Below are 65,256 nucleotides of genomic sequence, written 5' to 3'. Positions count from 1 at the left end.
GTGAGAGAGCGGAGACCACGGGGAGTCTCGATGTAACCGACAACACCGACAGCGACAAGCTAGAGATGAGAAACATGTGAGTGGTTGCTCGAATCGGGAGAGCGGTCGCCCAAGCAGGGCCCAGAAAAATATTTTCCGCCTTGGTGGTCGGGGTCGGTTCACGTACAGGAGGAGTCTCGATAACGGTAGCAGCCTCAACAATCTCCTTCTTGTGCATCTTGGCACCGGGGCGGTCGAGGTCACGGACAACAGTGGTCATACCGGCCTTGTAACCCATGGAGGCGGTCAAGTGGACGGGCTTCTTGGGGTCATCCTTGGGGAAGCTGTCGCGAAGAGAAAAAATTTCAGTTTACTGCCTCCCAAATCGCGATTGCGAAGGAATTTTCTTTTCCATCATCGAGAGACTGACCTCTTAACCTTTCCACGGTGTCTGGCGGCGCGCTTGCGAGGCAAGTAGGCGAGGGAGCCTGTAGCGACCTGTGTCAGTACCCAGTCCACGCAAGAAAAAATTCATATCCCAACGTCGAGCGAGTGGTGAAAAGCAAAGGTTGACGAACCGTGCCGAGGCGCTTCGAACTTCCGGTGACTCCTGAGAATTAAAATCCATCAGCGACCTGAATCATATCGAGCTGAACGTGCCTGTATCACCGGTAAGGGCGACTTACATCTTGACCCTGTTGTCGTTAGTCGTCGAAGTGGTGAGTGAGAGTGTCTATCTCCGTCTGAATTTGGCGGAAGTCGTATTTTGCACGCTTAACGAATTGTGGGCTGATCTAAGCGAACTCTTGGCGTCGGCTTCCGGATCGGGTTAAGCGATGGATGGGCCCGACCGCTTACTGCCTCAGGCAAACATCTGCTTGCAACCAACTCAGTGTTTGCTCCCACCGCCACCCATGAATGGAGAATTCAATGGCACACAAACCACTCTTTTTCTCATCCGAGTTAAATTCTCGTCCATGTGTCTCCAGTCGGTGGGACCTTCCCCCCCTCCCACCGTGGACTCCCCCCTTTCTTTCCTCTTCGGGTTTTCTCCCTCCAAAAGCATGCTCGGTCATGATCTGCCCGGATGTGTCATCTTCCCCCCCCCCCCCCCCAAAAACATTTTGCAACGGCACATGCTTTAGTGGGCCACACGGTCGCATGCTTAGGAAATCTATACCACCTCGCATTCTTTTCCAATCCCAATCTCAATGTGATACTATTACGTAGTTCTCCACGCTTGAATGCATGGTCACGCTTGGCATGTTGTACATCTACTGTCCGAACCTCAAGCCTGTTTCTAACCACCTGCTGTATTGCTATGATGTGGTATAGGTCTTCTGCACTGACCATCCTCCTGCTATACAATAGACTGAACTTGCCTCAATTGGCACCCGCTACAATCAAGAACCCTAGACCGACTACTAGACAGTATGTTTAAACGGAGAATGCGTTACTGAAGGGCTAAGATAGTAGACACTCAATACAGAAACCGAAGACCATAAATAACCGTCCCATGAATTGCCAAGACTACAATACAAACAAGCTCTCGTGATAAAACAGCGGGCGAACAGAGTGGCCAAAGAAGATTGGAGAAAAGATATATAGACGAAACCAAGGAAAGGGGGGAAAGGAAGGGTAACGAGGGTAGAGAGGCATCTCATAGTAGAATTAATCGTTGCGAACGCTGGTTCCTGATTTGGGCGTCATATTACAGCAGTCATTACTCCCTGGAGGGGCATGCATGCAAAGGACATCACATCACCGAGCTCTAAGCTGCAGGAGTAGACTCGGGTTTCGCTTGGGCGGGCTGGGACCCACTGGCCAGGACGCCATTGCTGCTGTTGTTGGCGCTAGCGGAAGGGCTTCCCTTGACAGCAGCAGAGGCTCTCTTCTCATCATCGCCGTCATCATCGTAGTTTTCATCCACGTCCATTTTGCGTGCCGCGGGTTCGTGGGCCGGGGCCTGTTCACTGCGAGCTGGCTCCTCCTTGACAGGAACGGTAGTAGACGGCGGGCCAGGCTGGGGCCCGTTGGAAACCGCAGCCGGTGTTTCGGACATGGGAGGGAGACTAGGGCCACCGGACGGGTGGGGGGGCATATGCTGGATGGACGGCAGCGTTTGAGGGTGGTGAGCCGCCTCAGATGGGTGATAGTTTTCATTGACTCTGCGTTGGTCCTCACGACGAGCCTCCGAGGAGCTACGGCGCTGCATCTCTCCAGGGGAAGGCATGCGGTTGGGAGGAGTGACGCGGCGGGTCATCTGTTCGTCCAGGCGAGCACGGCTCTCCTCGCTGGCGATCTTTTTGGCAGGCCCAGGTTCGGAGTCCCATTCTCTACCACGCTTCATAGCAGAGCCAGGACGATCCTCACGCTCGCGGGCAGCCGCTTCTGCGGCGCTGATGGCAGAGGCAGGCGGAGGCGCGCCACTTGCAATGCCGGTGCCACTAGGTGGCACGGTGGGGCCGTGATGGTACTGTTGGTGTGGGTAGGTCGATCCAGGCGAGGATGGCCGTTCGTCACGAAGGGGCCTGATTTCCGTGGGCGGAGTGAAAGGGCGATGGTAAGGAGGCAAGGTACCGCCAGGAGTAGGAGCACCATTTGCAGCACCAGGAGCGGGAGGTGCCGCGGGAGCTGGGGGCAATGGTCCGCGTGTTGCGGAAGAGAAGGCAGCAGAGGCGCCAGGAGTGCGATCAGAAGCAGGAACATTAGGGTTGGCGAGCTGAGGAAGGGTGTGTCCAGGCCCATAGACGTTGGGGCCGCCGGGCAGAGTGGTCTTGGGAGAGCGAACGGCCGGCTGAGGACGCACGGCATCGGGAAACACTCTGCCTGGCTCCTGTCGCGGGCTCGGTTGCTGAAGGGAGCTAGGAGCACGGAGAGCATCACGGTGATCGAATCCGTTGGCGGCTTGGGCTTGAACCTGAGACTGGACTTCGTTGATGCCACGGTTCCAGTCAGCGATCTGTCTCGGGGGGGCGGGAGCCTGCGGGGGTGGACCACCGGTGGGGGCTGGTGCACCCCATTGAGGCGCCGGAGGGGCTCCAACACCGGGTGCTTGATACGCTTGTGGGTGAACGTCCTGGGGCTGAGGAGCCGGGCCGTTGCTCTGGCCAGAACCTGACAGCTGGCTCTGGAGGAGTTGCAAGCGGGCCTTGATGTGAACGTTGGTCGGATCCAGGTCAGCAGCGCGACCGTAGGCATCAAGTGCATCCGCAATCTGGTTGTTGCATGACTCATACTAGCGGCGAGGTTAGCATTTGACACTGATAACACCCGAAGTACTGTGACCTACCAGAGTTCCCAGATCGTACCACACCTCCGAAATGTATGGGTTTAAGCGGATTGCACGAGAATAAGCATCCAACGCATCACGGTACTGGTTGATCTGATAATACAGGACACCAATGGAGCACCAGAAAGTCGGGTTGCGTCCGTCGCGGTAGACTGCCTGTTGATAAGCTTCATACGCCTTTGGGTACTTGGCTTGAGACATGTAGCAGCGACCCAACAGATACCAACTCTGCGCATCGGTGTTGTCTATTGAATATTATGTCAGCGTCAAATTGCGACTGGACGAAAGGCGCGATGCTTACCTGCGCTGACGGATTTCTCCAAATATTCAATCGCTTTCTCCTGACTAGCATAGTTGTTGCTTTGCTGATGGTAGAGCCATCCCAACTGTTGCAGGACCTTGGCATGATTGGGGTCCCGGTCGAGGACCCGTCTGTAGGCTTGCTGCGCGGCATCGAACTGTGGCTGGATTAGCTGCAAATCATTCGCTGTATGATTGTCAAAACTTACATCTTTCTGCTGTTCATGAACGTGACCAATCTGGAACCAGATATCCTCTTCCGTCAACGGACGGGGAGGGTCTGTCACAATGTATTTGAAGCACTAAGAATCATAATTAGTACGAGATTCATGAAGTCCACGCCATTGGCACGTTATCTGCAAGATACATACCTCCAGACTCTGGTTGAACTTCTGCTGCTGCTTGTATATTATGCCCAACCTGAAGTAAATTTCGTTGGCCTTTTCAAAATCGGGCGCCATGCGCATGACTTGGGAGAAGGCTTCTTCGGCGTGATCCAGGGAGCCATAGCGATCATAAAGAATACCAATTCCATACCACAACTTGGGCTCCTGCTTTTCATCAGTATTTCTAGATGTATGATCAACATCATTCAACCCGTTACTGACCTTAGGATCACGGAGGTGATAGAGCGCTTGTTGGTAGGAAGTGTATGCCTCCTGCAAGTTGTCCATCATCAGATGACAATGACCTTATCGAATTCCGAGTCAGCGATAGATCAGACACTAGACAGGTTATACGTACCCAGACTGCCCCATGTTTCGCCACTGGTGGGATCCAGCTTAAGGATGTTTTGCAGGTACTCGATCGCCTTGGGAAACTGCTCTTTTGTGCGTAATATACAAGAAATCGCATTCATCGCGGGGATCGACCACTGATTGTGTCGCAGCGCTTGTTCGAAAGCATTCATGGCACCATCAAGATCGCCCATCAATTCAGTGAGCGCTCCTTTAGGCAGACAGTTAGCAATAGTCCAGCAGAGACGGCGGCCAACACGGTGGCCCTACAACATCAATGCCATTAAGGATCTACGTACCGATTTGTAGCCAGACTTGTTCATTCAGAGCAGCAATCTTCTGCGCAGTAGTCAAGGGCGGGCCCTTCTGGCTCTGGGATTGCAAGGGAAGGTGACCATTGACCTGCGGATGAGCTGCGAGATGGCCATGGTGAGGGGTCACACCCCCCGTAGGAGATGGCTGTGTGTGGGCCATTATGTTGATACAGGATTAAGCCGAGACGCGACACAACCGAGTGATGCGGATCCTGACTCTTTATGCTCCCATGCACTTTGCGACACGATGATGCAACGAGCGCTTGTGTTACGACGAGGTCGCACAATCCAGATACAGGCGGTCGCGCAAAGTAGACTTGACCACCTTGAATCGAAACGCGACGGGAGCCCGAAACGATTCACGCAAGACGGTTACTGCCCAGGCGAAATCCAACCCACGTCGCGAAGGCGGAAGGAGGCGATGGGACAACGCGGAATGGGCCGCGGCGTTGTCAAGCTCGAAAATATACGGAGATGCAAGCGCTAAAGGACTTGCACGATCAATCAAGCCCAACACTGCAGCTGGGGGTTCTGTATATGATGGATGGTGAACCGCGGGTAAAGAAGTTGACAGGAACGCGGCAAAGCAAAAAGGGTCGAACGGCAGAACTGAACAACAACTGGGGCGATGAAGCCAAATGACACAAGCAAGGGATAGTGAGAGGAAAAGTCGGGAAAGGGAGAGAAGAGAATTGAGGAATTAGTAGGGGGGGGGTGGGAAATGACAAAAGTGAGTTTAATTGGCAGGGGGAGGGCGAGCCAAAACGAAAGGGAAAAGGAGGAGAAGAGGGAAAGGAAGAGAAGAGAGAGAGAGAGAGAGAGAGAGAGAGGAAGAGAGAAGAAGAGGAAGAGGGAAGGTCGAGGGGCTGGTGGTAGAGAGCGAGAAACGCCAAGGCACGCTAGTGGTTGTGCAGCTCTGAAGCAGTCAACGAAACCCAAGGAAAGCACGGAAAAGCTGAGATGGCGGTCGTCCGGCGCCAAGCCGAAGACAGGCAGCTCGACCTCCAGGAACGGCCTAGCGGGTGGGGACAATCTGGAGTCGTGTCCGCGGGTATTTACAGTTAATATTTTCCGGGCGCCGAACTTCAGTTTGGGTCTGGGGGCGTTGCATTCGTCCCAGCAGCAGCAGAAGCAGCAGCAGCAGCAGCAGCAGCCGCCGCCGACGAAGCAGCTACAGCAGCTACAGCAGTACAGCAGCATACATGAGGAAGTTTACTATTTGCTGTTCTTGTTGGTTGAATTTGTATACCGGGACAGCGGTGCTTCGATTCAGTGCACTAAGCACTAAAATGAATGCCTGAGGCTGTTAGGCAAGAAGCACACTCCACGCCACTCCTAATCACACAGCTTATACCATAGAGTATTTTCAATTCACTGTACAATTTTCGTATATACAGACGATAGTAGGAGTATATATCACCCCCTCCATTTGATTCGCTCATGCGCTATTAGCGAACGACTCTAGATGAGGGGTGAACCTTTACAGTAAGAATTGTATCACCATTGCGGGAAAGGGCTTAGTGTCAAATGTTGGCAGGCGGGGGCGAATGTGATAGTGACTTGACCAGCTACGGTACATAGTACTATATACCACTAAAAATCTATAGGGAAAATGGGGAGTTGATGGACTAGGCTCAACTTAACTGCATTTAGTATTGATGAGTGAGACTGTTAGAGACTGACTGTACTCCGTAGCCTGCACACTACAGAAGGAAACGGGGGGTGGACCGCGCATGGGGACGGGCGGAGTCAATGGGAGAAAAAATAAGTGGGTATGGAGTCGAACCGCCCCGAAACAGGGCAGTGTTTGACGAGGATGCAAGCGCCGGAGCCAAAAATGCACCTTCAGGGATGGGGGGGGGTGGTAAGTCTAGCACGAACCCCCGGCTGTGACTCGCCGAAAGACTGCAGGTGGACCATGGTCAGCCAGACCCACCCGACCTCACTTCCCCGTGCCACTTTGTCATTTTTCGAGAGAAGAAAAATGAAAAAAAAATAAAAATAAAAAGGATAAAAGTCGAAAAGGGAAAAAAAAAAAAAGAAAATAAAAAGCCCACCCGAGTAATATTCTCTTTCCCAATGAATCAACCGCATTATTAGCGGAACGACGCCAATAATTTCTGCCCGCGTAAGTGGGGCTGCAACCGACCTACATGACTGGCGTATGGCCATAAATGCATAAGCTCAACAACCTAAGCTCCCGAGCAGCCTAGATAGTCAGGCATGAGGCATGAGGCGTACTCCGCACTCGGACCACCTGCAAAACCCAAATGCTGCACTTGCCAGTCGCGCCTGTCCTGCCGTCCCCAATGACCTCTTCCAAGTTCCAAGGGCCCAAGGTCAAGGTGCCTCAGGGCTCAAACGGACAATACATGCACTTGCGTATAATCTACTTGTACTGTACATATGGCGTAGGATACTCTGCAGTCCAATGTTCAATCACGCTTTCTCCATCCCCCTCTTCCATGGCTCGATCCGAAACCTCAGTACTCCGTACTCCGGGACAACGATGATCGGTCTACTACCCAACCTGAAAAACAGGCCAAGCAGTCAAACCCTCTTGAGATCGGCCCTTTTCGCCCCTGCACCCTTCACCCTTCACTTCTTCACCAGTTCATCCTCCTTCCCCGGCTGTCAGACATGAAGGGCCAACCACTGTCAGTGCGGCAATCTTGGACTGGCTGCACATTGCCGGCTATGCTCAGCCGTCTGACAGATTGGCACAGTCCGTGTGGACTTGCAGCTGTCTGCATGGGAGGGGTAGTAGACGTCAGGTTCAGGAGGCGAATATGGACGCTCTACCAGGGTGCATGCTTTGTGGTACAGACAAACATTGTCATCACTCTGTGCGAAGAGAATGGATTGTCTGGTTTCCTGCTCTTTTCATCCCATCCCCTCCCACCCCCTCCACCCCTTCCGTCATGGACTGCTAAGAGGCTTTTCAGCCGCGGGTCCGGGGACTGCAGCAACGGGCTTACCTAAGCGTCCGTCCAGATCCCAGACGCATGAGTAAATTGCGCTGAGTCAAAGTGTACTGTACAGGACGGAGTACTAATGGATGCCTCCGGCAACAGCCACGGATTCCTAACGGATTCCTTGGAGTGGGCCTTACCCGATGCTGATCCGTCGGCTTTTCTGTTGATGTCGATGATCTTGATACATCACCTGGGTGTGGGCCGATCCTTTTTTCTTCTTCGCGCGCTTCTCCCCCCTTCCTCCCCCTCTTTTTCCCTTCCCTTTCTCTTTTTTTCTCTTTTGGGATCAACTCCCTGCCAATTCCTGCCCTTCTTCCCTTTTTCCCTTTTTCATCATCACAGAACAGCTGGCCCATCTGGCCCTTTTCTTCTTGCCCGATGACCTCACCACGGTGAGAAAAATGCCACCTTGCACTTTCGTATTTCTGGCAGACCAACACGCCGGTTGATCCCCTGGAACTTTCTTTAGCTGCCGTCCCAACTCACCGCAGGGTCTCTCCCCAACACCCCTCAAGGCCCCGACATGCCAGCCTAGACTCGGAGCCAGCCGGTAACCACTACTGGTTTTCTCCCTAAACTCCTACGGGTTGGTCGGGTTTTCCATAGGCCTGGTCGAGAAAACGCCCCCTTCGTGATTCTTACGTTAGGCCCCTTTTGTCGGATCCGAGCATCGACGAGTGTCTTCGAGTAGTTTAGTCCGCACCCAATCGAAATCCTGATAGATCCGCCCCAAAGATTGTGTCCATTGCCAACACGACTGAATCGGTGGTTCTTAAGGGTGGGTTTGAATGGCATTGAATCTCAAACACATCGAATCTTAATCGAATCGACAGATTCAAACCGGCACGGCAGTATGTCAGATGAGGATTCTGCTTGTTCCTGTTGGGTTGACACTGATCCCGTGGTGGAGGGACGGTGCGTGCCCTGGCTTTTCCTACCTCCACTGGTCAGCCCGCACTTAGTTTTCGCGATTTTTTTTTCTTCTTTGGAAGCACCCGACCGTCCGGAAAGCTGCCATTCAGAAGAATCCACCCACACACTCCATTCTTTATACTTCATACTTCCTAGCCTACGTGCCCTAGTGCCCACCCAGAGAAAAAGAACCCACATAGTACTGACTACAGGTTAGATTCCGCCCAGCAATGTATCTCAAACACGAGAACAGGTGTGCACATCGCATCGGGCGATCGAGTCGCTATGTGGGTTACTCAAGAGGAGGGACAAACAGAAAGAAAAAAAAAATAGCATCTGCAGAAGACACGAGTTCGTACGGACCGGCTGGCTGCTCTTCGAGATGGATTCTAATTTGTCTTACCGTGCACAACTCGGGAAAGGATACATACCCAAAACAAATGAGTTGTGCTCTGGTAGAGTATAGATAGGTGCGTTAGTTCTGGCCATGCGACCTGAATATTCTGAGGAGATGCGGTGTGTATACACGGTCGTTAGGCATGGCAATCGACAGGGCTTTATATACCCAATGCCAGTCTCTGTACGGAGTAGGTGGGAAGGCTTCACATACCCCCCCTGGGATTGACAGATTACCTTCCCACACCATCCATCCCCACCGGGCGGTAAGAATCTCCCACGGTAGTTAAGGCACCATCCCTGTTTTTCTCAGATGCAACTATCACCACTCCATACATGGCGCCTACTGGGGAGAACAACCCGGGCAAATGTACGGTACGCTACGGAGGGTACAGGACCTCCATCAGATGTGCATGCGTGCGTGCATGCCTGCTGCAGTGCCTTGCAAGTTGCAACGACTGAGCTCGGGGACACACAAAACAGCTGGCGCCCCAGTCCCAGTCCCAGTCCCAGGCCGGTCCGCGCGGGCGGGCGGGCGGCCAGCCAACCAACCAACAACTCCCGAACACACCCCCTCTCATCAATCAACACAAGAATTGATTCTAGTTCTATTTGGGATTATTGACTTTCTATTCACTTTCCTACAAGGAATTCCTGCTCCTGCAGTGCACAGTATCACAGTCTGGGTGTCTGTACTGTACAAAAACTGCCCCCCCCTTTCTTATTGCCCCTGCGGTGTCTCCCACATGTCTGACTACTATCTCTGACAGGCTGATCTGGTGACTCTGCTGCAATATCTTGCACCAAGGCGGAAGGTGTGTACTAGTTCTGCACGCGTGCGTGCGTTGTGCGCATTGCGCTGCGTTGCGCTGCGTTGCGAAAAGCCTTGTGTAGCACGCACTAACATACTGCTGCTGTATAGAAAGGGGGCAGACCATACTCCAAAATTTCCCTGTATACATCTCAGCTAACCCCCGAGCCAGCTGCTGCTGAGGGACTCATACAATGAAATGAGCCAGTCACCACCAACTACCGGTGCCGTATGTCTCAATCTCGATAGATGGGAGGGGAGCTTTTTCTGGCATCGATTGCAAGGATCTTTTCCACTTGCGATTGAGACAAAACCCCTAAATTAGCAAAAAAAGCTTCCATCTTGATTAGTACCGGTAATGGTATACCCATTCCATAGATAGGGGAGGAATATATGCATTTCCCCATGAGCAAAAAGATTAAAATAAAAAAAAAAAAAAAAAAAAAACCAAATCAACCCGTTACACAACATCATGCAGCCCATCCTGTCTCTAGTTCAGTAACCTTGTTTATCTGACCACCTAGCAATTACCGGTCCCTAGCACCAGAAAAGAAAATAATCCACCCGCAATAAAACCCAGGAATGTACGGAGTATATAAATATGTTTCTTCATCATCTCCCCCGCTACAACAGGATTTAAAGTATCGCATTCCCAACAAATCCAGAAGGTTATACATAGTCCGAAGCGAGAAAGAGTGTTAGCAGCCTACCTCACATTGGTGAACTGAAAGTGTCTTCCAAAGGGAAGAAAAAAAAAACGATGGACGTGTCGCGCGCGCGCGCGTCATTATTATCATCATCCACACCCGCACCCGCCGGGGCCGGCCGAGAAAGGGCGGGGGGTGAGTGAGCAGCCACCCACCCACCCACCCACCTCCTTTCCGTCTGGCATCTACCTTTTCACTGATCCTTCCAGGAGGATGAAGAGATAAAAGAGGTAACCTACAGTATTAGCCGAACCGAGCCTGCTTCAGTGGGATATATACTAGGTGATTGTGCTGGCCAAACTGCTGGGGTGGATTCTTTGCTCTGGTGGTCTACTATGTATAATTATCCGTGGCTTTATCCCTGCGGACTCAATCTGATCTGTTTTTCTAGAGAATCACACCCCTTCTCTTCTTCAATCTGTAGGGCGGATTACAAGATCGGCCGGAGGCCTACACTGCGGCTCGAGCAACAGCAACAGCAACAGCAACACCCGGTGCTGCATGGCCGTGCCATTGCCATTGCCATTGCCGAGGAAGGGACGGAGGGCCGAGCCCACCTCAGAAAGGTTTGTTCTCTACCTTAGTAGTATACCTAGTCAGCCGCGGGCCGGACAATTCAAACCCCAGGCCTATCCTCCACTGCTGTAGACCTCCGAGATTGCAGTGTAGCTGTATTGCCTTCGAGATGGGACTAATTTAGTAGGCACGGTAATTAGCTGAGCCCTGCTGAGGTTCCAGTTGTTGTGCGGGTTCCTTCCAGCGCGGCCGGGGCCACCTCATCCTTCGCCAACGGGTTGCACAATAGCTGCGAGGTCATTGGCTCTTCAGCCGGGTACTGTCCAGTGGGAAGATCATGTGACTCAGCTCCGGCTCCGCGATGCACAATCCTAGCTAAGCACAGGCACTAACTGCAACTTATGCTGCGGCGCTAACGTTACTTATCCCCATTTATGTAAGCCCGAAGTTAAGGCACCGTTAGGCAGCCAGCTAAACTTGCCCGGGGGCGGGGGCTGTGAAACATGGCCCGGCTGGCTGGTTGCAAAGTGCGGCTATCTCTCGTTTGGCGCGGCTGGATGAAGTACTTTGGAGATCTGCTGTCAGGATTGCCAGGCAGGAACGGTGATAAAATCCAGGAAACCAGCAGCACAGGCAGGTTTCCGTTCCGATCTGGCCTAAAGTAAACTGTCTTAGGAGTGTAGATCGGGGGAGCTTGAGTTGGTGGAAACTCAGGTGTAGCTGAGCTTGGTGGAGATCGTGTCTAGATACTTCCTTCTAGATGACCTGCAGACTTGGGTATGGGAGGGGTGTGATCTGTTGATGACCGTGCAACCGGGCTGCCTGTCCTCTCGGATGTGTGGATAGGGACCAGGATTGCTTCAATGCTAGACGCCCCTCTCTGAGCATCTTGATCACGACTCTGGAATAGATAGTATCCCGTCATCGAGAGATATAGATCGTGGTGCAAGTCCACCAGTGCTTCTTCCGTTCTCCGCTCCCGGAGCACGATTCTCCGCCCAGAGCTCGCTATTTTGAGAGGAAAAGCAAGAACTTCTATATTGTGCTACCATCTCAGAGGGGACCCTTGCTGAAATCCTCAAGCTTCTCAGTATTCAGTGACTCACTCAGTAAAGATCCAAGATTGATTGCCTTCCACGAGTGTGAGATCTCGCTATGGTTCATGCTATGTCCCGCCGGCAGAAGTTCCCCATTCAGATAGATCATCGCAAGTCCCTTCCGGAGCCAGACACTGTCTTGTTCGGAGTGGCAATCTGCTATACACGGATTTGGCCCATGGTCTGCAGCGTTCAATCCCCTACAGACAAGAGTAGTGGCACTGTGCTGGGGGAAGGCGAACGCCTAGAAGCAGAGTCATGGGGCTTACCGGTGGTCGATTGGCAGTCCAGCGGGGCGACTGTCACTGAGTCTCAACCAGGGGGAAAGGGGCCCTGGTGGCTCCAGACAAGGTTCCTGATATCCATCGCAAGGAAGAGTAGAGCACAAGAATCAGGGCCTGTAGACGACACCAAGACTGCCGCACGCAGAGGAATGGGGAGTTTATACTCATTCTACCAAGTGCTCCAAGAACGGAAGCATACCCTGTTGCATAAACGGAAAGAACCACTTTCTCCATAATCTTCCCACGAAGGCTAGGAAGAATTGAAACGGTAAATGACTTTGCGCTTGGGATGGAAATCACTCCTTCAGATCCTTGACAAGGTTAGGCGGTTTCTGAGCGTGTCAGGGACTATTCCATCACCTCTGGTTTCAAGAGGCTGTATGTCTGACATGATCTCTCGGTGATCTCTGAAATAGCAAGGGTAGAGTGTGTCTATCAGCTTGAAGACTACAGATATGCATCTTTGTACTAGGGCAGTGGCTGAATGCAAGAATAAGTTGTGATGTCGCCCGGGGCTACGAGATCAAGATCGGGGAAAGCTCATAGGATGCGAGTCTTGGTCTCGATTATATGAAAAAAAACTCCTGGGCAATTGAGCAAAGCCCTAGATGTCCCCTGGAGAAGTCTGGTGAAGTACCTAGAAGTGTCTTGTTCGACAAGAGGAGATAAGAGAGTGGTGTTTTTACTTTTTAGGCGGCATAGAAAGACACATTCCGACGTCAAGGTAAGGGGTGGATCTTGTGACTTTCTTGTTATGTCTGTAGTGGTGGAAGATGTATTGAGGTTTAATCGAGGGCGTGTGCCGTAGATGTGTATGTGCTGGGATTGCTCGAATGGGGAAGAAGGATGTATGTCAAGTACCTACGTAGGCGTGGCTACCTGGTGACTAATGTTGTCATAGAGGTCTCTATTCCAGGAGACCGTGCAAGGAGTCTGAGATCCTCCGGAAGTGAGTATGCCAGTGGTGCCTTTGGTGGTAAGGTAGACTGAATATCTAGATCTCCTGCACTTCCAATCCTGCCCACCGGCTTTACCCCCCGACTCCGGCTCATTAATATCTTACAGCATAGCGGATATCCATACCTGATCTGAGATCAACCCGACAAGGTTGGGATGAGGCTGGGGCCCGTAAAGCGGAGTGCTAGAGCTCTAAGCAAACACGCAGAAGTATATCACAATCTGGGATGGCTGGCTTCCTACCGTGCGAAATGCACCGTAAGCTATAACCTTCTCGCTGGTGACCATCCCAAATCATGACCCTATGCTGGCTTGCTATGCATAGTCATCAGTCATGATCACCGGCACATTCTTCCCAATGACCAACAAACCTGACATAACCACACATCATGACCTGAAGTTCCATATTCCCATCAACATATCCAACTTACCCCACATCCACGCATACAGAGCTACCCCCACAGGCGCAGGTGCAACCACCGACTCGTCCCTCCATACCCAACCCAGTGTCACAGAGTGACTCAGTAGACAGCGACACCTCACCCTAAGCCCCCATAGAATCGTACGATCCTTGTCCCCACCACCGAGCTACGACAGCTCGTTTCGAGGCTCCATCCACACCGACTTCGCACATCATCCCATCCCTCTTGTTGAAAGCTGGAGTGGTGGAACCGGAAAGATCTCTCCCGTGACATTGATGCCCTGCTCGGAGCAGCAACGATGACACTATCTGCAGATAACAAGATCCCGAGACAAGAACAAGAACAAGAAGGGATGGCCCGGTCGAGTCAACGGGCGAGCTGCGTCATCGATGTGTGAGCACCATTGAGCACCTGATTGAACCCGAGTGATATTGGGATCGTTCCTCATCGGATGTCGGCTGCAGGGGGTGGGTGCAGGTTTGTGTGTGAAGGTTTGTCCTTGGTATCGGTACCTGCGAGCCGGTCTCCTTGCAGGGGAGATGATTTTCTCGGGATGAGGATGGGGATGCAAGAGGCTGTACCTGAGTTTGATAGCTGCCAGGGTGATTGAGGTGGTGCTATTGGTTTGGTGTAGATTGACGCGGTCCCGAGGACAGGTTCGCGTGCTGGTTCAGAGGGAAATGCGAAGGAGCTCAGACTCTCAGGTAATTCAAGCCATACTCCGTACTGATCGATGATGGTGCGCGGGTACTCGAGGCGATGGTTTGCGACGACAGTCTCGGAAGTATAGCCATGGAAAGGATGGAGGAATCAACTCTTATGTTTACTACATTCAGCGAAACTACACCCAGACGACGCAAGGGTACCTTAAGATATCAGAAAACCAAAAAAGACCAAGTCAGACTCGTACGCGGTCAATGACGAAGCAAGCTCCATCCTGGGGTTAATCGGGTTATCGATAGTAGTCCGGGGTGGTAAGATTCGGATTATATCAGATCTGTATACGGACGGACGATGCGGGAGTCAGGAAAAGTCATGGTCAAGCACCCAAGGACTGACACCATGACTCAGACCGACAATGAGAGTTCCATAAGCACTAGCGAGCCGCAATCAATTGCGATCCCAACGGGAGATGTCGACGCAGTCAGACACTCAACCACTGGTGGTAAACCCCTGTGCCTTCTCCCGCAGAACAACCCGTAGGGCAACCAAGATGCTCGACGGTTCAAAATCCGACCGTTCTGAGAAAGGGGGGAGGGGGGAGAGAAGGGGAGGACAACCCGTCACCCCCGCAAGCTTCACATGCATGGACTGCTGGGGGGCTTTGGTTGAAATGTCTCTCGATCAGGTTGTAGACTATGGGCGGATCCTACAAGGTATGACAAACACAGTCATAGTTGTGCCGGAGCTTTCCCCTCCCCCTCTCCCCCTCTCCCTTGTGGCTCACGGCCATGGGTTTCACCGGCGAACTGCACAGTACAATCCACTATTAGGTATTGAGCATCATCTTCTTGGGGGTTGCTCGGCAGGCATGGAAGCCACGCAAACCACCAAGCAGAACAGTTGTTGCAGCCTAACGTTCTGGGCATGGCAGCCAAGGCTCGGTTGGATCTCCTGGCGGGATTGAATGGACCAACAGGACTGGTTTGCCCAGCCTGTGATGAGCAGTGAAACTGTGCGACTCCCCTCTTTTCTTCTTGGTTCTTATTTTTCTTTTCTCTTCTCGTCTTTCTCCTCTTCCTCGGAAAATCGCTATCACGAGTGCCCAGGGTCCAAGACACGCACAAGCCCAGACGGCGGTGGACAGGTCATGCCTCCTTTCTTCTGCATCCCTCAGTCCGAGAAAGTTGCGGTTGAAGTCGAAATCGATGCATCTCGGGCGGAGATATCGGAGAGAGTATCGATCGTAATCACTAAAGATTCGAGGTCAATTCATCTGTGTAAGAGGGGTGAGTATGTACTATGTAGTCGGGTTCGGTAGGGAGGAGGGTAGGTAAGGTAAGGCAAGTAAGGCAGATTGCGGTTGAGGAGATTGGAAGACGATCCCCGACAACTGCTAGAACTAAACAATTGCCAATATAAGTAGGACAAAACGCCGCGACAGGAAATAAGAGTTGGTGGAGCGCCACCAGGCGTCGGCGTTACCTAATTTATTGACGGATCGACCAGCTGGACACGGCAATCCGGCTGCGAGAGTTGAACAATCCCAACTCGCCCGCGACGTGACTTTGGCACTTGGTTATCTACTCCGTACTCGACTATCATTGCACCCGCCAATGCTCGGCGGGAGTGTAGGCCAGTCAGTCTGTCTAACTACTACGTATCGGTCAGGGTTTGTTGGTCTGTTCCTTCCCACGGAACAGGCAGGGTCTAGGCAGGCTGGGGCTCACCCCGGAACGTCATGCTGAAGTGAATGATTTCTTTTCCTGGAATTTTCTCCGCATTGACTACTCCGTACCAATCTATGGAAATTGATTATTATTATCTCGCATTAGATTAATCAATGAAATGTCATCTCAAACTGCATCTCTCAGACCACACTGCACTCCCTTTTCCCTCCTTGATCTGGATTACGGCATTTAGCCAGTTGGGGCTGGGTGTGCCGCTGCAGGCGGTCGGAAGGTAAAAAAGACCCCGGGCTCCGGCATTCAATGACTTAGCGAGGGTACCAATCTAGGTAGGGTAGCATTGGCCGATTGGCCCCATCCCAGGGTGAAGCTATGCTGGAAAGAGGTTAAGTAACTTGGCCATCCTCCCGCCAAGGCCAACAATCCATCTCCGAATGCGGATCACGAACAAATGACTCTCGGCCTGACTGGCCACCGCATCCCCCCGCAGAGCCTTGGCGTCTTGGCAGACCAAGTGAAACAGAGCCTGACAAAAGAGAGGGGGGGGGATGAAGGGGGATTGGGGAATTATCTTCTGCCACTGCGGTTGTCAGATGAAGTTGCTACAATTAAACTGTAAGATGATTGCGAATATGAGACAAGAGTACGTACTCACTCATACATACCCGTAGTGATGGATGAAGGAGGTAAATCATCAATCACCATGGCCCCAAGTCTGGACCAGCCCTGAATACTCTCGCTTCCTCCTCCTCCTCCTCCTCCTCCTCCCTCCCCCCCTTTACTTCTACTCTTCCTATTATTCCTGTTATTTATTCCAGTCCTACCTCCTCTCCGCGCTGTGTCCGCTTCCGGCTGAACTGAGTCCCCTCCGTCCGATCGCTGGAACCACCACCACCACCATCAACTTCCTCCCTCTACTCTCTTTCTCTTCTTCCTCTCCCCCTTCCCAAACCTACCCTCCAACCACGCCATGCTGTTGGCCGTAACACGCTTTTGACGTTGCCCATGCCAAGGGCTCGGCAGCTGGGCGTCTTGGCAGCGAAAAAAAGAGTTGCTTTCAACCAGAACTCCCTCCCTTTCCGCTCTTCCTGTTCGTCCTGGGAAATTCGACATGATCATCTTTTCTTGTCTTTTCTTGGGAGGTTCCGCTCTGTAACCTCGTCGTTGTCCATGGCATTCGTATAAGTCGAAGCTCTCTCGTCTCCTCCTCTTTCCGCTGTCCTCCTCCTCCCTCCCTCCCTTCCTCTCTCTCTCCTTGTATTTACTTCCTTTATTCTGCCAGATATACAAAAGACCTCAGCACCTCAGCTTTCCCCTCCCTCCATTCCCTCGAGTACCCCCCCTTGTTCCTCTCCCTCTCCCTCTCCTCTCTCACACACACATCAACACAGACACACACAACACACACACACACACACACACACACACACACACACACACACACACACACACTCAGTGCCTCCCCTCCCCCCTCCCCCTACCCCTCTCCCCTCCCCTCTCCTCTCCTCCTCTCATTCCGCCTCGATCAGAACTGATAAGCCTCTTCGGTCTCTGTGGCTCTTATACCAGCTACCACCTCCCACCTCCTACCTCCCCACCAATACCACCCAAACAAACAAAAGTTCCCTTTCACCCCCTTGCGCTGAAAGCCATGCGGTGAACTCATCCCTGCTGTTTTGTGTATGCCTTTGTACCACTTTGTGTTGCTGCCGCGGCATTTCTGAGGGGGTCTCCCCGTCCTCGATTGCGCCCTTGTTTACTACCTACCAACCTCCTGCTCCTGTTTGATACTTACCTGTTCGCCCTTCCTTCCCCCCCCCTTCCTTCCCTCTTCTCCACCCACCATGAGGCAGCCGGAGATGTCCCATTCTGCTGCCCACCATCAAGGTGACAACCCACTCATCACCGCTTATTTTCCCGACTCTATACCTGCCGCTCCTCCGGCTGCACATATAATCTCGGATTCACCTCCATTATCGCCCACCGAGCGTCATCCCCACGGAGTGGAGAGCTCCCCTCCGTCGGATCGGGACTCCGGTTACGATACCCTTCACCCTCAGCCATCGGACCCCCACACGCAGCAGTATCACCACCCTTCCCGCCGGCGGAGTATCCCCAGCCCGCACCAAGGGTCCGTGGACACTGGATACCCTTCCAGTGCGGAGCCCATTATTGTGCCAGAGACGGTCGTCGCGGCGCCTTATCTGGAGAACGGCTCCCTGGTAACCCGAGCTTCGATGACGAGCGAGGCGGTGCGCAAAGAAGGGCGCGGTCGGGGCAGTTGGACTGACCATTCCTCGTATATGTCGGGCGACAACCACCTAAATGGCGCAGCTCGAGTGCACAAACGAGCGATCGTGGAGGACATCACCCCTGAGGCGGAAGAGCCCGATGCGCTCCTGATGTTGGTACGTCGGCTTCCTTCCCGATGGTTCGTCGTGTAGTGGCGCAAGCCCTGGCTGACCGCTTCCCTTTGCACAGTTCCGACTCTCCATCCCTGTTCCTATCTTCTCCTTCATCGCATCCCTGTATACCGTCTTCGGTCTTCTCTTCGTCCTCCTGATCTCCCCACTTCGCCTCTGTTCCTGCATTCGATACCTGCGAAACACGTCTTTCCGAGCCCAATTATGCGACCTTTTAGTACCGCAGTTACATATCCACGAGCGGTTGGTCTGCCTGCGACGGTCGTCGAAGCGATCGGCATCCACGCAACCGATCTATGATCCGGAGGCGTCGTTTTTGGACGAGCCGATAGAATCCTACACGATCGGCGGACTGATAGCGGTCCTGCTGTTGTCGCCCTTCTTTTCGATCGCGATTCTCCTACCTGCCTGGATCGCAGCATTCTTCTGGATCTTCTCCATGGTGATGGGCAACCCCGACGGCACGGAGCGGAAAGACGATGGTCGAGCCGCGGTCCTCGGGGTCAGCAGATGGTGGCACTTATGGCTGGGGAAAGCGCGGAAGTCGCCTTCCTAGGCCAATCTGTCGATTGCCTGTTCTTTTTCTTCTTTTTTTATCAAGCGTCGTCTCGTCTGGGCTGTTTCTTTGATGCATGCATGATACCAACGTTTGGGATATGTGGAATGATTTTCTTTTCTTTTTGGTGAGTGGGCGCTACCTGGATTATAGGATTAGTTTTCGTTTTCTTCTGAGAATCATACATTTTCCCTTGCCAGTCAAGATTGCTGGCTAAGATGATTCATTTGTGGTGTGCGATGTCTGGGGGTGTTTCGCCGTAAAAGTCGAAAAGGTTAAAGTGGGCGTGGTTGCAAGTTGCGGAAGGGGCGTTTTAGCCAAACTCGGTGGTGGCTTCCTTACCGTCTTCTAGAATGAATTGCTTTTTTGTCTGTCTGAACCTTATAACTACTAGGTAGGTATTTGTATCCCCCGCGCAACCAGCCAATCAATGCCTTGTCAACATACCCGATTGTTATTTGTCTGGGACGATCACAGTGTCATTTCTGATGTTCGATTGAAAGTGATAGCAAGATGTAGATAAGATAGTCGAAATCGATCCTCAAACTATAGTGAAACCAGATCAAAACTCAGGGGTGGATGGATGATCCCCCCGGACGTGGGGCAGCCCGCCCGCCCTAACCCACCCTCACCCTCAGCCTCACCACCACTAGTTACTACTAGTCAGTAAGGTAGTATTACTCTACTACCTTGTTCGTAATGTACAGCACAGTATCCCCCCTGGACCCCCCGTGCCTTAAGTCATTGGAGATAACAGTAGTATGATCAGCCCTTAATCAGAAGGTCCCCATCCTTTATGCTGGAGCCCGTGGCCAAACAGAGCACCGCAGAGCTGAAAACTCGGCTGGTTGCACCCTTGAACTCAGAGACTATGCTCGCTCACCACGAGGATATGGCCCCGTTTAGAGCGGCAGGGCTGCGGACTGTAGTCGCGATAGCTGAGAGGACACTTCCGGAAGGGGTTATGTGGTAATCACTGGTCGGGATTGGATTGGGTTGGCGTGCTTTGTTTCTTTCCGTCGGAATCCGGGGTTATTGGCAGTGCTTACTGGAGGTATGGGGCGGAATATCATCCACGGTGGCGGGGTGTAACGGGTGCTAGCTAGCTAGCTTAGCTTGAGGCAAGTATGTGGATGGCAAAAGGAAATAGGAAGCTCCGAGAATAGCCTTAGAGAAATCACTCGGCGTGAAAAATGAACGATTGAAGTGTGCGTGTGTGCCTGTACCTGAATGTATCGACGGGTTCACTGATAATCAAGTACAAAACTAAAAGGAGGCTTCTATCACAGTACCCGGACGATCCGTCGGATCCGTTCAGTAGAGGAGAGTGATCCCACAGCAACTGGCTCGAGGGTGGAACGACGCATATAATACACAGTCAGTTAGACCTAGGTTCTAAGCCCCAGCGGAACCAGAACCGGAGCGAGGGGATTCTTACTTTACGCCTTCCTGTGTTGCGAGTGTTGCGGTTCTGTCTTCAGTGGTGTAGACACTAACTTACTGCTCGCTGGAGGGTGACAGGCGTTTTCTTATGATATACGAATTGCACATCGAAAATGATCCTTAAGAGGATTTCTTGAGCAGGAAGATCGGTAAAATCAGGATCAATCATGTTGGGCATCTGATATCCAGCCTAAGGATTATAGACAACAGACTAGACACAGAGACAAGATAGTAAGACAAGACTAGATAGCAAGATAACTTAAGACGAGGGTATAAAGATACCGACATTCAGAAAAGATCGACAGGAACCGGAACCAGAAAGAGTAAAGCATTCTATGTCAGTCGTACAGAAAAAAAACTTCATTATGCTGGAAAGTCTCCCCGGAGAAGACTGCAGCAGCAGCAGCAGCAGCAGCAGCAGCACAAATTGATCTCTCGGGGGCAATTCGCAACGGACGTGCTTTTGTTGTAAAAGTGTGAAAAATTCGAACAAACAAACTGTACTTGTTGAGGTTGTAAATGCGTATCAAGATATTGGCGATAATCATTTCATAGAGAAAGCAAAAAAGTCCTGATTCATATCGGACCATCCCCTTACCCCAGTTCCCGGCCTTATAAACCTTGCCCTTTCCCCCCCCCCCCCTCCTCCTCGCTGTCAAATATTGACCAGCCGGGATATCCTTACTTATATTCATCTCCTGTTTCCACGAAATCCGCCACTACCACGGAATCCACCACCGCGGCCACCACGACCACCACCGCCGCGACCACCACCACCGCGACCACCACCGTTGGGTCGACCGCGACCATCCCGACGCTTCTCAATGCGGCCACCACTGCTGGGGCCGTGGGACTTGGGCACACCCAGACCACGACGCCCGGGGCCGGGCCGCGAGCTGGTCGCGGCCGCGACGGCGGCAGTGTCATCCTCATCCAGGTCCATGTCGTCGTTGCCGCCCTTCTTCTTCTGCGACTGCGCCATCCGGAGCTTACCGCGCTGACCGCGGCGGACGGCGTCGGGACCGCTGACGGCCTGGACGTAGGCGTTGATGCCGCTCTCCCCGCCGTTGTTGTCGTCCAAGGCGGTGGAAACATCCCCTTTGTCATCGTCGTCACCCAGAAGGAGACGCCCGTCGGGGCCGAACTTGGCGTTCCGCTTCTTCCGGGATCCAGGGCCCGTGTTGAGGAAGCGCACGCTGGGTTTCGTGGTCGAGATGCTGGCCAGGGCGTCGGGGGCGAGCAGGTCGAGCGGGTTGTCCTCGGGGGAGAGCTCGCGGATGTACTGCTCGCTCTGCTTGGATTTCCGGCTGTTGTTGTTGTTCTGGTTGCCGCGACCGCGACCGCGGGCGTGGGTGCCACCTTCCTCATCGACGTCGATCTCGCTAGCGTCGTCGTCCGAGTCGGAGAAATCGGAGTCGTACACGGCCTTGTCGAAGGCGTTGCTGTAGGTGCGGCCACCCTTGGTGTTGTTATCGGCGGCACCGGCGGCACCGGCGTTCTCCTCATCCTCGTCCTCGTCACCTTGCTCGCCCTCCTTTCTCTTCTTCTTGCGGCGCTCGCGCTGCTTCCGGATGTTGACCACCAACTTGCGATCGGCCTCGCCAACCAGCTCCTCGATGGGGGCGGCGCCGAAGCGGCGGATCAGGCGGTCAAGGATACCCTTGACCTTGCTGCGGAGACGACCCTTGTGCTCCTTACTCCAGACCATCAGGTTGGGGACCAGGCTGCTCAGGCGCGCGCGGAGATCCTCATCGGACAGAACCACGACCGCGACCTTGACAAAGCCCAGGACGGACCGGACGATCTCGCGGTTGTTGCTGGTAAGGAAGAGCTCCACGGTCTGCACAAGATCAGTGCTCATAGCACCCGAGAGCTGAGTGTGGAAGTCGAAAAACAGGCGGGACAGCGCCGTGACAGACGCGGCAACCATGTGAGGGGAGCTACCGGCCAGACCAGCAGAAACCATGGTGAAGAACTCCTCAATGGTGGCGGGGGCGTCGGGGGCGTTGTCGGGCATGTGAGGTACAAGGGAGTTGCGGATGACGGTGCCGGCCGGGTTGCGTTCCGAATCAATCGTTCTCTGTGCAAGGTGGATGAGCAGGTCGAAGGAAGCAGTTCTGGTCTTCTCGTTGCTCTCCTTGCAACCCAGAACGACCTCAGAGAGAACGGCGGGGATGAAGTGCAAGTCGGAAGTGGGCAGGTAGGTGATAAGCTCGTAAACAGCCAGCATGCGGTCGCGGCGGGCAGACGACGGAGTCTTGTCGGCGGTAGACAGGATCAGGGTCTGAAGCTCACCACTCCGCTCTTGGAGCGCGGCTTTGCCAGCCTCCGTGGTAGCAAGACGGGGGATGAGCTTATAGGCCTTCTTGATCAATTGCTGATCACCTGTTTGTCCGTTAAGAATGGCCGCGGCCATGGCAAACAAGCTGGCAAAGCTGGAACGCGGCAGGTAGATGGACATGGCAATCACGAGATCAATCAGAGTGTGGGAGGTAGGGGGCATCTTGTTGCCAGAGCTGGGCTGCTGGGTACCCTGCTTGGCTTCTTCCTGCTCGGAAACCACGGAGGATTCGAGCATAGACGCGACACGCGCGAAGGTTTCATTGAGCTCCTGGGAGATTGTCAGTATATTGATCATAATTGTTCGAGATATGTTCGCTTTACCTTCTCGGGGGTAATGCTCAGATAAGCATTGATACACTGAAGAATGAAACCTCTGTAATGGGGAAGAGTCTGGCTGTAGACGTTAAACAGAACCGCCAACAAGTTGCTGGCGAAGCCGGCCAGATGGGCAATGTTCTTGGCAGCCATTTCCTTGGTGATTCTGCGCTGAAGAATCAAGTCATCGCCCTCCTCTTCGAGGGACAAGATGGCCTGATTAGACTCAACCAAGTTCTGCAGACCGCGACAGATGTCAACACGCAGCTCCGTCTGCTTGTAGAGGACGTTGGAAAGAAGCTCGGCAAAGCTCTGGTCGAACGACTCGATCAAGTCCAGAGGAAGCTCACAGTAACCGGGCAGGATAGCCCAAGTCTGCTGAACCAGGGTCTCGAAGATCTTCATCTCCACATCCTTCTCAGCAGAGCTGTAAGCCATGACCTTCTGGTACAGAGCTTCACTCAGAGGAACAAACTCGGAGCGGAAGTGAGAAAGGTTGGTGTTGGTGACATTGTCACGCAGAACAGGGAGGAACCAGACACGACCGGGCTGTCCGGGCTTCTGGGTGATGATGTTCAGAGGCAGGATCTCCAAGACTGCGGCGGGACCCATGGCCTCAATAGCACTACCCAGGACATTGTCCGCCTCCTTCTTTCCGTGGAACGACTCGTTGGTGCGGAGCTCGCCGATCGTCTTGACGATGTCATCGAGGAAGGGGCTTGAGCGCCACTTGAAGCTGTCGAACATGGCCGCGCAAACATTGAAAACTTCCGCCCAGGCGGCCTGATATTTCACCGAGAGAAGGTCCATAGCAGCCTTAGCCAGCTTCTCGAGTGTCTTCTCGTCGTAGACCGAGGGCTCGATGATAACGCTCTTGGGAATGCAGTTTGCAAGGAACGAGACCAAGCACTCTGATGCAGACACACGAATGTTGCGCGAGGGGGAAGCAAGATAGCCGGAGATCATGTTGAACAAGGCAGGGAGCTTCTCGAAAGTATCCTCGGGGCTGGTCTGAGCGGACACATCGTATCCGCGCGACAAGACGGCGATCCAGGGAGGCAGCAGCTGCGAGTCGTTCTGTGCGGGCTTGAGGTCAGTGATCGCCTCGAGCAGGCGAGGAAGTTTGGAGGATGAGAAGTCGTTGGCCATGCTGGAAAAGATAACCTCGAAGACCTCGAAGGCGCCCATGGTGATATACTCGTTGGTCGACCGGGAGGCGTTCATCAGGAGCTCGCACAGCGGCTCAATCTTCTTGCTCGGCCAGCCGCCTGAAGCGACGGCAATCGTCTTGACGAGTTGCAGGGAGTGGATGACGAGAGGGTCGTGGTTGTCCCGGTTCTGGGGGTCGTTGCGACCACGCTTCGCCTTGGCGGCCGCGGCGATGCTATCGCCCAGAGTGCGCATAGCAGTCTCTGCGCACATGTCGGCAGCCGGGTGGTCCAAAGAGGGGCTGGGGGGAGGGGTCTTAAGGACCTTGATCAGAGCATCCTGGGCACGTCTCCGGACCTTGGGGCGGTGATCGACCGACAAGCTCAGTAAGCCAGCCATGGCCCGGCGGGGGCTGATTTGAGTGTGTGGGAGTTGCCATGCCGCGACATCTTGGGCAACGAGGAGAGACTCGAGACAGCCGATCGACGGACGGAGGAGCGGGGCTTCGACTTCGGGCAGGGAGAGGGCCGGCGCGAGACTGGTCAAGATATGGGAAAACTTGGAGCGAAGGATTGGTGCAGGGACATATGTGGTGGTGATGTCGAGCAGATACACAACGGAAGTAGCGAGGTCCTTGTTGACAATGCCTTGGGTAGCGGAGATCGACTGGCCAAGGAGCGCCAACAGCGCGGCGAAATAAGCTGTGGCAGAGAAATCGGCTTTCTGATCGCGGAGTGTGTCTTCAACTGCAGAGAGCACCACGGCCGTCTAGGAAGAATGGTTGTCATGGTCAATAACGTTTTGTGGCGAGGAAGGATAGAGTATTTCCAGATCTTGAAGCCGAAGAGATGGAGAATTTGACGCTGGACTTACATGTTGCTGGTTCTGCAGCTTGGGAGACTTGATCTTCTCCAGCTTCTCCGCCAAGGTCGCCATGGTGAAACGATCGACCGACAGGCAGTTGAGAAGACGGTCAGAGGATCAGGGTTGGATTGGGAAGAGGGGGAGGGTTGAAAGAAGTCGGTGGATGCGGAGATTTTTTTTGTGGTCCGGCGGCGGGATCTTTTGGAAAGGTGAAAAAAAGGTACGGGCGGTTCTTGGCGCCGTTTATCGATAGAGCGCGATAACAGATTCTCAGCGGAGAAGAAAGAGACTTGATTTGATCGCTATTACTGGGGATTGTGGATTTCTCATCGCTGTCTGCTAGACATTGTGATCTATAGTTATTGTCTGTTCATTTGTCATCAACTAGCGCGAATCCAGTCCTAGCCTACATGAGTATTAGTCCTAGCCACCGCCCCAATTCCTTCTTTACACATTGGAAAATTGAATAGGAAGAGCAAAGAAAACAGGAATAGATAGAAGTTCTAATAAGACATGAGAATCATCATAACATGACCATCATCCACTCTGGCCGACCGGAATCAGAGACGATAGCCTGTGCTCTCGTTCGGTCTTCACCACACACACGCACATATGGTTCACCGTCCAGCCAATTATCCTCAAATCCAGCACATCTCTCGTTGCAATGGAGAGATCAACCAGCTCTAACAGCCCCTGGGAGAGTCCTCCGCCAGCCCTATGCCTTCCACACAGATATCGACATCGCCGCCCGGGTAAGGGATCAGCGGCAAAGCGACCTGTCTCCCCGCAATGGTCCCTTGGAGGGCAGTTAGGGTTTGCAACAGGCCACAAGCCAACCGGCAGCCAAGCTCCCACATCTCGTCCCTCGGAATCCAACCTCATGTTTTGCTCTCATCTCTGGCAAACAACATGGCCGACGCAAGCCACCCTCCAATTCAATGCGATGGAATTGGTGGTGGGGGTCCAGGGCAAGTCTCTAGAATAAGATCTCCCCGCTGTGTTCTGGCTCGAATCCCAGGGTCTGTAACTTGCCGTGTCGCTTCTTGTCGTTGGATTTGCGCTTGGTCTCCTCTTGCTTCTTCAGTTCGAACACTTCCTGGAATGACGCTCGTTGGAGGTTAGGGGGCACATCGTCTTCTTTGTCGAGGTCCTGCGGCGATCAAATCTCGGGTTAGTCACAAGCTCTTAGCAAGACACAAAACATCAAACAGTCTAGCATCTCCTAGCGAGTAGAGAAAGGAGGCGTACAATCTCTCCGAGAAGCAATACGTTCTCGCCACGGACGAGGAAGATCCCGCGCGGGATATCGGCGTACAGATTCCCCGAGTAGAGGCGCTCGATGGTGTCTTGGAGAACGAGGTTGGCTGCATAAGAGGGGCAATCAGATTGTCACGTTCCCAAATCGCAAAGCGAGCAAAAGGCTTTCCGCAAGCGAGTCACCCGTGCTTTGCTCCGGAAATGCGTGTGAAGGCATACCGAACTGATCCCAACTTCTCAAGACGCCAATCAACTTCCTTCCATCACGCAAGACCAAAACAAGCTTCTCTGCCGCAAGTGTCAGCCTTTCGTCCGTCCAGATCCAAACACTCCTTCCCCAGCTCCAGCGGCAAGAGCCCGAATCGCGGGCGGGCATCACGTACTGTCGGTCAAATCCAATAATTGAGCCGCGGTCGTGAACATCTGCGGCGGCAGCTGCGGGGGACCATGCGTCATGGGTCCGAGGGTGTTGTTGTTCTGGGGCGGGAATCCCTGCGGCGCATTGCCCTGGGGGCCGCCGCCGGGGGTTTCGTTGATCGAGAGACGTTCCATTGTTTGTCTGAATCTTCACACCGAGATGATGTGAGGGGAAAGTATTGATGGGTGGGAATTGGAGTGGCAGTTTAATGAGGGCCGTGTCAATTGCGCGGGGTCCGCTCAACGTCGGAGATGCGGGCGCAATTCGGATAATCAAGTTTATGTGTCCAAGCTCAGTAAGAAGCGGCTATGAAGCTCTCATTCTGCGCTAGGGAAGCAATCTCCAGCGTTGGGGCTTTTGAGGTGGGATGAAGAGCATACAGCACTGCATCGGCGAAGTTGTTGGTGCGAACGGAAGGAGGTGTTTGTTCTGTTTGTTCCGGTGCAGTCGTCATTCTAGATGTGGAATCCAGAGTACAGTAAGTACATTGTCTCGAGCTCTATCAAGACATGGTCACTCGGATTTGAAGCTCAAAATGGAGCTCACGCTAGTGTATACTCCGAAGAGCACATTCGTGGACTTCTGAGTGCTGAAGTTACATATGATTGCTTCAGGTACTATGTGTGGCCCGCCGTATCGTTGCAGATTTTCTACGCTTGTATGCGATACACACTACATGTTTAATCCTCACATGATTGAACATCATGTCAAAGCCCCGCTACGAACGACCGGCATAGACTTCTGCTGAGGGAACAAAGCTCGGTCTGCTTCAGCTGACAGCATGGTAACTAACCCGGCTTGACAACAAAACTCGGCGCGACCGAAGACCACAGTACGCTGAAGACAAGACATGAGAGAGAGCAGCTAAGGGAAACATTTACAGAAGCGCTCAAAGCAAGGCAGGACTCATGTAGCCTGGCCAGAAAGGCCGAGTGCGAGGATATGAGAAAATCTCAATGGTCGCCTCATCAACCCACTCTACTCACCTAATCGGGTTCAAACCACACTCACCCCTCGCCGCTGTCCGCGCATCCGCTCCTCTCGGCGCCGACTATACGGCGCGCAGTACGGCTCGTCGGACGAGCCGATATTCGCCCGGACCGATTCGTGCGACTGGTGGTACGCCGGGCTCGACGGCGACGGGGGCAGTTGCATCGCCTTGAACTGGTCCACACTGATGATCCGCAGCCCATAGAGGTACTGCATCAGCTCGAAGTCGGGCCGGCTGCCGGCGAGGGACTGGCCCTGCTGGTAGTGGGCCGAATCCACGTGGTCGAGCAGAGTGTCCCAGGCCCCCAGTTCGGCCGTGTCGTGGAATCTTGCCCCCTCTCCAGTGCAGAGGGGGCAGCGGGCCGTCTTGGGCGGCGCATGAGTTCGGAAATGGCTTAGGACGTGGGTTCGCCAGTCTTGCGCGTTGTCGAATGCGGTGTGGCAGTCGATGATGTGGAATAGGCAGAGGTAGGGAAAGTGGCGATCGTGACTGTCCTCGCGAGCCGGGACGATGAGAGCCCCCGTTCCATCGTCTTCCAAGAGCGCATGGCCTGGAAGATCGGATGCCCACCGCGTGTCAAGGGACATGTCGGTTGAGGATGCTGAGTCGGATGCGGTGTCATTCAACAGGGACGGAACGGCCGACATGGTGTCCCAGTGTGCGTCTCTTTCGTTTGTCTGACTGGAATCTTCTGTGGTGTACCTATCTCCGGCGCACCGAAACTCGAATAAGGAGAAGAGCATGGGTGGCCTAGCCGATAGAAAGCTTTCGGGCGGCCACCGAGGTGCGCTGGAAGCGCTCCCGAACGGAAAGCTGGGGTTACGCTATCCTATTCTGCGAGCAGAGGTTGACAAGCAGTCTTGTTCTCGCCACATAGTTGTCAGCCTCGAGGTTGGGATCAGAAAGCAAAGTGCTTGCAGTTCATCTGGCAGGGGAGGGGGGGAGTGGGTTCGATCATATAGTTGGCCGCCGCACGGTCGCCCAAGGCGGGGTCGCAACCAAAGTGCAGCGCACACATTCAAATCGGGAAGCAAAAGATGTGAGAGGAGGATTGTAATCATCTTTGGGCCTACCTTTGACACCTCAACTAATTCCAAACTGCCTGTTACATCAACCCCAACATTTTTCGCTGTAATAGCCGTGGACGATTGTCGCATGGTTCAACATGGTAGACCTCCTAGTTAGGAGCTTCGGCCTCTGTTCGGCAAGATAAGCGGGGAGGGGAAGGAATAGGTCAGTCAGTCAGTCAATCAGCTAGTCAGTCAACCAGCTAATCAGTCAGTCAAATGATAAGTAGTTCAGGTAGTAAATAGAGTATGCAGTACTTGGTCGACGACAAACAAGTCAACAGGTACAGTACATTGATCGTCAAGGCTTACTGGTAGTCGAGGAAGTACAAGACATTACCTCCTTCATAGGGCCAAGTCACCCGGGCCCTGGATAACCTGATGGCACAAACCTGCATTCTGCTTATTTAGTCTTGGTCATGGGAACAGTGGGCTCCGGTGCAATTTTTTTTTTTGAGGATTCCGGTGAAGAAAGCCAGGATGTCTTTGCCAAGGGGGAGAATGAATTGCATCATCATCAGTTGCTGTTGCAGCAGCATCGTAATGATCTCTAGTCCGCAGATGGCTGGGCTTGAGATGCTAGACAACAGGTTTGTTATTTGTACACCTGATACTCATAAACATACTTCCCTTAAGCGTTTTAGAGTCTAGCTGTGAGTCCACTGTACTATACCCGAACAGGAGGGCGTATATCATTCTATAGACAACAAGAGATATAGGTCTTTTAGTTCACTATATGTGTACTTGTGCTACCCTCACCACCTTCACGGCCTTTACCATCATATAAGCGTTGCAGGTATTACTATATGATTGTTCAGCGGTAGCCAGTGCAATTTGAAAAACAGCAGGAGGTTGATGAGATCAGTCATCGACGGGAACGCGCCGGGTCGGCACCTCCAGGCTCAACTGGCAGTCACTGTAACCCTTATTGAGCGCATCCGATCTAATTAACCAAGATTCCTTGCTGATCAAGTTGTTTGCCTGCCTACGATCTTGCGCAGTGTACTCCGTAATCACCCTGCCTTGGTGACTGAACCATACCTCCCACGAAAGTGACCCAATCTAGATGTTCCTTAGTTTTCGCCTTGCAAACCTCGTCACCGTGTCTTAAGCTTCGAAGAAGTCATGCTGGTCATCCAACGACCTCACATCAGATCTCGCATACTACCGAGGCTTACTATGAGCTTCACCAAAGATTGGCATTCATCCCAGCGGGTCCGATCGACCAGTAATCAGCCCATTGACACAAGCCATAGTCACTACTTTAACTACACATCTGGTTGTTGGCTTATCAATGAGACGCACCAACTCAAAACGCGCCATACCAACTTTAATGTGCCAGCGCTACAGCGTATCGCCGGTCAACTGTTGAAAAGCCGATGTGTTCAGATGAATAAGATACCGGAGGGGCTTTTTAACAAGGTGTTCTCTTTTCAGATGGAGAATGGTAGGGAGATTCTGGCGAGAGTTCCGAACCCGAACACTGGCCATGCTTACAGTGAAGTCGCAACGCTTGACTTTGTACGTGCTGCCAATGCCTAGTTTCCGTGCTGCAGTATACCTGATATGCAAGAATCCCTATTGAAAGCTTCGAACCGTTCTCAAGATACCAGTCCCACGTGTTCTTTCGTGGAGCTCTTCCCTGCAGCAGGTGAACCCAGTCGGTGCTGAATATATTTTAATGGAGAGGGTGAAAGGTCAGCAACTAAGCGATTTTGGGATGATATATCCGAAGCTCAACACTTTAGGCTTATAAAAAGCTTAGTAGAAATTGAACAGAAGTTGGTGAATGCAAAGTTCACCTTGCATAGCAGCCTGTACTACGGAGATACTTTTCCACATGGAAGGAGTATTGCTGTCCTGGGAACAGCAGACCAAAAAGGCCAATTTAAGTTTATTCTTGGTCCAACAACGCAGCGTTCCTTTTGGAAAGACGAGGGACCGAGAATTGGAGACTAACAAGGGTCCTTGTAAGTACATCTTTATTATCTCTATCCAGAGATTAAGTACTGAAATAGTGAGACAGGGGAGACAGCTTAGGAGTACTTCACAGCTATCGCAACCAGTAAGATATCACAGATACAAAACGCATATAACAGATCCGGCGATGTCACTGTCACTTCAGACAAGACACTATAAAAACATAATAATCATATACAGTTTTTTAAGCAATTCCTAACGGTGCTTTCTTATATTCTACTACCAGAAGAAGTTCTTACCCCGGTCCTTTTACACTCGGACCTTCATCACTATAATATTTTCGTCGATCTGTCCAATTCTACTAGAATTTCTAGTATTATTAACTGGCAAACTGTCCACACCGCCCCGTTATTTATACAAGCGAAGTTTCCTTCGATCTTTGACTGCGATGACACATACCCATAGGGAGCTGTCCAACCCCGGCTACCCAAAGACTTCGAAACTCTGTCGCCGGCCGCAAAAAAGTAAGCGGAAGATCAGCTTAACCGGCTTAGACTAAAAAAGTTCTACAAGCTGGCTTACCGGAAGGTCAACCCGGCTCTTGTCGATGCGATGGACAAAATAAGAGATAATAGTGACCCTACCACTTTCATATTCCATATTGTCGGACGCTCCTCCGAAGACGGCCCAATGCCGTTGAAGGAGCTGTTAATCCAGGTGTTTAAGAAATGGGACCGCATCAGGGGACACCGAGCCGCGACGCAACCGTGTCCCATTTCGTTCTCGCGGACCGAGATCGAAGAGAGTCGGCAGCAGGTCGAAGCCTGGGCCGCCGCGTTTGGGGAATTTGATGCCCTGCGGGCGGAATTTCTTGGGGACGATGGCTGGGTCTCGCATGATGACTACGAGGAGGCTATGAGCAGGTGGGAGAAGAACAAGGCGATTCTGGAGAGCTTACGGGAGCAAGTAGAGACCTTGGTCTGATATCTGCTGCCCCCCTGAAGCTCCAAGTTGAGATCCCTCTTGCACTCCAGTTTAACCCAGCTCCACGCGGGAGGAGTCACAGATAGATCGAATGTAAATGCGTCATGGCACCCAAGTCAATTAAACATGCATGCTAAACCTATCGGGTGTTTTAGTTCCGATATGCATACCACTCATGTACTGTACAACCCCCTCTTTCCCCTGTCCATCCATCAAGACTTCCAGGTCGTAGGGGTCAGGATCCCTAGAAGATCAAGTCTCATACTCAGAGCAACATCACCTGTGCCTTACCCAACCTTCAATCTACGACTCTGTCAAAAAAGGCAGTCCCTGGCACCCTGTAAAGGAGCAGTGCCCGCATCGGATCAGCAGACATGCTTTACAGTGCAAAACAGTAGTAAAAACATGTATGTATGCAGTGCATATGAGCGCCGCGCAAGGATTTCCCGAACAAAAGCTCCAAATGTAATGTGGACCGTTCAAATCCTACTATGGGAGATCATCGAGAAGATAAGTAGTTGTCACATGATTATGTATGGAGATAGAAGAAAAAAAGTGGAAGTATATGATGAAACCCATCTGTAGTACAATATAAGTGATCAACTTACTTCGGAAATGACATAAGCAGACCTAGTTATTAGTTAGTCAGTTACTGCGTACTAACTAGTCTATTTTGGCCAACACGCGACGGAGATAAAGGTCGGCTGAGCGGCTTGGCTGTTAGTAGGTAGTGGAACTTATATACCTTACGGTAGGTACAGTACCTACCTACGGTAGAGTAGTTGTTGATTACTTTTGCTCCAAGAGCCAATCCCAGCCCGAGCGCATATCTTTAGGCGCCCTTGCTACTAACTTGGAATCTTAGTTCGGTCATTAGCCCTCCTCCCTGAGGTAGGTCATCATCCAGCCTTCAGGTACAGTACACCTCCTTGGTTGACATGCCAATCGGGGATCACGCGGTCGCTTCCCATGGCCTACTGACACGGGCCAGACCTTTCCAGGCTCTCAAGGTCTCCATTCTCGATGCCAAAACCGGTTTCGCAGGTGTTACGAAGCCTACAGGAATCCAAAGAACTGTACTAAAGGATACTAAAGTGGCTAGTGATATAAACTGTTTCCAATTAAGGTTGATGTATATTGTGAAGTTGTAATTCCTCTCGTCCTGCTCGAGGTGGTCTATAGCGGAGATAGCAAAGAATGAAAGAATAGAAGTCAGGTCTATCAGTATAACCCAGAAGGGAAAGAAGGAAAACAATCGGAAGCAAGAATGGTAAAGTCGGTATTTTTCGTCCTCGTGGACAGAAGAGGCCACGAAGGACAGGAGCCGAGCGGCGAACCCCGCTGCTCGGGTTTGGAGATAGGAGATAGGAGATGTTCCGAGAGGAGAGGGGGAAATGCGATCAGGAGATCAGACACTGAAGTGAGAATCAGAAGGGACAGAAAACGATTCACAAGATATCCCATCCATCTATTGGTAGTGACGCCTCGCAAAAGAGTACAAAGAAGTGTATAAGAGCCATGAATCCAAAGCAATGTAAAGATAATGAAAAAACCACCCAACCAACTGACACCGATGATGCCCATGAACCATTGTAAATGCACAAGTCTATTTGGTCGTAGCACGCATGAAGATATAATGCTTTTTGTCGGAATCCAAGTTTACAAACCCAAATGTATCGGCACAAAGGTCGATTTAAAAGGCACGATCGGCCAGATCACCGCCCGCGACTGAGTTGGCGGTGGACGAGGTGACCGATGAAAACCCACTGCCAGGATTCAACATATCCTGGACTGCCACTTTCGGTACCTGGGGAACAGGTAGCTTGCGCTGTGTGCCATCGGGTTTGGACATGATATCGGTGATGCTCGGACCGTGACTTTGACTAGGGCTGTAGTAACTGGGACCCTCCGGTTGTGGCTCCATGGGTGCCAAGGCGGGGGTGTGGTGAAGCGACAAATGACGGATTGAGGGAAGATGCAAATCGCTCGATCCCAAAGGTCTCAGCCGCGGAGAGTGGGCGGGGGTAGCCAAAGGCGTGTGGTCGGGAGTAGGTGAAAGTGAGTCATGCGAAAAAGTGGGTGAGGATGGAGCGGTCGAGTTGGGCGAATTGGGCCTGGAACGCTTCACACGATGCGAATAGCTATCGTCTTCTTCGTGCGAATGCGACCGGCTCATGTTATGCGTGATCGCGTAAGCCGAGAGAGAAGGCAAACGACCGCTGCCGTGGTGGCGGGAACTGCTGAACAAGTGGTGATTGCGAGGGCCGGCATGGAAGCTGAAGTGGTCGTCGCGCTCGACCTGCGAGGCAGCTGTGGCGAGGAGATTGATGTCCATGCCAGAAGAAGCCCGCTCGGTATTGCGGGCATAAGGCCCCAAGTTGGAGCGCATGTGGTTGGCATAGTTGGAGAAAGAGTGGGGAGGGGAAATGTCGGGAGAGCCGACTTGCGACACGGGCGCAGAGCGAGTCATAGGCTTGCTGGGAGGGGGCATCAGGGCCCCTGCATTGTTGGGCATCGCATTCTCCTGACCAGCTGCAGCCGCGGCAGCCGCAGCGAGATGCTGAGCCTTGTTGCTGCGCCTCGAGTTGGGGTTATTGTGAATTCGCGAGTGGCGAGTGAGTTCATCGGAGCGACTGAATCGCTTGGTGCAGCCAGGGAACTGGCACGCGTGGGGTTTCTCGCCCGTGTGGGTGCGAATATGTCTCGTTTGGTGCTCCAGGCGGTGGAAGGCACGATCACACAGCGGGCACTTGTACGGCCGAGGGAGATCTTGGCGCACTTCTTCGGTCGCAGGACGGCTACCCTTCATCAGAGGAGGGAGGAGACTGACGGATGAAGCCATACTGGAAGTGGACTGAGCGCTGGACGGAGTAGAAGGACCCTTCGAGCTATCCACGGGGGTGGCAGGTGAGGACGGAGTAGACTCAGTCGGATTGCTCTGCGGATTTAGCAGATTGGAGAAATCCACTGAAGAAGCCGGGGGCGGCATGTGAAGCTTTCTTGGGAGAGGGGGGTGAGAGGTAGGACAGAGCCGGAATTTGAAAACCCGTGCGGAAGGGATGAGCAGCCGAGGCGATAGGCCGTGTGTCGCGACCACCAGGGGGGGGGAACAAGGAGCTTATATCGGCGAGTCGATCACCACCCGCTAGTATAAACCACCCAGGCCTAGCGTTGCCAAGAAAATGTTGAGCAGTGGAAGTCGCAAGGAATGATACAGTCCTTGTGACGCGACAGGGCTTAAGTAGGTACGATCTTAATAAGCGTTGGCTAACTCGACTCAAGACACTTCTGGACAATGTGATCGGATTTTCAATAGGCAGGAGTGCGGAATGTGGTGGGTGAAGAGGAGGATGATGATGATGATTGATAGGATAGTGATGATGATAGTGTGGTGGCAGGCCGGAATCGGAAATGAACCCCGGTGCTGAATGGCGAGCCGAGAAAGGCGAATGTTGGAATTGATGAGTCTCCAGGAGGAGGGGAAAGAGGCAGAAATCTGGAGAAAGGGATCTGGGGAGGAGGTGATATAAGAAAGGAGAATTGGAAGAGTGAGAAGGAGGAATGGAGGGGAAGAAGAAAGAAACGGAGCTCGGGGGAGGGGAGGAGGAAGGGAGAGTCGTAGAGGGGTGGGTTTATCGGAATCGGAGGACAAGAAGGGGAAGATTGGGTAAGAGTGAAAAAAAAGGGCAAAGAAAAAAAAAAAAAAAGAAAAAAAAAAAAGAAAAAGAGTGAAAAAATGTACATTGTGTGGGGATAAATATCGGGGGGGCAAAAAAAGCAGGCTCTGGAGACTAGTTGAATGAAAAGGGAAATAAGAACGTGCTTTCCGGCCAAACCTGATCGGCTGCTGTCCTTAAAGAGGATTCAACCGGTCACTCTTACCAGCCTGATGGGACACCTGTTTTACTACGTACCTTCTTTCAATGTTTCTTTTTTACGGAGTACATATCGGACGAATAGAATTTCAATACGATGGTCCTTGATCTGACCTTAATGTTCTCAATGCCATGAATAGACTGTGTTTCTTATTGTTCGTACATGGTTTATAAGCAATCAAATGATATTCAAGTCTTCAATACGTTGCCTATCTCGGGCCTCTTCCGTCGCCTGATTTTCGGACCACGCACGGTGTGTTAGAGAAGAAAAGAAAATCCACTATAACGACCGGGAAGGGAGACGCTCAGAACAGGTGAGGGCAACGAAAAGAGTAAGAAAGGAGGGGAGCCTGGAGAGAAAAGGCAGAAAGAGAGAGAGAAAAAAAAAGAAAAAGAATGTGGGGCTAAACTAGAGTCGATAGAGATTACGGAGTAGAAACTGGAACTGCAGAAGTGGCTGTGTGGCCTGGAGAAGTGCGTGCCCGGTATTGTCGGGTGTTGGACCGTTGGTATGGAGTAAGTTCCGGTAGGTACTGAAGTAAGGTAAAGCAAAGCAAAGCACAGCACAGCCAAGCTCAGCTCAGCTCCTTTCCCGTATGGTAAATGTAAAAGGTGAACTGAACTGAACTGAACTGAACTGAACCGAACCTCTCAGTCTTCCACACCTTCTATTCTACAGTCATAAACCGGCTATCGCGGATGACCTCCGGGGGAAATGAATGAGTGTATTGTATGATAAGATATCATTGTTGTTGGTAAAGGGCCCCCCCCCCTCCTCCTCTTCCACCACGACCACCACCGCCATCATAATTATCCTTCCCCCTCCCTCACGACTCTTGCTCTCCACCACCCGGGGCAAAAGGATCTGGTGGTGATCAAAGGGAGCTCGATTACGTGATTGTGTTCCGCAAGTCGGATAATGCACACACATGGATAGCTAGCTATTCAGCCAACCTTTCTTTCCCATGTGATAGCTACACACTATTGACCTGGAAAAGGTGGGTGCGTCCCCTATCGCCCCCCATGAATAGACTTCTGGGAGGGTAGGATGCTGTATTGGAACTCAACCAGCTCTCTGCGTGATACGGTCAGATGGTGGGGGAATGGGGGGTTGAGTTAACGTAGAATATCCCCAATCAACCCCCCCCCCCCAAACTCGCCGCCCCCGTCCCCCATCAATCCGCTCATCATCCCCAAGAGTCCCTTCCCCAGATGATGCCATCCTGTTGTGATGAGATGAGAGTCGATGATGAAAAGATGAGGTGATTGGCGCTTACGAAGGGGGGATCATCCAGTATTTCTTTTCCTAGGGAGGGTTTGTTATTTATTCGATTACAGTACGTATTTCTTTTTTGGGGGATTTGCTTTGTGTTTTGGGTTTCCTGTTGGCAAACCCTTTCCAGTTTCCCTTAACTAGGAAGTCCGGGGCATAGCCGGGGGAGAGACGAAAACAAAAAAAAAGAAAAGGAAAGAGAAAAAGAAAAAGAATTGTTCGACAGATTTTCAGAACCGCCCAGTCCAGACCAGCTGATCGACCGACATTCAGGCGAGGGTTGGTTGACTGAGAATCTTAAGATAAGTAAATCCATACTTTACTAGCCAAGCTGAGACGGTCTGGGGTCGAGTGAAGGTTTCCCAATGACATCTCTCCGTGACGGAAGCGGTGATCATGCCAAAAGGCCAGGGCTGGGTAGGGCAGAAGCGGTACGCGGAGTCAAAAAGTCATACGATGGGCGAGATCCAATACATCATCATCGTTAACATCATCATCATTCTCGTCGGTGAGGAAGGGGGGAGGGGTTTTTTGATGAGGCTGTTGGATTGTTGGCGACGGCAGCCACAGGGCGAATTGAATTGGAAGGGCGACGAAAAAGAGCCGGGATGACATGCCATGCGGGTAAATGGCGAACGAGCGGCCATCCGTCGGCATTTCCTTATTATTATTATTGTGGGGGAAACTGAAAAATAAAGCCAACATTGCATCAGACATCAACCATGGATGGATTGGCTCATCAGCCTTCCTTTCCTTTCCCCATGAGTCAGAACCGCGGACGAGGCGATACATACAACCCCCACAAACTCAGCTGCCTGCGGATATTACTCATATTGACGAGTGTTGATTCGACTAGACTACGGGGAAGGCTACACGCTCTTTTCGTTTACCCTCTCCTTCTCAGCTCTCCTAGTGCTGAAGGCGCCTAGAACCAGGCAGGTAGGCAGGCAGGCATGAATGATGGCTGCGACGTGGGTGATGCGCAGCGAAGGTATGCGCTAAATCATGTGGTCGGCGCACACAGACAGGGTCGACGAGAACCGCAATTGCAATCGCAATCGCACATCATATCTATGCATTCTATGCGGTGGAGTAGTCAACATACAGTATGATATCCTTAATTAACCGACAGTCAAGCTTCGCAGATGCGATTAACCCGTTTGTGACGCGCACTTACCCCCCATGTCGCCGGAATCGAGGCCTCTCACCACCCCCTGGCCTAGCGCTTACTATTCCCACCGCATCGAAGGGGACCCTGCATCGTTTCATCGGTGCCAGGCGTCTACAGGAGCTTTTCCGCTGGTGATATTGACAGGGGGAGTACTTCAAGACAAAAAGGCTAAGAGTAAATCCAAAGGGGGCCCGAAAGGCGACTAATCGTTGATCCAACGCAAACTAGAATCAAGTCCGGAAATTGAACTCCGCAATAGATTTTCCCCAGGTCCCAGACCACTTCTAATCTCCCTAAAGCTCTGCCACCGCCGTGGACGGAGTGAATTTCCCCGGACGGGCGAACGAAGGATAATTGGGGGAGGAAGGGGGAGGGGGAGCCTGAGGAGGTTCATCCGACAAGGGAAATCCCCGTGCGGGAACCCTGCTTGCTGAGAGGAGGGGACAGAATTGGGCGTATAATGAACCCGCCACCAATCCTGCTTGACTAATGATATTGTCTGATTGTCGCATGATATTACCGTATATTAAGCGACTGAAGAAATAATAATGAGTCTCTAGAGGAGAGGGAGGATCCTAAGCCCAAGCGTCATTCGGGATAAAGTAAGATACGGGTTTTCGGCAACTCCAGCCAGCCATTAGACAATCCACGAACCACTGATGTACGGTGCATTCTCTGCTCAAGGCCCGGGTGGTGGTAACAGCAATCACATGTCACTAGACGATGATAGATCTTATCTTCATGCTTCTCGACGCAATTGCCGGCTGATTGTTTCCGCTCTCGCACCAGCGTATGGTTCTTGGTATGCAAGGGTCAATAGGCCTCTGGGACCAGCATCTGAGAAAGGAATGTAGACACTTACGTACACTCTTGACTACACTCATATCAGTTGTGATCGATGACGAAAGGACAGGTCGAAGGGCCAAAAAGTCAAAAGTCACTATGCTCAGGGCAAGGGCAAATCCATTAGAATTCGTAATTAGGATGAATATCCGGGAAATCGGAACACATCCATGCACCAAGCCGTCTGGGCAGTTCTGTAGATCGCAGATAGCCCCAACCCCGGGGGGTCTGGGGAGGGAAGAGAAGGGAGGGGGGTGCAACCCCAATTTGGTCCACAAGAATGAATATCACAGTCAGTCACATTTGCCGGAGAAAGTGTTTCTGAAAACGCCTGTCCATTGACTTGACCTTTTGACGATTAAACAATACCAGATGCACTGTATGTAATTTATCCTCTTCGAGCAGGCTACTACGATAGCCTAACCCACTTAACTTACCTAGAGCGCCTAGTAAATTCTCTTAACGCCGATGTGAGCTTATCGCTGGGATCGCAAGACCGATGATACGTAGGGCAAGGGCAAGGGTAAGGAGGTGGTCGGTCGAGCCGACGGAGAAAAGCTCCCCGCGGTTGATATCGTGGCCGTGGCGGTTCCCCTGGGTCTGATAGGATAAACTCGGGCTGTCTGGTCTGTGATCTGGAACCCACCCCCACGACCCCGCCTGACCTGAAGGTTTATCCGCCTAGAGAGGAAGGAATGGCGACCCGGAAGAATTATGAGTATCATTTGGGAGAAGGCAATAGACTAGATAATGAGATCTGTGAGATAAGGCAGGCAAAAGTACGGCGGTACAACTAGAATAACGGACACGGGGTCACAGGGCTATCGATTTAAAGAGTCTAGAGCAACACTCAATGCGAACATTGGATCATCTGCTCGACCTTATCTGGCACAAGAATCTTGCTTCTGTCCTGCTCCGCATCCAAACTTGAGGAAGATGGAGGAGGGGAGGAGAGGAAGGGGGAGGAAGGGATGAGGTGAGAATGAGATCAGCTGCAAAATCTCAGCTGAACGCCCGCTCATCCTTCTTCTCATGGCTGAAATGGCTGATGCCGGGCCGACTGCCGGCGCTTTGCCGGCCAGCAGGACGGACGGCACCAAGTAGGGTAAAGCATGCACGCTGGCTCCAGACACCCCCCGGTGAGTCTGCGACAATCAGCGAAAAGCGAAACCCCACCCCCATTGATTGTTCTCCAGGCTCCAGCTTTGGGTTGGTGGAACAAATGGGGGAGCAGAACTGGGGGATGGTACGCAGGTACGGCACCAAGACTACGTAAGTTGCCCCCCCAAACTAGTCGCCGACTTGCTTAAGCTACATATTACCTAGTCAATCACACAATCAATAGTTAGTTGATCCAATACTACCTCATATTGTCAGTTATCGTCGCCATCGTGCTAAGGAGTATTCCCGCATTTTGCCGAACGGCCATCGGCGGAAAGAAAATCTTTTCAAAATGAATAGGCCGATACTGTAGAGTCGAATAATTCCAGAAGAAAAATACTTGAGTAGGAAAGGTTGTGTTATGTTGTTACGTCCAACAACATTACGTGACTAATGCTAATCTCTATATCAACATAATGATCTTCAACCCTATGAAGTAGGCGCTCTGAGATGGCAAACGGCTAATTCCCCACAGAGATCTAACTCCACCTAAATCTAAGCAACCCTACATATTCTTTCAAAGAATGAAATAAAAAGTAAACAAGGAAAAAAGCAAAAAAGAATAAAATATCAGGTGTCGTTGACCCCATGATCTTGTTGCGCCCGGCACCAGCACATCCCCAAAATGACGGAAGATCTTCCCCGCGATGATCGCGGGATATGATCTACACTCGCATTCGGTAGGTCCTCTGTCCGGAAATGGTCATCCCTCTGCGGTGCCCAGTGCCTAGTAGAGTAAAAATTGCTCGAAGGACCCGATGTCGCATGAATTCGATGGAGTCAAAGAGTGGAAGCATTCTAGCGCAGAACAATAGTCAATTAGTTGCAGGTAAACCCTGGCCGTCACCATGGATGGAAAACACAGTACAGTGCCTATGCCGAAGCACGCCTTGTTTCTGTCGCAGAGTGAAAAAGCGACGATTGGCGTGTCGCGACTTGCTAAAATGGGTGTGTGTGCTGTTGTCATGCAATCGCTACGGTAACTATCAGCGGCAACCGCCTTTGCAGGCCGGACAAGGGACGTGGGCAATGTGTTGTATCTCATGAACCGCTCGACGATCATTACCATGCTAGGTCGGGGAGACTGTTCATGCTTCACTCTCAATACCACGGCCATGTTTGGCCATCAACAACTTCATCTTCGACTCTATGCATACATCCACATATTGGAAGAAGCTTGTGAGTTCCAGTTTCGCATCCCAAGCGATCATGGACAAATTCCGCGCAAGGAGACGAAGTATGCATAATAGTATATGGCAAAGGCCATGTCTTCGAGGGAAACGGCGGCAAGACCCTCAATCATGCACTATTCACATCGGCGAGAACGAGGTAATCCTGAGTCATCTGTAGGACATCTATAGGACGACTGCAGCACAGCTGGATGCTCACTACAGGCCAATCGACAAGCATATCGTACATGGCGCCTGCAACCAGGGACTCCTTGACTAGCCGCGCTGTCGCTTTTCGTGTTGCCTGATTCTCTCGGTGTGGGGTTAATTATCATTCTGTATGGTGTCAGACAATTGCGCCAACGCACATGCATGCTCTTATCGTGTTTCATCCGCTAAAGATAATTATTCACCTCCTCACTCGGGGTCTGAAAAGTCAAGCGAGCTGTATTCAATCTAGTGGTGTCGCTTGCTCATTTACACATTCAGCCATGGCCTATTACATCAGGGTATGGGAGCAAATACGACAGGGAGGCACGAAGTAGAGAATGACAATCTGCATTGACCGCGGAAAAAACAAGTGTGCAGAATGTATTGACTACGTCGAGAACAAGACAGACAGTTCGAGACTCCGACTCAAGCTGCATACTCCTCCTTGGTCTGTTTCACATGTGGAACACCGTGCTACCTTCAACGACGGCTGAGACCCAACCACGGCACGCTCTCACCCATTGTATGCCAACTCCGGAGTAGCTCGACACAATATCAACATGAATGATTGATATGAGTCTGCAGCACTTCCTCTTTGACTTTGCAACGAATGAGAAGACTGCCACATAGGCCATCTGAATGAGTTTGTCTGATTCGCCACGACCAACAATTGAAGCGCCTTATCTGGTTCAAAGCAACCTGCTCATCAGACTACTTCCGGATTCATTGATCAAAGATGATGACGTGCCAGAGGCAAAAATTATGTTATCAACATGACCGAAACAGCCTGAATATGTTGATCCGGGGAAGTGCGAATGATACATCCGAGTGCCTGCCCACTGCGTGTGGTGTCCTGCCGCCGAGCCGATGACTCAGCCTTTCAAGAAGGCGAACTGAGGATGAAGGATGGAGGTGCTGGAGGACTATGGAAGTATGGTCGAATCGCAGTTCTCAAGGAGGGCAAGAGGTCACCCGAGATTGTCCTGGTGCGCTCGTTGTGCTCGTCAATTGCCCATTTCTCTTACGCAAGAGAATTTTGTGGAATTACTTCTGGTGCGCTGCTATCTTCTGGACGATCCTGTCTGAAGGCGACCCCAAGCGCTTGGCAGCAATATGCGGGGATGAAACCTGGGGAATTCCCAGAGAACTCCGTATAGAGTTACATATTACGGAAATTTTGACCTATCAGGCCTGCCATCGAAGACACAATTCTGGGCAGTGCAGAGAGGAGTGAGCACCGCTCATGACCATCTACCAGTAATGCGCAACGACGGCTTATCAGTCGAATTCAGCAGCAGACTCATCCGGTGCAACAAGGGGAGGTGTAGGAGAGGTTGCCTGCGGTCAGATTCCACCCTCAGACGCGCACACCGCATGCCTGGTATGTATCTTACAGCAGCTCGGGTATGGCTGTGACCGATTGCGGACGAGCACAAACGCCACGCCCTGGTTGGTGGCTAAAGACACGCACTCCCAGGCGCCTCCGCAAGGCGCGATCCGAAGATCCACATGCTTCTGGAACGGAGCGTTTGGCCCAATCATTGTGGAGAAACGGTATCACGGTGATGTCGTCGATTCACAGGCGTCACAGCCGCTGCCCCCAGGTTATGCGGGGCCGCGCTTCCGGAATCCGGACGCTTTCATATTTAGTACAGAGCACAGTGGCACACAGAGTACGGTACCTACTTGCTGTACTGCCCGGAAGGCAGTCAGGCAGGTACTGTACTGCGTGGCTGTCTCAGAATCTCCGTCAGAGGCCAGGCAATCAGGTTAGAAATGTGCTGAATAGCAGGTTGATCTCATTCATTCATTGGTCAACTCGTCGAGGCTCCTCTTATCAGGCACCAGATATCATCATCTACGCCTATTCACAGACCTCTTCTCAGCCCTTCCAATGAAGAGAGAGCGCGCAGCCTGGGGCGGGCCTTGGGCGATCTGAAAGGCACAGCACCTCCTCACATCATTCATTTTTGCCTTTTGCCTACAATTTCATCGCGGTCACTAATATTCGGTGGAAACAGTATCCCCGAGGTTTTCCCCCTCTGCCCACCCCCGGATACCTCATTCTCTGACTACTTGGTCGCACCATTTGGCTTCTCCTCCCGGACCTGCCTCGGGGAAGTGTGGCGGTCAATAGGGGCAACTTCCCCACAACGTGTAACTACTCCATTGCATTGCCCGGTTGGTAGGTAATTATCAGTTTTGGTCACTTCCGGGGGACTCCTAGAGAAGGCGCAAGGCAAAAGCGGTCATCATCTTGAACGATGACACGTCGCCCGAAAAGGGGGAAGGGGGGGGCGGAAGGTCCGGGTGAAGCTAGGGGGCCATTTTTAGATGTCACTTTATTCTAACAGGTATCTTGCAACTTGCAACTACCTGACTGGATCTAGGTAGGTAGGTACAGTACTACTCGTATGTAGGTCCAAGTCGGTGCCTGATGATTTACCCCGTATCTAAAATTATATAAGTCACTTAACATGTGGTGTGGACCCTTAGCTCTCTTGATACTACTGGTACGTATAGTTCAGGAGGATCGCCTCCGCGAGGGTGGAGGACGTGGTCTTGTGCACTTCCTCATTACAGCCAGACTAAGGGCTAGTACCTCCGTAGTGTGCTGTCTACCTGCCTTAGTGAGGTACTAGTGCACTGGGAGCGAAGCTTGAAGGAGGAGAATCAGAGATAAGGCCTTGTCGTGGTCGTGCCATTTCTTCAGTTCAGCACACACACGTTCAGGCTTCTGTTCTTTTTTTTCTTGATCTGAGGATCATGCTATCCTTTACCGGTATGCAACTTCTGCAGGGCAGTCTACTCGTTCTGAAGATATGTGCACATGCTACGGAGCATCTAGACAGCCATCTCGTCAGTTGAGCTTGCGTGTGCCCCTCTTTCACCTCGCAAAAGCTCCTCTTATCCGCCCCGTTTCGTCCTACTGTTTACCCCTTTCCCCCTTCCCCCCTCCCCCTCCGCTCCTAGTCATAGCTCCCTTGGAGCTATGAGGTTTTTTCAATCTGTCTCTCCGGAGTCCCGGTCTAGTCTAGTCTGCAAAGGTAAGTGATGACCGCTCTAGATTCCCAATTGCTAGGGTTATGTCACGTCACTATGTACATAAGAACACCACCGGTGCGTATCGGGGACATTGAGAATCGGACCATAACAGCATCCCACTTGGCCCCCCGGCCCCCGCTCCCCTCTTCCCCCCTGTTTGAGAATTGGACATAGTATATTGTCTTGTACACTTGTGCATACAGTACACTGTACATTACGGAAAAAAAACTGCAGTATCTAAACAGGAGGAAAGAAGGGAGGGGGTGGTTTAGGGCGGAGAAAGGTGTGGGCGTCGTTGATCCGTGTACGCCGTCGTACTGATATCCTAGTGTACAGTACAACCCTTCAAGCTGAGCTGCAGGTTGGAATCCGATCACCACCACCACCGCAGCAGCACCGCCGCCGCCGCCTCTCCCGGCGCTTGTTCCCTTCCAAACCACCCCCCTGTGAAAGTGATTTTTTGGGGCAGTTGTGATCATTCAAAACCGCCTAATAGCACTACAGGCAAAGAACAAATACCGAAAAAAAAAATTGAGTGGGCTGTCATGTAGCCCAACCAAGAACACTTTGTCTTCGTAAATGAGATAAGTCAGGTACAGTGAGTTGATTTTTTACGACCACACGAAAAGAAAAAAAAAAAAGGTATTCCCAAGGGGGAAATTTACCCCATACGAACACCACGAAGATTCACCGAGCCTTTTCCCCCAATCGAGGGTTGTTCCCAAGGTCCTCTCATGCCCCAGTTTCCCAGTTGTGCCCTCCACATACCGGTAATTAACATACAATACATGCTTAACTGTAAGGGCTGGGGCTGAGCTTGGGGGGAGGGGGGCTGGGCGGTACAACCTCTCGCCCGATACAATACCCGGACTAGTACATAGTAAGAAAACAAAATTGAAAAGGAAAAAAATAAAAAAAGGGACCAACGCCGAGCCGACCGAGAATGGAAGAGAGGCAGGGGAGGGTTTTGGTGGGCTCGCGCGCGGGCGAGCCACACCCACCACAGCGGAAGATGGCCGGGACTACGTCATGGGAAAAGAAGAATGATTTGCAGCTAAACTAAACCCGGTGTTACATGTACCTCTCTCACTTTCTTTTAGTGCGCGGCCCTTCTAGATGACAATCTCCCGTGTCTGGAGGCATTGTGACTCGTTGGTCGGTAGATAGTTCTCTCGGTCAAGGTTTTGCCCAGGTGTCCACGTACTCATACTCAGACTGTGGAGGACGCGTTCCTGGTTTGAGATTTGCGTACATTGTCCTGACTGTAGGAGTTGTACTGTACTTTGCTGCTGTCCGTATCCTCAACAGGTTGTTGCGCATCTTAAGCTCAGCTCGCCACGTCAATGGTTGGTAAGCTTGCCGAGGTGCTGATTTTGCTTTGTCTTTCCGGTAGTTACATGCTGTTGTCGACTTCATCATTGAATCATCAGTATCAGCATCATTATCATGGTCACATCTACGGCTGCAATGTGGGAGGGAATGAATGAATGTGGGAGAGAAATGTGGGGTCCAATGTGTACCGTAAGTGAAACTTCCAGGTATGTGTGTGTGTGTGGTGTGTGTGTGTGTGTGTGTGTCTCCTCCAGGCCCTGGCGCAGAACACCATCTGATTAGTTTGTACTGTACGTAGTACCGGGCCGAGGCCGGGGTACTGTCTTCCACATGCTCTGATTTGACAGGAAACAATAATTAGCATAAGGAAAGGGAAAAAGATTATTATTAATGAATTTAGAGCCCGGCGGATCAAAACCTAAGATCTGGTGTCATCGTCCCCAAGTCCCGAATCTATCCACTGGACACGATCCAGGGTAGACAACTTCTACGAGAAGCCTCCCCGTTTGGGATGAGACGGGAAAGAGAAGCCATAGAAAAGTTTTTTCAGACTCAAGACGGAAGACGAAAATCTCTGCAACGGTGCAACCACAAAGTTGAGACGGCGTGAGTACTAAGAAGAGAGACTGCGGGCGTGGTGGTGTAAGAGAGTGTGTAAGGTATCGGGTGATTTCGGGAGAATTGCGGCCATTTTTCCTCTTTCCTGGGGGAAGGCTTGCGGGTCTAAACAGGGCGGGCAACTATTGCGGAGAAAGAGAGAAAGAAATTTTCTTACCTAACCCGACTTTTCCCTGCCCCCCTCCTCTTTCCCCCCCTCCAAGTCCCTAAGGAATGAATTGAAGCCGGCACAGCATGCGGGCTCGCGTCCTCAAAGGGTTTTCCGGTGAAGCAGCCATCGTCGTTAGGGCCTGTTCTGGCCTTGGTTGGGCTGTTTCTCCCCCGGGACTTTCCCCCCTCCTCAGCCCCCCTCCCCCTCTCTCCCGGTCTCCCTTCTCCCTCTTCCTGTTCAGTTGGCCATGGTTTGACTTTTCCCCCACCCCCTCTCCCCGCCGCCTTCTCTAGGCTAGGCTAGGCTCTCGGTCTGAGGCAATTTTTTTTCTCTCTCACTGTGCCATCGGGATGTCCGACCCGAGTCTCTCTCTCATATGCTCTGCCGAATCTCTCCCGAATCCCGTGGTGGTCTGAGCCGTTCTCACTGGGCGGTTGGCCTCAAGGTGCTCTTTGTCCGGCAGAAGGTATCCCGGTGGGTTGAACCTCGCTGCCTTTGCCGTGCACTGCGCCCAGGCGAGGCGTGGCTTGACTGGCTTACTCTTCCGGGAAATTATGTAACTATTCTTATCATGTCGTGATGTGTTGGTGTTGGTGGCCCGGTCAGGGTCAAAGAAAATGAGATGAGCCCTCCTCCCTCGGCAATTTCCTCCACCCCGGCCAGAGTTTTCCAGCGACTGCTCGTCTATCAATACAGAAGCTTCATTGGGTAGACTTGTTATTTGTCACTCAGAGCTCACTAAGGCACATTGTAATTGAATAATTCCAAAAACTGGGGTTCGTTGAGGGGCATCTGGGAAGGTGCAGTGTACAGCAGTTAGAACAGGGCAAAGGGAGAATTCTTCTCTTTTTACAGACCTAATAATCATTTTACATTTGCTACCTATCGTTTGCCATGCACCAACTGTTTTCAATTCTGCGTTGTCATCCTACCTGTAGCGGTGAGTATGTATAGGGAAAAAAAATTCTCGCCTAATTATCACTTCTTGCTTGCCGATGATTCACCTCCCAGGCACAAACAACACATCCTGCCCGCCTCATCTTTTTTGCCTTTGCTTTTCCCCTTCTTGGGTCTATAAGCGAGTTTCTTTTCCGCAACATGTGTGGTGACTGAGTGTGCCCGACCTCCAAGCTCGGCTTGCACATTCGCGATTCGCCTCATTAGGGAATGCTGTTTGGCCGGTGGCTATTATTCACTGTTATGTCCGACCTCTACATCCCTACTACAAAAATATAGATTGTTCTCGCTTACTCCCCTCACCAGTCGAATGAAATACACAACCGCGCCCACAATTGGTGGAAATACACAATTCCCCCTTCCATACCACCAATCAAAGACAAGTAATCTTACATAGATTAAGACAACTTCCCCCCCCTGGCTCCCCCGGGGTTGACAGCTGAGATAAGCCTTTTTTTGTTTTGTGACGTTCCACGTGACCGGGGTGGCGACCAGTCCTCCGGGGTGGTAAAGATTACTCCATGCGGAGAGAGAGAAAGAATTTCGACGGGTGATTTTTGTTCCGCCGGATTCCCTAGGCGAGATGGTTGGCGAGAGTGGAGGGGTATTTTTCCGTGTGGGGGATTTGTCATAACTATGGAGATAAGTTGCCGAAGCCCCGTTCACATGATAATTGTGTGGAGGAGGAGGAGGGGGGGGGGGGGGGGGTTGAGGGCTTGACTTATCCACATAGTACGACCTTGAGGCCTACAATTACGAGATAGTGGATTTGCTTATCAGGAGTAACTATAGTCAGGTGTTGCGCTTGTCGCTCCGGGGGTGGAGAAGGAGTATTAGAGTGTTTACCTACATGGAGTAGGGATTGGTAGATTCCCCTCGGTGTGTGCAGTTTCCCCCCGCATTGGATGATCGAGGTTCTCTTGGGAGAGTAGTTTTCGTCCGGGCTTTTACTGGCCTCTTCGCACTTGCTTTAGTTGGGTGGTATGGGCTTGGAGCTAGCATCTCTTACTATATAGTATGGGTCTGGGGTTGATCGATGGCGTTGGAGGGGTTCGCGGTACGGGTTTATGAGGGCCGAGGGGATGAAGGCGGTATGTGGTGGTGGTGGTGGTATTGTTGTTGGCGGGCGCGATAGGAACGAACTGTTTATCCAGTTCTAATTACATTAGTTATGTGGGTTGTGTTGGTCTGTAGGTATTGCTTATGTCTATAGTCTTATCGATTGATTGATGATGAGCCCATCGTTCCTGATTTTGTGCACATGGTGTCGATGATCCGGGGGCCGGAATATATCCTCGGAGGTTGAGCCGAGCAGATACACATGTATACACCTGACCAATGCACTAAAGAAACAACATGCAGGGACAATGTCACATCCTGAGTCTAGCCGTAGACATTGCCTGTGAGGCCCCGATTGATGTAGTGCCTGTGTCGCACCATGCGCCTGAAGAATTTGTTATGTAACATGGCTCTTACTGTGATAGTCATGTGGTTGGTTTAGGTAGCTGCCGTCTGCCGAATTGAGGGTTGATCTGGCCTCCAGACCATGCTAGAACGCTCTGAGGTGCTCGCGCTTAAGTTTGCTCAGCGCAAAGCTAGCTGAACCTGTCTCAATCTAGCAATCGGGGTTCAGCGCCGCTATCGGCCAACAACCATATTAGTTCGCAGCTGGCACTGCAACAGAATACTCAGAGGCCTTGACCCTTGAAGATTTACTCCCATGATACCCTTACAGAGTCATGTGCTCTGAAAGACCGGACTGCCAAATAGACATAAAGGACGCTGCGCTGCACATTCCAATCCGATCTCCTCACGTCAGGATATTCGGCAATATTACCCAATGCGGCCGCGATGATGTCGCGCCTCAAGTATTCTGCCGCGTCTGGCCGCCCTTCGCCGGCCGAAGCAAAAGTTCAATCAGACAACTTCTTGGACAATGCAGCCTCTCTTCTGTACCTAGCTCATTCAAATCAACGCTAGTGCTTGAATGATAGATCGTCCTCTGCCTGCTCTCAGGGATACCACGTATCTCAATCTCTGATCTCTCGCGTCAGTCATCGCGCAAATTTCTGTCCTCGTGCTCCATGGCTCCCCCGCGTCAACGGACGGCGGCCGTCCAGGACGACTCTCGATCGGAGGGCTCCAGTACTACGAGAGAACACAAGACCACGAGTGTCAAGTCACGGAAAGGTGCGAATGGGTCTCTGATGACATCTGTTACCAGTCGAGAAGTCAAAGTCTCAGGAAACCTCGCCAATGTGACTAGTGCCCCCGCTGGGGGAAACGCTGCAGACGTGCCAAAGGTAGGCCTGCGAATTCCTCCTTGCCAGTCGCTAACAACCATAATCAACATCTCCGCTTCGATGACCTTATACAAAGGCTAGAGTGACTAACATTGTGTTCTTTGGTGCAGATCCCCTGGAACGAGATGCCCCTTCACCTCCTCCACTCGTACCGACACGCCTACAAACTCTCATCCCCCAGTGCCTTCCCCAGCGAATACTCTCACCTGCTCCTCTCCAGAGGCATTGGCCTACGATCCCCGACCTCAATCGCCGCCCAGCGCGCTCATCTACTCCGTCAAAATGCAACGACGAACGGCACCTCCCAGCCGTCGAGCAGCGCCGCCAACGCCTCCACCAGCGCTACAACTGCCGCGAGAAAAGCCCCGCACGGCAATCCTCCGTCGGCCACCAATGGTCTCAATGCCAAACAGAAAGACCGTCAAATTCAGAAGAAAGGACCGAATGAAATTGACGGGAGGGGCGCTTTGCATCACATCATCGGTCAAGACCGAGTGAGCAAGAACCAACTCGCATTGTCGGTCCGCAAACACTTCAATAGTGCTGGACTTGCAGAGCAGGAGGCCATTGCCCGGTTTCTGTACAAGGTTCGGGAAGAGGGAAGAGGGCGACATTTTCGACTGAGGTTTCAACCTTAGAACGGCATGGATTGCTGTTGTCTCGACGATTTTCTCGCCATACTTTTCTCTTCCTTCTGCAAATAGTGCGCTGCGATTCGAAAGGCCCCGTTATGCGTGTGGGATACAACCTACCACTGTACGGCGTCTGGGTGCTTTCGCCTCGCTATGATCTTGTTTATATTCGGCGGTTCAGGGTCGACATTCAGGATATCCTGAGATGACTGGGTTGGTGGTCTCGCCATACTTGGGCCATCAGGTCACCTCCCCCTACACCCCACCCTCTAGAGGTGCACACATTTTCTCTTCTTGTCGGAAACGGACGGACACTGGCTCGGTTTCCTGCTGTTCTCTCATGATACCCATCAGTGCGACATCACTCACTGCGCTCTTCGTTTATCCTCTCTTCTCTTGCCCTCTTGTCTCTAATCCTCTACACCTAATCTCTCCACACCCACATTGGTTTTCTCACATGCATATTTGTTGTCCACCTGCAAGCAGGATGACCTGGTATTCTTTGATGAACACTGGGACAAAACCCGGACAGACCTTATTCCACCGCTGCTCTGCTATGCCCCCGCAGGTACATTGTTATTCACTCTTGCCTTCACCATGCTTCTCCGAGGGTGTTTCATACTTCTATCCCATAATTGATCGCAGGCGCATTGATAGACCGGTTTGATTACTCTTTTGCTTTATTTTCCCTTTCCTCTCCGTTCCTATGCTTTCATAATTTGCCTCTATGGTTTGTATAATAAATCTTAATGAAGCTTGGAGACCTCCCATCTTTTGCATGTATAAGCAAACACAGATGTTGTCGGTATATACTAAAATTACCACCGCGTCCCATGATAGGGATCATCTATACGCTTTACTGTGTGACATATATCATGTCCAATCAACACCTCTACCCATCAGCACACAAAAGAGCCGATCAGCCTCCTCCCACCACCCTACAACAAACCCCCCAAAAACCAACCCAATGACTTGTCTAGTTAGAAACAGTAGCAGCAAGAAGAGCTCCATTGCCTATCCGCGGTAACATAATCCTGCACTAGTAGTCCAGAAAAAGAAACACCCGAATCGCCCCCCTTCACAAGCGCACGCTCAATCATCCACGCCCGAGCCTATCTCTGGAATCAGCAAAACAAGGTGCCCCAGAAAATTTCTCAGCACAAAAGCAAAGACAGATTGAACCCTATTGCACACTGCGAAGAGGTTGAATTTTCCAGACACAAGCCAAGATAAATCGCCAGAAGGGACAAGAAGAAAACTCCCCGCACTGCTGTGAGTGGTGCAAGAACAATTCCATCAAGATCAGAACGGTAACACAGACGGGAAGTTGAAAATTGATGTTCGGATTTGCGTTAAAACCCCTACGTCCCGAATCCACCACATGGGGTTGTTCGCTATGGTGCTGCTTGCGTCTTGCTTGAGGGAGTTCGTGTTAGCTGTTATGAGGTTCTTCGGGTGTGTACTGAATCGTATCGATGGTGGATGGGTAGGGAGTGGGGAAGGAGGGACTTACTCGTGGGTTAGCATCTACTTAAAAGGTAGGTAGGTAGGTAGGTAGGTAGGTAGGGGAAGCAAGCAGCCAAGGATTGGGCAGTCGGTGGTAGCACAAAAGTAGAACAAGCTGTTTGTGAAGCTAAGCGAAGCTAAGGCGACTTGCCAGGGCCCAGACACACCCCGGAGTAGCAGATGTCGGTGTGGCAGCAATCCTTGGTGCGGCGGCAGCGACGGTGGCATTTGCGGTCCCGGGTGGACAGGTCGTCGGCCGCCGCGGCGGGGTCCGCGGTGCGGGTTGTTAGGGTGGTGGTGGTGTTTGTGTTCGAGGGGTCGGTGGCGTCGTCTTCGTCCCAGATGTCTGTGGTGTCGTCCGCGATATCGAAGGTATCGGCCTCGGCATCAACCAGAAGGTTCCTGTCGTCATCCTCATTGCTATCGAGAGTGTACGCTTCGATGGAGGCGATGTCGATGTCGATATCATCGTCAATATCAGTATCGATACCGGCGTCAGGAGAGGACGCATCGACGTCGGTATCTGGGACAGAGGCTGGCTCAGTCACGACATTGTCTGCACCGTGATGAAGGAATTAGACTTGCTTGAGGGAGGATACGATGCTTATCAGCTGAGGGTGCTGAGGGATTGTACTGACCACGAGTGTAGAGACTGATATACCCGTCCAGGGCTTTCTTGATGGACACGTGTTCAGTGCAACCGTGCATGCACTTCACATAAGCGAGGATGAATTCGTGGGAGACCTGGTCGTTGTCGCTGTCGTTGTCGGTGGCGAGGGCGCAGTCGCAGCCTGCCTTGATGGCGGTCGAGGTCACCAGGGTGACCAGGAGGGTGAGCAGCCAGAGAGGGTGGAGCTTCATCTTGTCACGGACGGATGAAGGTGTATTGGCTTGGTGTGAAGGGGGTAATGGATGCTGGGATTGAGGCTTTCTGGATGGGTTCAGGGGAAAAGTGGGTGAGAGAAAGGTGGAGGATGGGAGATGGTAGGATGAAGAAGAGATTCGAGGATGAGGAGAGGGGGGGATTTTATAGCCCAGAAACCCGTCAGAAATGACTAGGTGAACGTTTCACTTGGAGCATACAGGCCCAGTGAATGATTGCGAGAAAACCATCCCCCATAGTGATAGCCAGTACTGGGTGGGTGGCTTGGGATTAAGCTTGCATTCACCGAAGGGACGTTAAAAGTGGCAGTAAAAGGTAATGTAGAACAGGCAGTAGCCTCTATTATCCAAGTTATACAGGCATAGTCTTCGTATATACATACATGCAAGGACTGATCACAGACCGTTTAAAGTCTGGCACCAACACCAGAAAAAGTGCGGCCACACCAGCTCTAAGCCCGCTCGTCTGCAGAACTTCGACACACGTCTAATGCCAGTCGAATGGACCGATGCCCATCTTGTTTTCTCGGAGCGGAGTGGTGTTGTTCGAGAGGGGTTGAGCATCGCCGCTTGTTTCCCACGAGTCCGCGTCTCGATGCAGAGGCAAGGCCAAGGGACGACGACACCCACCCGGGTTGTGAACTGCCACAACCGAAATGTCAATTGCTAAATTCAGAAGAAGAGGTTCGTCAAATAGATAGAAGGAAGCCGACTCCAAGCCCATGCTGTCCCTAATGAAACGCCCTGTACGTAACCCAATACTGTGTAGAACATCATCCTGAAGTGCTTGCCACATTACAGCATCAGCAGTGGTCAGGTCATTCACTCATCCTCCTCGGTCGCCTGGGACTTCTTCTTCGGCTTGGCCGCAAGCTCCTTCTGCCAAATCTGGTTGGCAGTGGTCTTGTCAAGATCGGCGAATAAGATGTCGAAGACTTCTGAGTACCATCCAACTGCATGGCCTTCAATACCCTTTTTGATATTCTGCAAGAGAGTTAGCGTAGCTGCTCAGTCAGATGAATGCGAGTCAACTTACCTCGGGCAGTTCCAACCAGTCGGACATGTTGTCCGCAGGGAAGATGATCTTCTTAGCTCCGGCACGGCGAGCGGCCACCGTCTTCTCCCGTAGTCCTCCGATGCGCAAGACCTTACCGGTGACCGTGAGTTCACCGGTCATGGCGATGGTCGGGTCCAGGGGGTGGTTCAAAGCCAGGGACAACAAAGACGTCGCCATTGTGATACCGGCAGACGGTCCATCCTTGGGCACTGCACCTTCAGGACAGTGCATGTGCAACTTGGCCTTCTCGAAGAATCGATTCTCAGGGAACTGCTTCGCCATCACAGACTTGGCGAACGAGTATGCGATCTGGCTAGACTCTTTCATGACGTTTTGTAGGTTACCGGTAATGTCGATACCAGGCCGGGACTCGGGCGACAGAGCGTTCTCGAGGATGGATTCGACATATAGAGCGGCACCGCCCATGCTGGTCCAGGCGAGACCCATGGTGACACCAGCCGGGAAAGTCTCATACAGACGGTCAGCCCTGAAGACGGGAGGGCCAACGTAGTCAGTCAAGCTGTCCTTGTCGATGCTGACACGAACATGCTCAGGGACCTTCAACGCAACTCGGGGTGTTTCCGTGGTGGGCTTCTCCGAGTCAACAGAAGCGCTTGCGGAATCAGTCGACTCAGCCTCCTTCTGCGCTTCCGCTTGCGCGGCCTTACCCTCGTCTGTGATTGCTTTTTCTTCGGCGAGGACATCCTCTCCCAGGTCACGGACGATGTTGAAGGCGGCCTTGCGGTAGACTTTCTCGATCTGCTTCTTCAAGTTACGTACGCCACTTTCACGGCAATATGACTTGATAAGCTCCTCAACTGCGTCCTCGGTCAAGGTAACGTCAACCTCTTTCAGACCCGTCAGTTCTTTCGCAGCAGGTGCAAGGTAGCGTTGGGCGATAGCCATCTTCTCATCCGCAACGTAGCCGGAGAGCTCAATCAACTCCATGCGATCCAGGAGAGGCCGAGGGATGGTGTCGGTGATGTTTGCGGTACAGACGAAAAGAACCTTAGACAAGTCCACTGGGACATCCATGTAGTGATCCAGGAATGAAGAGTTCTGCTCGGGATCGAGGAGTTCGAGCAGAGCTGAAGAGGGATCACCTTGGTGACCATGGCCGATCTTGTCGATCTCATCGATCAAAATCAGAGGATTTTCGGTCTGGCATTTCTTGAGGGCCTGAATGATACGGCCAGGAAGTGCGCCAACATAAGTCCTACGGTGTCCCTTGACCTCAGCAACATCTGTCAAGCCACCAACAGAGAAACGGTAGTACTGCCTGTTCAAGGCACGTGCAATGGACTTTCCAATGCTGGTCTTACCTACACCTGGTGGTCCCACCAGACAGAGGATCTTGCCCTCGACAGTTCCGCGGAGCTTTCCAACGGCAATGAACTCGAGAATGCGGTCTTTGACGTCCTTGAGACCGTGGTGATCTTCATCAAGGACGGTCATCGCGTTCTTGATACTGAAATTCTCCACGCTCTTCTGACCCCATGGGATCTGAGTCAACCAATCCAGGTAGTTCCGCGTCACGTTGAACTCGGATGCAGCAGGCTCCAGGTGAGCCAGCTTATTGAGTTCCTCGTCGAACACTTTCTTGATGGCCTCCGGCATTGCGAGCTTCTCCGCCTTATCCTTGAACTTCTCAACCAGCTTGTCTTTACCATCAGACTCGATGCCCAACTCCCTCTTGATGCCCTTCATCTGCTCCATGAGCCAGTACTCACGTTGTCGCTTCTGAATCTTGGCCTCGACATCCTTAGAGATCTTCGACTGGAGTTGAGCATTCATGAGCTCTTTCTTCAAGACAACGAGAGCCTTGGGAAGTCGTTCTTCGATGTCCATTAGCTCCAGGACCTCTTGCATTTCGTTGAGTTCACCGGCAGAGACGGCGGCAGCGAAATCGGCTAATTTGGCGGGATCGTCACTCAAATTTCCGGGAAATTGATCGGTGTAAAAGGCAGAGATTTGATCACGGAATAGAGGGTTCAGGCTAGCGATTTCCTTGCAAACGTTGACGATTTCGCTGGTCACGGCGCGAATGATGGCGCTTTTCTTGTCGTAGGCCTGCTCGGCCATATTCTCGACATTGACAAGGCTGACAAGGTACTTTCGCAGAAAGGAGGTTGGTTCGTAGTGGTCCTTGGGGGCGACTTCCGCACTACCCTCCTCGAAACTGGCCACGACATCTCCACGCTTTTCCTGAACCTTTTCCTCTGCTGTGCCTGACTTCGCATCGTTGGGGGGAATGAGGGAGGAGATCTTGATACGACGGTGGGGGTAAAGGACGGCTGTCACACCGCCCGTGTCGCCACGGAGAGGATAGGCTGCGGTAATCTGTGCGAAGACACCGACGTCATAGACATCTTCGAGGTTTTCGATTATATCTCCATCCGCATTCTCATCCTTGAACAGGAAGGCGCCCACATAAGGTTGGCCACGCTTCATCATCTCCTGGATGGCGCTGGCAACGTTGGGGTCCTTGATGGTGATAGCTTTGTAGAAACCCGGGTAGAGTGGTCGCTTCGCGATGGGAATAGCCATGACCTGAGGATAGATGTCTGGGACCACTGGTTTCTGTAAAGCCTTCTCATTACTGCCCTTCTTGCCCTTCTTGCCGCCATCCTCACTGTCGCCGTTACTGGCGCCGCTAGGCTTGGAGTCCGAGGAGCCACCACTGACAGGTATGGGGGTGGGTTCGTCGGAAGAGCTTCCTTTGCCCTCTGCCGATTTGCCGCTCTTTTTCGACTCCTCTTCCAAGCCGCGTTGCTCCTTGTCCATCGCCGCCTTCTCTTTCCGCCGCCACGTCCCCGATGTCGGAGCTCCGGGTTCTAGTGACGATCCCTGCCTGCTGGAGGGATCGGTCGCCTTTCGTCGAGCATCTGAGCGCCGTACAGAGTCCTTCTCCTCCTTGGTATCCTTCTGCTCTTTTTGCGTTGTGTCCTCCTTGTCATCACTTTGTGGGGGCTTCTCTTTCAGACGGATCGAGCTCGAGGAGAAAGGTCGAGAGGATGGAAGGATACGGCCAGCTCGGGCGGCATTCAAAATTGAACGAGCACTGACATTGTGTCTGGGAGAAGAGAGCAGGGGGCGGAGGATTATAGGACGCGGCGTTTGGTGGAGCGCGGCTCTCCAGGGGAGTGTCTGGCCGCGGAGCATGCTACTGTGTCGACGCGGACGACGCGGACGGAATAAGGCGGGAAAGGAAAGACGAAAGATATGGGATCAAGTACGGCAGCCTGAAAGCCGACCGGGAGAGCGAGTCGTACAGATAGAGCTGAAGCTAGGGGAAGGGGAAGGAAAGAAAGAAAGAAAGGAGAAAACCAGGCAAGGTGGTAGAAAAGTAGCTAGATGTAATGTACTGAGTACCGTATGTAGATTGAGGGGGGCGATCGAAGGTCTGTTCGGTCGAGTGATTGATTACCGAAGCAAGCTTTCATCATCGTTGCTGTTCGGAACCTTGTTGTTCCGATCGGGAAACTTTTTCGAGCCGAACGACTCGAAGCTTCCAAACGTCTTCCCCATCAGGAGGCGGTCGATGCTTCAAGAAAGGTCCCCGGTGGTTCTTCTTCTTCTCAAATCAGCTTCCGTCAATTCAAATTTCTTCGTCTCGTACCCTCCTTACCCCGTCGTTGCGTTTTGTTTGATGCTTATCTGTCTTCCACAATGAACGCTACATCTGCCGCTATGCCCAAAGCCGCGGCTCTCCCCGCTCGTTTACTGCGGACCTCGCGGCAATACTCCAAGCAGAGTCCCTCCACCACCATTCGGTCCTCAACCCCGGCCCGGACCTATCATGCCTCTAGTGCTTCTTCAGGCAACAAGCGCTTGCGCGATGGTGCCTGCAGCAAGAAGCAACCTACATTTCCTACAACAAGGGTAAGCTATCCAGGCATCAACCGGCCAAGTCTTGCGAAAGATTGGACTGCGAACTAACATGAATCCCCCATGGCTTGCAGACTTTCCATACAACTGCCCCGCTTGCAGCTGTCTCTGACCCTTACAAAGTCCTAGGAGTCGACAAAGGCGCCTCTGCGTCGGAGATCAAGAAGGCTTACTATGGAATGGCGAAGAAATATCACCCGGATACGAACAAGGAACCCGACGCGAAAGAGAAGTTCGCAGAGGCGCAAACGGCATACGAGCTTTTGTCCGACCCCAAGAAACGCGAAAATTATGACCGCTTTGGTTCCGCTGCTTTTGATCAGAACGGGGGCTTCGACCCTAGCGGCGGCAACCCATTCGGTGGCGGCAACCCGTTTGCTGGCGCCGGAGGCTTTCATGGATTTGGTGGTGGCTTCGGTGGAGGCTTCTCAGCCGATATCAACTTCGAAGATCTTTTTGGCGCTTTCACCGGTGGCGCTCGCCGATCTGGTCGGGGCCGTCGGGGACCCTTCCAGGAGGTTCTTGTCGGTGAAGATATTGAGGTCCAGACCAATATCTCCTTCATGGAGGCTGCGAAGGGCACTTCGAAGGACATTGTGATCACTCCCTTGAAGGAGTGCGACACCTGCAGCGGTGAGGGATTGAAGAAGGGTGCCAAACGCTCGCAGTGTCGTCAGTGCAACGGATCCGGCACCCGAGTACACATGATGCAGGGTGGCTTCCAGGTGGCAGCTACTTGCGACGCGTGTGGTGGGCTGGGCAAGACTGTCCCCCGAGGGTCTGAGTGTGGGTCTTGTAAGGGCAACGGAGTGGTTAGGGACAAGAAGACCGTTCAGGTGGATATCCCGGGAGGTGTCGAGGACGGCATGCGTCTGAGAATCTCCGGGGAAGGTGATGCCCCGCCCACTGGTACTGCAGCTCCTGCAGGCTCCCGTACGCAACGCGGTGATCTATATGTGTCCATTCGAGTCGCGCCTGATCACCGATTCAGCCGCGCTGGATCCGACATCCTTTACACAGCTTCCATTCCTCTCACCACCGCTCTTCTGGGTGGCGAAGTGAAGGTGCCTACCCTGGATGGCGAGGTCAAGGTCAAGGTTGGCACGGGTACTGGCACCGGCGACCGCATCACTTTGTCTGGTATGGGCATGAAAAAGTTGGGTGGTCGAAGCCGCAACTTCAGCTCCACAGGTGACCTCAAGGTTGAATTTAAGGTTGCCATGCCCAAGTACTTGACCAGTAACCAGCGAACGATTCTTGAGGTTCTTGCGGACGAGATGGGTGATACAACTGCTAAGCGTATTATGGATCTCCCCAAGGACAAGGATGGGTGAGCATATTCTTGATTTGATTTGACTGCTTTTCCGTTCACTTTTCCTCTGACCATCTCTCAGTGCCCCGTCTAGCCCAAGCGCCTCGACTGACGACTCCAAGCATCCGGGCTTCCTCAAGTCCGCTTGGCAAAAGCTTATGAACCACTCCGATGCCAGCAAGAAAGACAATGGCGATGCCCACAAGTCTGACGGTGATAAAAAGTCGGGCTCGAATTGAAAGGCGCAACGTAAGCTGAACGTGATGTATAATCGATATTCCCAGGGTCGTGGTCCCGGACGACCTCCCTTCTTCGTTTCTTACCTGTATTTATTTCGGACGATATCATAGCGCCGGCGACACTGGGGGTTTCTTGAGCTATTCTGCATGTTGGGATGATTTCCATGCCAGTTTCTATATATTTTGTTATTTTTGGATGCGTGTTGATCAGTGGGTGGATAGAGCAATTGTCCAAGTGTATGTAACTTGATGTATGTACGATTAGAAAAATCATATCAGACCTCTCTCCCTTCCTTCCTTCCATCCATCCATCCATACATCGAATATTCAGTGGGTGGGGACGGGAAATTGAGGGGATCAACTTGGAGTCGGAATTGAGAGGGTGTGGTTTGTCAGGTTATCCCGTCCGCGGCGGGCGAGTGTGCTGCCTGTCCTGTTCGTCACGGCGGGCGGTTAGACTGGAGACCAATCCATCCATCCCCATCCATCCCCATCCTCCCATTATTACCACAATAACATCCCATAACTTAAATCTTCTGTCAATATCCCCTTTTCTTACTCACTCTTCACCTTATGATGTGATAGTCGGTGGATGTGACCAATAATTGTTTCTCTTTTGCAAGTTCACCCGACTATAACCCTTTGACTGCTTTGAATGTTGCTACGGAAAGCTGTTGTCTGTTATTTACAGTAGTCGAAGCACCCCTCCACCCCAGGCTCCATCCCGAGTCCTCCCTCCTCCGCTTCACCGCCGTCGTCATCGGGTGGTCTTACTGCCCGTGTGTGCTGCCTGGCATTCCATCCCATCCCATCCCAATCGAACTAATCTCGACATCCCTACCAGCCACCATATCTGTTTCCTCTCCGAAAAAAAAAACAACTGGACTTTACCCCACAGTCCCGCCCATTTCCGTCTGTCATTCCTTCGCCTCCATCATCGCCCCCCCCCCCCCCCCCCCATCGCAACCATTGACAGATACCTTCTTGTCAATTCTCGCCCTGCTTCCACTCGCCTTTCGCTCCCCGTCTCTTCTCCGCCTTTAATGGGAGCTCCCCGCTCCTGCACATGAGCAAGATGGTTCAGTCGCCCATGATCTCGTGTCCGCTGAAGCAGACCAACGAAATCGATTGGATTAGACCCCTGAAGGACTACATTCGTCAAAGTTATGGTGAAGATCCCGATCGCTACAGTCAAGAATGTGCCACTCTCAACCGCTTGCGCCAGGACATGAGGGGCGCGGGGAAAGACAGCGCGACGGGTCGCGACTTACTGTATCGCTACTATGGTCAACTGGAGCTGCTGGATTTGCGGTTCCCAGTGGATGAGAACCATATTAAGATATCCTTTACCTGGTACGCAATGCGAAATTGGACTTCCGCTATTCCCTATTCCCTGTCGGGCGTCTACTAAAACACTGCCACAATGGTTACCAGGTACGATGCTTTCACTCATAAGCCCACTTCTCAGTACTCTCTCGCCTATGAAAAGGCCTCCATCATCTTCAATATCTCCGCCGTGCTTTCTTGTCATGCGGCCAACCAGAATCGCGCCGAGGACACAGGCCTCAAGACTGCCTATCACTCCTTCCAGGCCTCTGCTGGCATGTTCACCTATATCAACGAGAATTTCCTCCATGCGCCCTCGACCGATCTGAACCGGGAGACCGTCAAGGCTTTGATCCACATTACTCTCGCGCAGGGCCAGGAAGTATTCCTGGAGAAACAGATTGCAGACAACAAGAAGGCTGGGCTGCTGGCGAAACTGGCCAGCCAGTCGGCCTACCTCTACTCTCAGGCCGCCGAGGCGATCCAAGAGTTTTGCAAGGGGGTCTTTGATAAAGTCTGGTTAATCGTCGTTCAGACCAAAGCGGCTCACATGGCCTCCGTCGCATCGTACTACCAGGCCCTCGCAGACAGTGAAAGCGGATCCCATGGTGTGGCCATTGCTCGACTGCAATTCGCGGAAAAGAACTCGACAGCAGCGATGGGATGGGCAAAGTCATTCCCGTCATCGGTTTCGCCGAACACAAATTTAAGCTCAGAATCAGGCACAACCCTGCTTGACGTTGTCAAGTTCCACCTAGCTAATGTACAGGCCAAGCTTACGGTATTCAAGAAGGACAATGATTTCATCTACCACCAACCCGTTCCCAGCGAAGCAGGCCTGTCTGCAGTCGCAAAATTACCAGCGGCAAAGGCGATTCCAGTCAGCGAACTCTATCAAGGCCAGGACATCCAGCGAATCATCGGCCCGGACATCTTCCAGAAATTAGTTCCCATGTCCGTCACCGAGACAGCCAGTCTCTACGACGAAGAAAAGGCTAAGCTTATCCGGGCCGAGACCGAAAAGGTCGAAATGGCCAATGGGGAAATGGCTGCTAGTCTGGATTATCTTAAACTTCCCGGAAGCCTTAATATCCTCAAAGGCGGGATGGACCAGGAAATGGAGGTTGATGAAGAGTTCAGAAGATGGTGTCAGGAACTTGCTGGTCATCAGCCTTTCATCAAAGCGCTTGATGAATTACAGGACCGCAAATCGGAGATCCTCGGACAACTGGACCAATGCTCCAAGAAGCTCGACTTGGAAGAAAGCGTGTGTGAAAAGATGCGCTCCAAATATGGTGCCGATTGGAGTCAGCAGCCGAGCGCAAGGCTCAACACTACCCTTCGTGGAGACATCCGGACATACCGCGACACTATCAACGAGGCTAGCGCAAGTGACGCCCAGCTGCTGTCTACACTACGGCAGTATGAGGCTGATTTCGACGAAATGCGCTCTGCAGGAGAAACCGATGAAGCTGACGTCCTCTTCCAGCGTGCCATGATCAAAGCTGGGTCGAAACACGGCAAGGGAAAGAATGGGCTTGGAAGCCCCTACGCCTCCACGCCGGAGGGTAACCTGCTAGATGATGTTTACGACGAAGGCAGCCCCTCTGTGTCGGAACAGATCGCTCGGGTCGAGGCCATCTTGAAGAAGCTGAATCTTGTCAAGAGGGAGCGATCTCAAGTTTTGAAGGATTTGAAGGAAAAGGTAAGTCATCATTGATAGCTGATCCAATGCACCGGAGCTAAAATCTTTTTACAGGTTCACAACGATGACATATCGAATGTCCTGATTCTCAACAAGAAATCGATCACTGGGCAAGAAAACCAGCTCTTCGAGGCTGAACTGGAGAAATTCCGTCCGCATCAGAATAGGTTGCTTCAGGCCAACCACAAGCAAGCCTCACTCATGAAAGAGCTGACCAAGATCTACGGGGATCTGCTCCAAGATAAGCGAGTGAGATCCGAGCAGTCGAAGTACGAAGCCATCACACGTCAACGCAACACGGTCATGGCTCGATACAAGAAAGTGTATGATGCTTTCAATGGTCTGCTTTCGGGAACAGTCCAAGCCCAGACTTTCTACACTGAGATGGCCGAGACGGTGGAAAATCTGAAGAAAAACGTCGAAGCCTTTATTAACAACCGTCGATCTGAGGGAGCCCAGCTACTTGGACAGATTGAACGCGAGCGAGCGAGCAGTGCCACAGAACAGGAAGATCGCGAGCGGGAGAAATTGCGGCAATTGATGGAACGCCTGTCAACCGAGCCAAAGACATCCACACCTGCACCGCCTTCAGCAGGGGCAATGGCCCCCCCACCCCCATCCAAGGCCAAGTCACCGCCCCCAGCGGTGCAGACGCCTGCTTACAACCCGTCTCTCGCCTCGCCGAAGAATTCACCAGCATTTCCTCCCGGGCAACAGCATGGCGTTCCTATGTCCCATTCTCCAGCTCCCTATGGGCAGTACATGACCCATGGTGCTGCTGGTATGCCTTACCATCCCGGGCAACCATACCAGCAGGGAGCAGCAGCACCTTTGTCGGAGGGTTACAATCCCATGGCCTATCCTGTTCCACCGGCCGCTTCGCCGCCTCCAGCCCAGCAATTCTACTCCTCTACCCCTACCCCATTTAGTAGCTACAGCGGGCCCACTCCTCCTGCAGCCCCGTCTGCTTTCTTACCCCAGGGCTACGTTCCGCCACCTCCGCCACCTCGACCTCAGCAGACAAACTACCCTACGAGTTCCGGTCCTTTTCCCTCCGGCCCTGGCGGCTACGCTCAAAGCCGGCCATACGGCGCAAGTCAACATCACAAGGCTCCGTCGCAGTCGTCACAGACACAGGGGCAATCGAGCTCATCGACTGATCCCTGGGCCGGACTCAACGCTTGGAAATAAGACGCCCTGCTCTCTTTCCTAGTTGATATATCGATGGACGGGTCATGAAGTATGATAGACGCATGGAACGAATCACTGAAATATCTTGCATTAGGGCGTTTTCATCTCTGCAGTCGTGTCGATTCCATTTTGTTTGCTAGTCCCCATCAGTATCGGTTTTCATCTCTGATTTGTGAATTCCATTCTTTTAATACTACTGCCCCCGTTTTTGAACTCTTATCGTGTCGCTTCGTGAGGCCATCGCAGTCTTGATCTACTCCTGCTAGTTGTTCTTCATTGACATCAGGCGGACATGACTCTAGCCATGCAGCGCTTATAAAACGAATCATTTGCTTCTGCACGTACTCAGGGAAGTATGAAAACACATCACGCACGGTAGCACGCGAACGTCGAGCTTTTTCATCGACCGTGTTGCCTGAAGCTAGAATGAGACGCGAGACAGTACCAAGGAAGCTCCTTCAGACTCTGACCTAGGTGACTTCCATTGCTGGATCACGCAGCGGATATATGCTGCCAACGCCTGGAGCCTACAACAGGAAGACTGGACGCCCGGTCACTGTAAGCTGTAAGCCGCGCTCCCCTTCGTAGCGGAAATCCCCCTGTGAACGAAGAAAAGGTCTTGAATCTCTGCTCCTCGACACTTCCTACTACTAACCTATATCACATACACCCACTTACTCCAAGCTCAATCAGTACCTTCGCCTTCCGAAATCAACTTCCGAGCCCATCCGCAAAATCAGCTGGAGCAACCCCGCTCCCCCCCCTTCTTACTATTCTATCTATTAACAGCATCCAGCTGGAAGATTTCAAGCCCCCCCTGCGCCTGAAAAAGAAAAGAGAGTAACCCGTAGGGAGACGTGCGTACAGTTCTAAATCCCAGCAGTTGGAATCCAATCCACATGGGGCCTGGCCTACCCCAGCTTCCCTGGTAGCTAGCTGTGCTGTGCTGTAGTGTGCTGTACCTGGGCAGGTAGGTAGATACTTGGTGTTGCACCAATGAAGTCATTGGACGGCATTGGGGGGGGGGGGGTCTTCCGGGGGGGGGTTTCCCCCCTCCGCTGCTTTTGTCTCCCTCAAGGAGTGTGGTATTATTTCTGTGCTGGGGTACTGCATGTATCTCCCACGATGTGGATTGTTGTGTTATATACATACTGTCGTTAGGTGTTGGGTGCCTTTATACTGGTTTATGGACTGGACTGGGACTGTACTGTACACTTACGCTTGATTGTACTGTTCCCACTTCGACGGTTTATGTACTGTATACTTTTTAGCTAGCATAGGCCACATCGGCGACAACGAGACAACTGGGATTGGGTTGTTCGATAATGGAAGCAAAAAAAAAAAAAAGGAAAGAAAGAATCATGTTTGATGTAGGCCTTCACGTAAAGTGCTGTACATACATGTACACTACTACTGGAAAACGTTCCATGCAACAGGGAAGTATACATATGCAGGTGAGTAAGAGGGGAGGGGAGTGCTTTAGGTGCCATTATTGGGGGTATAGTGTAGTGTGATCCGGGATTCTCCGCGGGGGGGCTTATCGGGGATGGGTGAGAGGTTTGATGTGAGGTAGGCCAGGCGGGGGTAGCGTGGCTCGGATCGTTTGGTGGCTTCTGGATTTCTGGGTTCTGGG

At 52.2% G+C, this 65,256-nt stretch overlaps 16 protein-coding genes across 16 annotated transcripts in view; 8 read left to right on the top strand and 8 right to left on the bottom strand.

The window, feature by feature from the left end:
- Nucleotides 1-715, bottom strand: part of rpL3 (60S ribosomal protein uL3) — a 1,827-nt gene extending 1,112 nt beyond the window's left edge. Inside the window, exons 1-5 of the mRNA XM_025672525.1 lie at nucleotides 666-715; nucleotides 558-589; nucleotides 410-467; nucleotides 167-323; nucleotides 1-59 (exon numbers count right to left, since the gene is read on the bottom strand). The exon at nucleotides 1-59 is cut by the window's left edge and continues 615 nt beyond it. Of these exons, the coding sequence (XP_025525271.1) occupies nucleotides 1-59; nucleotides 167-323; nucleotides 410-467; nucleotides 558-589; nucleotides 666-667 (308 nt within the window). The 5' untranslated portion in view covers nucleotides 668-715. The remainder of the gene's footprint in view (nucleotides 60-166; nucleotides 324-409; nucleotides 468-557; nucleotides 590-665) is intronic.
- Nucleotides 716-1,585: 870 nt separating this feature from the next.
- On the bottom strand, nucleotides 1,586-4,952 carry cyc8 (putative transcriptional corepressor Cyc8). Its single transcript, XM_025666340.1, has 8 exons — nucleotides 4,608-4,952; nucleotides 4,316-4,519; nucleotides 4,180-4,262; nucleotides 3,943-4,122; nucleotides 3,781-3,873; nucleotides 3,573-3,729; nucleotides 3,272-3,516; nucleotides 1,586-3,217 (listed from the first exon to the last, which is right to left on the bottom strand). The coding sequence occupies exons 1-8, from the start codon at nucleotides 4,780-4,782 to the stop codon at nucleotides 1,751-1,753; spliced, it is 2,604 nt and encodes an 867-aa protein (XP_025525270.1). The 5' UTR covers nucleotides 4,783-4,952; the 3' UTR covers nucleotides 1,586-1,750.
- Nucleotides 4,953-9,124: 4,172 nt separating this feature from the next.
- Nucleotides 9,125-9,908, top strand: BO86DRAFT_153522 (uncharacterized protein). The gene is made up of 2 exons (XM_025666339.1): nucleotides 9,125-9,720; nucleotides 9,828-9,908. The coding sequence occupies exon 1, from the start codon at nucleotides 9,274-9,276 to the stop codon at nucleotides 9,670-9,672; it is 399 nt and encodes a 132-aa protein (XP_025525269.1). The 5' UTR covers nucleotides 9,125-9,273; the 3' UTR covers nucleotides 9,673-9,720; nucleotides 9,828-9,908.
- An 8,376-nt stretch (nucleotides 9,909-18,284) lies between these two features.
- Nucleotides 18,285-19,026, top strand: BO86DRAFT_318509 (uncharacterized protein; the record flags this gene model as incomplete). Its single annotated transcript, XM_025668213.1, has 2 exons — nucleotides 18,285-18,455; nucleotides 18,529-19,026. 2 exons carry the CDS (start codon nucleotides 18,285-18,287, stop codon nucleotides 19,024-19,026), a joined length of 669 nt encoding a protein of 222 aa, XP_025525268.1.
- A 2,102-nt stretch (nucleotides 19,027-21,128) lies between these two features.
- Nucleotides 21,129-25,299, bottom strand: BO86DRAFT_411656 (mRNA-binding protein RRP12). The gene is made up of 3 exons (XM_025674599.1): nucleotides 25,150-25,299; nucleotides 23,134-25,044; nucleotides 21,129-23,080 (listed from the first exon to the last, which is right to left on the bottom strand). Exons 1-3 carry the CDS (start codon nucleotides 25,210-25,212, stop codon nucleotides 21,161-21,163), a joined length of 3,894 nt encoding a protein of 1,297 aa, XP_025525267.1. The 5' UTR covers nucleotides 25,213-25,299; the 3' UTR covers nucleotides 21,129-21,160.
- A 735-nt stretch (nucleotides 25,300-26,034) lies between these two features.
- Nucleotides 26,035-27,028, bottom strand: BO86DRAFT_153389 (U6 snRNA-associated Sm-like protein LSm1). The gene is made up of 4 exons (XM_025666338.1): nucleotides 26,781-27,028; nucleotides 26,617-26,685; nucleotides 26,389-26,504; nucleotides 26,035-26,290 (listed from the first exon to the last, which is right to left on the bottom strand). The coding sequence occupies exons 1-4, from the start codon at nucleotides 26,947-26,949 to the stop codon at nucleotides 26,117-26,119; spliced, it is 528 nt and encodes a 175-aa protein (XP_025525266.1). The 5' UTR covers nucleotides 26,950-27,028; the 3' UTR covers nucleotides 26,035-26,116.
- A 627-nt stretch (nucleotides 27,029-27,655) lies between these two features.
- Nucleotides 27,656-29,021, bottom strand: BO86DRAFT_153377 (uncharacterized protein). The gene is made up of 2 exons (XM_025666337.1): nucleotides 28,880-29,021; nucleotides 27,656-28,665 (listed from the first exon to the last, which is right to left on the bottom strand). Exon 2 carries the CDS (start codon nucleotides 28,547-28,549, stop codon nucleotides 27,812-27,814), a length of 738 nt encoding a protein of 245 aa, XP_025525265.1. The 5' UTR covers nucleotides 28,550-28,665; nucleotides 28,880-29,021; the 3' UTR covers nucleotides 27,656-27,811.
- Nucleotides 29,022-30,052: 1,031 nt separating this feature from the next.
- Nucleotides 30,053-31,944, top strand: BO86DRAFT_436103 (uncharacterized protein; the record flags this gene model as incomplete). The annotated part of the gene is made up of 8 exons (XM_025675996.1): nucleotides 30,053-30,394; nucleotides 30,462-30,570; nucleotides 30,639-30,776; nucleotides 30,820-30,843; nucleotides 30,927-30,988; nucleotides 31,034-31,186; nucleotides 31,259-31,317; nucleotides 31,348-31,944. 8 exons carry the CDS (start codon nucleotides 30,053-30,055, stop codon nucleotides 31,775-31,777), a joined length of 1,317 nt encoding a protein of 438 aa, XP_025525264.1. The 3' UTR covers nucleotides 31,778-31,944.
- A 1,436-nt stretch (nucleotides 31,945-33,380) lies between these two features.
- BO86DRAFT_153350 (C2H2-type zinc finger protein) lies at nucleotides 33,381-34,910 on the bottom strand. The gene has a single exon (XM_025666336.1). It carries the CDS (start codon nucleotides 34,764-34,766, stop codon nucleotides 33,471-33,473), a length of 1,296 nt encoding a protein of 431 aa, XP_025525263.1. The 5' UTR covers nucleotides 34,767-34,910; the 3' UTR covers nucleotides 33,381-33,470.
- A 7,851-nt stretch (nucleotides 34,911-42,761) lies between these two features.
- BO86DRAFT_153275 (uncharacterized protein) lies at nucleotides 42,762-43,600 on the top strand. Its single transcript, XM_025666335.1, has 2 exons — nucleotides 42,762-43,421; nucleotides 43,501-43,600. Exon 1 carries the CDS (start codon nucleotides 42,886-42,888, stop codon nucleotides 43,375-43,377), a length of 492 nt encoding a protein of 163 aa, XP_025525262.1. The 5' UTR covers nucleotides 42,762-42,885; the 3' UTR covers nucleotides 43,378-43,421; nucleotides 43,501-43,600.
- Nucleotides 43,601-49,666: 6,066 nt separating this feature from the next.
- On the top strand, nucleotides 49,667-50,523 carry BO86DRAFT_318579 (histone deacetylase complex subunit SAP30 Sin3-binding domain-containing protein; the record flags this gene model as incomplete). Its single annotated transcript, XM_025668219.1, has 2 exons — nucleotides 49,667-49,885; nucleotides 49,996-50,523. The coding sequence occupies 2 exons, from the start codon at nucleotides 49,667-49,669 to the stop codon at nucleotides 50,521-50,523; spliced, it is 747 nt and encodes a 248-aa protein (XP_025525261.1).
- Nucleotides 50,524-50,623: 100 nt separating this feature from the next.
- On the top strand, nucleotides 50,624-51,432 carry BO86DRAFT_153247 (uncharacterized protein). The gene has a single exon (XM_025666334.1). The coding sequence runs from the start codon at nucleotides 50,723-50,725 to the stop codon at nucleotides 51,182-51,184; it is 462 nt and encodes a 153-aa protein (XP_025525260.1). The 5' UTR covers nucleotides 50,624-50,722; the 3' UTR covers nucleotides 51,185-51,432.
- A 679-nt stretch (nucleotides 51,433-52,111) lies between these two features.
- On the bottom strand, nucleotides 52,112-53,145 carry BO86DRAFT_153230 (uncharacterized protein). Its single transcript, XM_025666333.1, has 2 exons — nucleotides 52,662-53,145; nucleotides 52,112-52,579 (listed from the first exon to the last, which is right to left on the bottom strand). Exons 1-2 carry the CDS (start codon nucleotides 52,882-52,884, stop codon nucleotides 52,161-52,163), a joined length of 642 nt encoding a protein of 213 aa, XP_025525259.1. The 5' UTR covers nucleotides 52,885-53,145; the 3' UTR covers nucleotides 52,112-52,160.
- Nucleotides 53,146-53,727: 582 nt separating this feature from the next.
- On the bottom strand, nucleotides 53,728-57,124 carry BO86DRAFT_318666 (endopeptidase La; the record flags this gene model as incomplete). The annotated part of the gene is made up of 2 exons (XM_025668221.1): nucleotides 53,728-53,889; nucleotides 53,942-57,124. The coding sequence occupies 2 exons, from the start codon at nucleotides 57,122-57,124 to the stop codon at nucleotides 53,728-53,730; spliced, it is 3,345 nt and encodes a 1,114-aa protein (XP_025525258.1).
- Nucleotides 57,125-57,631: 507 nt separating this feature from the next.
- On the top strand, nucleotides 57,632-59,401 carry BO86DRAFT_401874 (putative mitochondrial DnaJ chaperone (Mdj1); the record flags this gene model as incomplete). Its single annotated transcript, XM_025673806.1, has 3 exons — nucleotides 57,632-57,844; nucleotides 57,925-59,180; nucleotides 59,245-59,401. 3 exons carry the CDS (start codon nucleotides 57,632-57,634, stop codon nucleotides 59,399-59,401), a joined length of 1,626 nt encoding a protein of 541 aa, XP_025525257.1.
- A 940-nt stretch (nucleotides 59,402-60,341) lies between these two features.
- Nucleotides 60,342-63,932, top strand: bro1 (putative signal transduction protein BroA). Its single transcript, XM_025672524.1, has 3 exons — nucleotides 60,342-60,754; nucleotides 60,836-62,432; nucleotides 62,487-63,932. Exons 1-3 carry the CDS (start codon nucleotides 60,477-60,479, stop codon nucleotides 63,621-63,623), a joined length of 3,012 nt encoding a protein of 1,003 aa, XP_025525256.1. The 5' UTR covers nucleotides 60,342-60,476; the 3' UTR covers nucleotides 63,624-63,932.
- Nucleotides 63,933-65,256: the final 1,324 nt, after the last annotated feature.

This window comes from Aspergillus japonicus (genome assembly GCF_003184785.1).
Source record: "Aspergillus japonicus CBS 114.51 unplaced genomic scaffold BO86scaffold_46, whole genome shotgun sequence".
In the NCBI taxonomy this organism is placed as follows: Eukaryota; Fungi; Ascomycota; class Eurotiomycetes; order Eurotiales; family Aspergillaceae; genus Aspergillus; species Aspergillus japonicus.
Note: the sequence above shows the minus strand (reverse complement) of the source record. Positions and strands in the feature narration are given on the sequence as shown.

Coding starts and splice junctions, on each gene's coding strand:
- cyc8 (XM_025666340.1), bottom strand. CDS start 4,782: ATGGCCCACACACAGCCATCTCCTACGGGGGGTGTGACCCCTCACCAT. Junction 4,520..4,607: donor ACAAGTCTGGCTACAAATCG/GTACGTAGATCC, acceptor GTCTGCCTAAAG/GAGCGCTCACTGAATTGATG. Junction 3,730..3,780: donor TTCATGAACAGCAGAAAGAT/GTAAGTTTTGAC, acceptor ATCCAGCCACAG/TTCGATGCCGCGCAGCAAGC.
- BO86DRAFT_153522 (XM_025666339.1), top strand. CDS start 9,274: ATGTACGGTACGCTACGGAGGGTACAGGACCTCCATCAGATGTGCATG.
- BO86DRAFT_411656 (XM_025674599.1), bottom strand. CDS start 25,212: ATGGCGACCTTGGCGGAGAAGCTGGAGAAGATCAAGTCTCCCAAGCTG. Junction 25,045..25,149: donor AGCTGCAGAACCAGCAACAT/GTAAGTCCAGCG, acceptor CATTCTTCCTAG/ACGGCCGTGGTGCTCTCTGC. Junction 23,081..23,133: donor TGAGCATTACCCCCGAGAAG/GTAAAGCGAACA, acceptor ACAATCTCCCAG/GAGCTCAATGAAACCTTCGC.
- BO86DRAFT_153389 (XM_025666338.1), bottom strand. CDS start 26,949: ATGGAACGTCTCTCGATCAACGAAACCCCCGGCGGCGGCCCCCAGGGC. Junction 26,686..26,780: donor ATTATTGGATTTGACCGACA/GTACGTGATGCC, acceptor CACTTGCGGCAG/AGAAGCTTGTTTTGGTCTTG. Junction 26,291..26,388: donor TATTGCTTCTCGGAGAGATT/GTACGCCTCCTT, acceptor TGATCGCCGCAG/GACCTCGACAAAGAAGACGA.
- BO86DRAFT_153377 (XM_025666337.1), bottom strand. CDS start 28,549: ATGCTCTTCTCCTTATTCGAGTTTCGGTGCGCCGGAGATAGGTACACC.
- BO86DRAFT_153350 (XM_025666336.1), bottom strand. CDS start 34,766: ATGCCGCCCCCGGCTTCTTCAGTGGATTTCTCCAATCTGCTAAATCCG.
- BO86DRAFT_153275 (XM_025666335.1), top strand. CDS start 42,886: ATGGCTGTGACCGATTGCGGACGAGCACAAACGCCACGCCCTGGTTGG.
- BO86DRAFT_153247 (XM_025666334.1), top strand. CDS start 50,723: ATGACTGGGTTGGTGGTCTCGCCATACTTGGGCCATCAGGTCACCTCC.
- BO86DRAFT_153230 (XM_025666333.1), bottom strand. CDS start 52,884: ATGAAGCTCCACCCTCTCTGGCTGCTCACCCTCCTGGTCACCCTGGTG. Junction 52,580..52,661: donor TATCAGTCTCTACACTCGTG/GTCAGTACAATC, acceptor ATCACGGTGCAG/ACAATGTCGTGACTGAGCCA.
- bro1 (XM_025672524.1), top strand. CDS start 60,477: ATGGTTCAGTCGCCCATGATCTCGTGTCCGCTGAAGCAGACCAACGAA. Junction 60,755..60,835: donor ATTAAGATATCCTTTACCTG/GTACGCAATGCG, acceptor AATGGTTACCAG/GTACGATGCTTTCACTCATA. Junction 62,433..62,486: donor TGAAGGATTTGAAGGAAAAG/GTAAGTCATCAT, acceptor ATCTTTTTACAG/GTTCACAACGATGACATATC.